The sequence below is a fragment of the Haliotis cracherodii genome, unplaced genomic scaffold, assembly GCF_022045235.1.
Source record: "Haliotis cracherodii isolate W230 unplaced genomic scaffold, xgHalCrac1.p SCAF_10, whole genome shotgun sequence".
Taxonomy (NCBI): Eukaryota; Metazoa; Mollusca; class Gastropoda; order Lepetellida; family Haliotidae; genus Haliotis; species Haliotis cracherodii.
This window is the reverse complement of record NW_027266265.1, coordinates 55,664,856-55,736,944: the sequence shown is the minus strand read 5'-3', so window position 1 is coordinate 55,736,944 and position 72,089 is coordinate 55,664,856. Positions and strand designations below refer to the sequence as shown.

The following is a 72,089-nucleotide window of genomic DNA, read 5'->3' as shown; positions in this document are numbered from 1 at the left end:
GACCTTGTAACTGTGACACGGACATGCGAGAGAGGGTTAGGAATCGAACGTGCAACGACAAGGGAATTGCCGGGCGAACGTGCGACGGACCTGGCTTCATAAACGATACTGTATCCTGTGCTGGCGATCCTGCTTGCACAAGTACTAAACACATTCATATTTCAATTGTCTAATGACCTATTGATCCCTGTAGATCGACCAGAAAATCATATTGTATTCGGAAGCTCAGATCTGAGATAATATATATTGTCAATGCTGGAGAATAACCAGTCTAGATTATCAATCATTGTTCAAGTACATCCTAACATCATAGCTTTGAACCTTATCATGCAGTGAGTGAGTTTGATGTAATGGATCTGTCAACATCAGTTACAAGTTATAGCACGGGGTCTCTGTTTATTGAGGGAGAAAGGTGAAAGTGATGCTATCCTTTGGATGAAACCTTCTGATCCGGCTATCATACTTCGGATGGATTTTGAGACCCATCTAGCAGGTGCTTGCACGCTTAGGGAGGTATGATTAAATTTGATTTAGGGAAGAATCCAACTGTTTAAGTTAAGTTCGCGAACTTCACGGGGAAGTAATACAATACAAGTCATTGTAAGTACTAACCCAATCTAGTTTATTGTTTTGAGCGTAATTGTTGCTGTGTATAATACGTGTTTGTGTCTCTAGGCATGTGCTGAACATTGTTTCCAGCTACAACTACACAGATGCCAAGCACGACAACCCCTTGGACAGCCTGGTCAGCACCGTGGACAGCCTGGTCAGAACCACGGAGATGGCAATCACCACCACGGAGATGGTGGTCTGCTCCGTGGAGATGGCTTCGTGGCTGGAAGGGCTGGAGAGGCTGGTCGGCACCACATCCTTCGACAGGTTGGTAGGAAGTAAGATAAACATATTTTCGTTTACGATACGCACTAACGAAGTAGGCAAAAAAGAACAATCGGCTAAAACAAAGCTATATCCCATCTCCATGATTGGGAATTAACACCTGCCCTCCACACCCCTAGCACGTTTTTTGGGCATGGCAGGATCCAATTATTGTTGGTTTGTCTGCACCTAACCAAACTCGGTTTCAGTTCAGGAAATAGGTGGAAATCACATGGTGCCAGGCCTGGGGAGTGTGGAGGGTGAGGAAGCCCTTAGAAACCACATTGTGGTGTGAGAAGAGGAATTGTCATGAAGGAGAAGAACTCCAGCAGTCTGCATTCTTTGATAGAACCTATCAGGCAATGAAGTAAATCAGCATAGTTGGAACCAGTAATCGTCTTTTTACTTTCTAAATAATCAACAAGGATCGCACCCTTTGCATCCCATAAACCAGTGTCCATGACTTTCTTCACTGATCTTGAAGACTTGAATTGGAGGAATTGGAGAAGAGGAATGGTGCCATTCTACAGATTGACGTTTTGACTGTTTCATCACTCTTTACTACTTTCTTTTTGAATTTCACGAAATCCTCCTCAATTAGCTCTACATTTTCTCTGGCAGAATCAGTTTTTCCTGAAGATCAGAATTTAGAAACTTTGGCAACCAACGAGCAGATATCGTATTCGTCTGTAAATATTCATGAATAATAGTTTCAATGGCTCCATGACTTAGACATGTGTCTTCCTCAAGTTCAGCAATGGTTATAAGTTTTTCTATCTATCTGAAATTTATTTTTCTTTATTATAAATGTAAAAACATCCCGTGTTTGCAAAATCTTAAAAAAATATATACAAAGGAACACAAAAATGTTTGATGTCAATAATATTCTTCATGATACATTTGGATATTAGTAAAAATTTAAAGGTCAAATGTAACGAAACAAGCGGTCTACTCATACACAATTGTCTTCATCAGATTGTTGCCTTGTTTACTTTTTTAGACATTGGCTGACATTGAGGTAATTTTTAAAACGGACAAATTGTGAACAGGGTTTTTTAGATTTCACTTTTCATATATCCCCGATATCATATATGTCGGGCCTTGCTACTTGCAAGGATTATGCCAAATATATAAATAAAAGGAACATGGCCCTTCTCATAATCATAAGAAATGTCTACCAAAATTAGAGTAGGTTGCACAATTTGAGACTTTATTATAAATATGTGTTGATGAATCACCATAAAATACCCGATGTTCGCGAAAAGGTGAGTGTATCCTGTGTTACCGATGGCATGCATCACAAACAGATGCAATGGCAGGTCAAGTATGCACCTGAATAATAAAGGGAACGCTATAAAGTCAAAATAGGGAATCACATCAGGCATTATTTCTGTCTTATGAACAAGAGTCATTTGACTTCACTATTTCACGACGGACAGTGAATAACTATGATGACATAATTATACTTGAGGACGGCATCGTCGCTTAGATATTACGGAATCGCTGAATTAGGTCTTGCTTTTATTCTATGTGATTACAATTGAGGAAATAGTCGTGAACGTAATAAATGTACTGAATAGGCTGTATGTTTGTGATATGTCATTGTCTTTGAATTTGCTCTAGACCCTACCAACTGGTCAGAGTGGGGACCTGACGGGCTATGTTCAGCAACCTGCGACGGCATCCAAAAAGAGTTAAGAACAAGGACTTGCAACAGCCCCGGGGCTGCCCTTAATGAGACAAGGTCTGTCCCTTGTTCTCCTCCATGCCCATGGACAAGCGGTTAACACAGGTATGAATTTGTCTTAATCTCGAAACGTCTGGTCTGCACAGATATTGTAAGTTTGGTTAGGATCAAGTTTTGATGATATCAGGATATCATCCAACAAATAGAGATTGCAATATCCATGAACACAATGATTGGATAACTCCAATAGGACCTCAATTTCATGATGAACGGACAGAGGCATGTAGTCATGGGCATGTAGTCATGCTTCAAAACCTGTGATATGATGTATCGTGAGAGAATCGTTGCATATCATTATCACCATAACATTTGCCTCTGAGGATTGAAACAACTGTAACCGCTTATGCCTACACAGCATCAAAGACGTCGTTTGATGACCGACGAAATAGGCAGATGCATAGGGATGCTTGAAACTGGGTCAAAACAACGTCACGTTGCTGGGCACAGAATCAGACGTTTGGATCAACTACCCAGTGACATGCAGACGGTCCTCATTGCAGCAAGACGTCATCACTTAGTGACTGCCACTATACTAAGACATGACCTACGGAACGCCAGTTTCTACTCAGACAATGCATAATCTGAGGCTGGTATCCGGTCACAGAGGAAATGAATTCGCATCCCACTAACATGCAGGCACGTTTGGATTTGGCTGAAGATCACATCAGTTGGTCAGACCATGACTGGGCTCCACGACTTGTCACTGATTAGTGTGACGTAGACAAGGAGAAAGATTTCAGGAGTCCAACGTAGTAGAACGTTGGGGGGTCTCAAGAATGATTTGGGTAGAGATATTGTGTACCTGAAAATGCAGGGGAACATATGGTACAAGTCAAAATAGCGAATTGTATTTTAATGCGAATTGATTTTAAATATGCCCTCCACAAGTCTGCCATAAAACATTTTTAAAACATTATTGAGACCTTGTTGCCTGAATAACCTAAATGAAGGTTATAACAAAGGTATGGCTATCGGGCTTTAATAACAATGGGCAAATTCCAATTAGCATGCCATTGGGATGATGCCAGCAGATCCGACATCGGTTTTGAAACCCAAACTAGCTAATCCTGACACGGCTATGTGAAGCGAATTTGGGAACACCAAACCACTTGACCACCTGTGTCTATGCACACGTGCCTCGTTTCTCACACTTTACCATTGTTGAACTTCTTTCATGATTTTAACGTCTTTAGGACCTGTATCTTGTGTTTTTTAGATCCCATTTCTTTGTTTTGCAGATATTGGCCAACCATATTGATATTAACATGAGCATTTCTTGTTCATTAAAATTTGCATGTTCAAACATTTATTTGCATGTTTTTTCTATTAATACACATGATTAAGTTATTTGCTAGGATGACTAAATGCACACAATTTCATATACTGAACCATATGCATTGAAGAACTGTCAATGTCACTTTTATCCGTGGTCATCACTTGTACAGGCGAGGCATTATGTATACATGTATATCATTTATTTTATATTTAGAATATAACGCTTCGCTTCTCTGGTCGTCTGTTGAATTTGTAACTCATAAAATCAAAAAGGTTAAGGTGGTTGAGAAAAATCGACTGAATAGTGAACACGAGAAAACATATTGAGACCATTCAGAAAAGAACTTTAGTTCTGTGGTTTATATTTGCATGAATTAAAAAAGAAACTAATTATCACAAGTGGAAATAACAGTAGAATGTGACCTGAGTATATGCAGAACATACATTGTGTGAGCCTTCTTTCTGCCCTCTTCAATTACACAGAAGGTGATATATTTGCCACGTGTGCTAATATCAAAGCATTAAGTATTAAAAGGTCAACACTGTGAAATATGAGAATTTGTTTGCGAACACGATCGAAGGGTGAAGTCAAATCAAAATTCAAAATTCAAATAGCAGCAACAAGACAAAAGAATAAATATTCATAATAAACTACGTGGCTCCAGAATATAATGTGGGTAAAGGGCAAATGAAGGCCAAATGTAACAAAATAAGCGCTCTACTAACACAAAACCACTTCATCGTGGTCATATTGAGTGCACTACACATTTTCCTTACACTTCAACATTGCTGAACTTTTTCATGTTTTTAACATCTTTATGACCTGTGTCGTGTGTTTAATAGTTCCCGTTTCTTGTTTTTCAGATCTTGGCCAACCATGTGGACACCAATTTGAACATTTCTAGTTCATTAAAATATGCATGTGAAAACATTTCTTTGTATTGTTTCTTTCTACTAATACACACGAATAAGTAATTTGTTAAGAAGACGAAATACACACAATTTCAAAGAATTAAAACATGGGAATTAATATAATGTTCTCAATTTCAATGTTTGGATCAATAGTGTCGCCACGTTTTGTCAAACATTCATTCACTCGACTAGGCATGCTGCGTGTGAGTATCCCAATTGAGGGAGTCTGTCCCATTTCTCTTGCAGCGCCTGGCTAAATTCAGCCAACGTGGTCGGCGCAACATGACGTTGACGCACACGTCCGAGTGTCTCAGTGTTCAATGGAACAAAGGTCTTGGCTCATTGCTGGCCATGGCATTCTATGGATGTTGTGCGCCATAACGTGCACGATTCGTGGACGTCGACTCACACACCTTGCAAACAGAACAACAAAGGGTATCAGTATGCTGTCCTCATAAATGTGTTCAGTGAAACTTCCCAGACCAATATGGAGTGATGCCACACCACACCACACCATAACCGATCCACCGACAAATATGTCATGTCTCAGGTTCATATTGGCTTGACGCCCACTTCTGGTGTCCCCCGCCGTGATATTGCTGGAATATTGCTAAAAGAGACGTAAAACCATACCCACTCAATCACTATTGGCTTGACTTTCTTTTGGATGTCGCCTGACCATGCTTATCAATGAAGTACAAAGTAAATAGGGACTAAACTAGATGTGCAACTATGTCACTGATTAATTACTGTTGTTTATATTTACGGAAAACATGAGCGTGACCAGCGTCTATTACCACAGTTATGTTTGACATGCAACATGCAAGAGCTGTAGAACTCAAGTTATTTTTAAAAGTTATATAACGTTACTACAGAAGCCTATGGGAAAACATTTAGTTGTGTGTAACCTTAAGAATGTCCTGTTTTTGTCAGCAACCCAAGACGTCGCTGATGATTTTGGGACATTCCATACTTCAGTGATGACCACTAGTGACCCCATTGATGGACCCTTTTGCAAAAAAGGCCAAACTCAATAGAAATATCTCTCAAGCACTATCAAATCGGTTGCGTATTGCACAAAGCATTACCATGACAGTGTGGTATTGAGTTCATCGTGTAGTTCAATTATCATGATTACAGTACAAAAAAGTGTTCTAACAATATATTGCCAGAATTGCATGTTTGTATGAAAATCACTAGGCCACAAAATATAGAATGTGAATATTTATTTTTGCAAGTGAAAACCTGAGAGTATTTGGCAAAGATCAGTGCTTGGTCAATGAGTTTGGGTTCTTCTTAAACTGAAGAATTTCCTTTTAAGGTCAGGCCCAGGTCCTGTCACACACCGGTAAATGTTTTGGCGCAACACGTACAACTTACAATTAACACCACCACTGGCACATGCAATCGTATCAGAAACTATGTACCAGGTCACGGACTCCCAAAGGAGCTCAGAATGAAAGAAATAAATTAATATGAAATTTATTTCTTAATACAGTTTACATGTTATGACGGCTATAATACCAAGCAGTGTACAATTAGAGTACTGTGCACATTTGAACTGTTTGGTCCGATCCGCCTTTTCCCATAGAAGTGGCTGATTTCAACTGGATATTTTTCTTTATCGATTCATAGACCCTGCTTAATTGAGAACTTCAGGAATTTCAGGACCAATACGTTAAATAATTATCCCATCAGGGAGAAGGCGTTATTATGCCCAATCCCTTTGTCTTTTTGGACAATAAAATATGTTTATTAATAATGATTAGTGTTGTGAGTTGTTCCCTTTCCTGTTTTTGTAATATAAATAATAAATTGTTAGTTTGTTATGTATTTTAAATCATGATCATGTGAACAGATCAGGACATCGTTAACGATAGGAAGCAGTAGAAAGTGTTAAGTTGTACAGATCGTTTTAAGAGTAAGTGACTAAATCACACATCAACATGCCCAGCATATACAGTGGAAGATGTAGGCATGTTAGGATCAGACAGAAATATACAAGCACCAGACAAAGGGAGAGTTATTTTAGGAAAAAGTAGTAAACCCAATCACTTCGTTGACCGAATATTGAATGGGTATACAATATGCCTTGAATGTCGGTGCTAAATCCTGTATAAACACACAAATGTATTCGCAAATATATGTGTATGGTGGTTTACATTTAAAAGTCACACTGAAATATATATTTAAAATGATATTCTTAATAATATAATTTAACAAATCTAAAAAATAACGATTAATTGTTGTATTATTGAAAACAATTTGATACTTGGAAAAACCATAAACTATCTTTTGAGGTTTACCTGTAAGTGTATCTTCTATAAAGTCACTGTACCAATACCAAAGTGGTGGAAACATTGGCGTGAAAGCCTTCAGGAGCAGCATGGCTTTGTTGCATTTGTTGAGTGGCCAAAGCTGTGTCATGCTCCAGGGTGAGGGATTTAGATTCAGTGTCCGAAAGGTATTAAGTAATTGCTGAAGGTTGGCAGAGCCAGTAAGATGTGTAATTGTTAACCCATGAGTAACACATTTGGGCTTAAGATTTCTTCACTGCGAGGTAAGATTGTTAAGATATTGAGCAATTAATATTTTCTCTCTTGTCGTATTCACGTACTCTAACTCGTCAATGGAAAAGTAGTCTGTCAAATTGCACCACCAGGCGATACAATTGAAAATCATAGTAGGGACGACGTTGATATGTATTGCTCAACTGACAGATGTCCCGCTTTAGAAGGCCGCATAGATAAACACAGGGTCTATGCAACAGCTGTTCGTATGATCACATTAGCTCGGTACAACTGCGCAAGTTCTGCTTGAGACGAGTTATCAGTAATTGACGACACTGTATGTCATTCTCGGAATCGGAATTAGGAGAAACAGAACTGTTTGCCGAGTGAAGATGATGGTGTTATGGGTATCATTGTCACCCTTATTAAAAACTAGTTCACAAAATGTTGATTCTGGCTGAACAAATTCCAGTTAAATATTTATATAACAATCTGGCCTTAGGCTGAAAATTTATGTAAGTTTCAACATCAATGCCTTCTTTAACCTTGACAGTTTTGATGAAATGTTTTGTGAGAGTTCATTCCAATCACTTCTCTTTTGGAAATTTTCCGTTTCACAATTACATAATTTTATGTACACAATGAATTAAAGGACCTGGAATCAAGGGGGCACTGGATCTGTTACAACTGGTGGATAAACAGTTGATTGATCTCCATAGCGACTGATTTGCGACAACCTTTGTCCGAATGAACAAAGGCTATTTACCCTGTAGCCATGTGTTTTGCCCAAGATCCAGGTGTGCACGGAGAGCATGTAAATACAGGCATCTTCAAACATTCTTCAAACCATTGACTTTGGCAGAGCTGCTACCAGTAAGCCAAGTAGATGATGCCAGCATACGATTGCCGATTGACATCTGTTTGGCTTGCCGCTGATTAGACCAATATATCTTTCCACACAGACACCCCATCTCAACTGTAATCATAGTTCATACAACTCTAGTAATGAAATCGGATGAGATCGAGCTGCCACAAGTTCTGCAGCTTTTCAACAAACCAAGGAGAGAAGATTCTGTCTGACACCAAGAAATATATATTCACAAAAGAAATGCAGCATAAAAAAGTGTAACGACAAGTATTAACAATGATCTTAATTGTAAGCTTGCTTTAGGTAACAAAGTGTAATATGTAAAATATTGTCATTATTACCGCGTATCTAATAAACATAATTTTGAATGGTCTGTGAGTGAAAAAGAAACCAGAAAGTTTAAGAATATACCTGCTTGAGTTTATTCAGGGATGTAATCGGGGTCAGTATCCTCCACGCCCATGTCATGATTTAGAAAAATCGCTCCATCAGCAAATCCGTGTCTTCAGACAGTAACTCGGTTAGCATGGAAGATTGCACTGGGTGGCCACTGTTTTGGTTGGCAGTTTTATCTGCACAACCCTTGTTACCCTCCTCGCAGGTATAGTTGGAAGTCTTGTTCTGAAGTAACTTTGGCTTTGAGAGAGATTGGTTCCATTTTGCTGACCCATTTCTTCATGCCCACTCCCATATTATGACCCCCATTACATGTAGCATTTTTTTTATAAAATGACCAGTTTCTATTAAACAGTCGTTGGGAGAAAATATTCGATGACCGAAAAAAGGACATCCACACCTTGTTACCCACACCATTAAGACTTTCGTATTGCTTCTTAGAAAAGTGTAGCGAACACAAACTGCTGTACTTGTTGAGATTCACAAAGCCTGCACGGCGACTGCGAAAAAACCCACGCCTTGGTGGTTAAAGCGTTCGCTCGTCTCGCCGAAGACCCGGGTTCGATTCCCGACATGGCTACAATGTGTGAAGCCCATTTCTGGTGTCCCCCGCCGTGATATTGCTGGAATATTGCTAAACGCGGCGTAAAACCATACTCACTCACACGCAATATGTCACATCAGTGGCTGAATACTCATCACAACTCGATGTTCGTTGTCAGTTTCCACTCGATTACGTAACCATGACAGCGAACGTTAAGTCATCGACTCGCTGGTGTGACGTCACTGCCTTGCAGTAAAACGCATGGAGTAAATGGTCAATAATAAAACATCTTTACATCCTCGTTACACTCTGTCACAAATTGATGTTTTTGACGATGTGCAACTGGAAAACTTCAGATAAATACCAGTAGCCATTTTCCATGTCCTTTAAGACAGATAAAACTAGAAATAAAGGTACCAGCGACACTATTACAAGCCTCCTTTTTAACTTTGACATTGTATTTATAGCCTAATAATATTTTACTGTAAACAAATCAGAACAAATATTGCCTTCACCATATACACTGGTGCACTTTTGTCAAATACAGGCTATACCTGTAGCTAGATGAAAGTTTGCAGCAATTTAATTCATTGTTTGCACTCCATTTCGTAGAGACTGGTTTCGGATCTATCAATCCTGTACTCTTGTCGTTGACCTGGGATCATCAACATTTTGGGTTTGTTGGTATGTGTTCTATAGTCTGTTTATCACAGACATTGATCTTTTTGGACACTGCAGACACTGCATTGTTAGTTCGAACACAAACAATGAATGAAATCAAGCAAATCACCACTGTATGATAAGCAGAAAACAGAAACAGAGATTAATCAAGCTTACTTCAAAATGTCAAAATCAGGAATAATACCCTACGCATGTGTGTAGCGCTACTGGGTGTGTGTATTGCCGCTCAGTCCTTTAAGTTATATATATTTTTGAGGGGGTTACGAGCGGAAGTCTTACCTACTCCAATACTGCTAATTGCATTTTACAAATCTACACATACAAATGCTAAGTTCAGGTATCACACAATAAAATCTGTTTTTACATGTCACAACCCAACTGACGATGTCCACATAAACACATGTATTTTGTCTAAAAACAAAATATAAGTGGGGTCTATAATGACAACAGAAGCAGGTTCATGACAATATATTGTCATTCGCGAATTCACGTTCATTAACTCAGGTCGAGGTCTTGTCTGTTTTGACAACAGTTCATATTGAGTAGATATACATGTAATATATCTCACAGCACTTTAATACTCCACCTCAAAGGCAACATCATCACTGGTCATATCAATTTGGGGGAATTTAATATCTGGCTGCCCTCGGACTGTCTCCCACTGTATACGCAAGGAATAGTTACATATTCTATGATGCCCTTCTTTTTAAGAGTATATTTTTAAAATTGTAAATTTATGTCATGTCCCTGACTTTGCAAATTGTCTTATCATACCCCCGTGTCAAAATAACGAGATCTGATTGGTCCACGTGAACTTAATAAGATACTATATATCCCGCCTGCGAGGGAAATAAAAGTCTGAGAGGGAGAATAATCCCTTATACCCCGCCACGAAGAAAACAGGCTGCACGTGAATGTCTCAGCGGAAGCTGATATATATCTTATCTCAATACAAAATCCAAGCCTCAATGGGTGATGTTTTTCAAATTATCTTCCCTTCGCTAACCCGCTAGGTGCGCTTACCCGGACGGCCCAACCTTAAACTGATGGCGAACTATATGTATCATACATCTATTTATCATATAATGGGTAGGTTTCTCGTCAGGATAAAGCCAACGGATAAAAACGAAAATCGTTGGGGTCATATGCGGATAAAGATGCAAATATCAAAGGTCAAGTAGGGACTACTTTCAGTGATTATAAACAAACATGGCGTCGCACTTGTCATTCGGCGATCGAGTCAGAATTAACCACCGGGAATCTGGATAAACTACAGGGATAATTGCTACAATTATCAAAAGAAAATCAGTGTCTAACTGCGACGTAGCTAAAGCATTTTATAGCTACTTTGGAGATATAAAGTTCGAAACAATTTTGCGAGGGCACTAGGCCTAGCCATGCGGAATCAGTAGCCATTTCTGTACTTGTAGACCTCTGTGGCTTGAAACCTTTTCCACAAATTAAAAAGGTTGGATGTAGTCGAAATATGTTTGAATTGTTAGAATAAACGTTGTGGACCCACAGACGGACTGATGTTGTCAAAAGAGAAATATCCGGTAGAACTCCAACGTCTACCTGGGATATATTGGTGGAGATGAATATTCGATCTCTGGTACCTTCAAGCACCAAGACAAAGACGTTCGTCAAACGAAGTGAATCGTTATTTCGTCTGGGGGCCACAACAATCACAACAACAACCAACAACCAGCATTCTGGTTCGTCTATCCTCAAGCTATTCTGTGCTCATCATTATTGTCATCATTGTTCTTATTCGGAGACATTGTTACCACCCTAAAAGGCCAACCCCTTCAGCCGTCCCGGGGACCTTGACATCTAAAGGCAGTTAACTAGTAGAACCTTCACCTCTCTCGGCAACGGTCAAGCTGGTTTGGACAGTAAACAATGATTTATCTATTGTCATGTCCGGAAATAAATGTGCCGTGATTCAATGATACATCAGGGCTGATTATATTGCATAGTTAACCACCAGATAGCCGTTCGAAGCGAGTCTGTGAGATCAGCTGATCGTTCATTCCAGATCGCTTTGTTGACGTTTTGCAATCGGTACTGAAAGTGTTGCCCTTGGTGTTTGAATATCACACTTTTAAAAATGAAGTAGATTTTCATTGTACACGTTCCTATATCTGTGTTGTAGTATCACCAAGCAGGCTACATCATACGCATGCATATCATTACAGCGGTTAGGCGATGTGGTACGCGAAATGTGAAGGTCTTATGCAACATAAAAGTTGCCAGTAGCCTAAATGTTGTGAATTTTGACAGCATAACTATTTATTAGGTCAAGTGTTTTCAAGATATTGTAAAGGAAACAGGCACCGACAAATTATGTCAGTATTATCATCATATCATTAAACAATGTTCAATACAAACGAAATGGATATCTCTGAAATCTATTTTGATATTTAAGGGTTAGTTGGTGCATGTTGTATAATTTTTTTTTATTCAGAATTGTGCCTGTTTTTGCCAAATACTACCATGATTATATTTTAATATGATAAATCAAAGATTAATGAGGCCTTTTTAACATTTTAAGAATTAGAAAATTTATTTTCCTTCAGACACAAGACACTATATATATTACTTTAAATACATATTATACCTTATATACCATATTATTCTTATACCAACTACAGTTTTTCATCTTATAAATTGGAACAATAAATTCATATACATTTCAGTCTCTATAATGATGATTTTATTAACATTTTAGTGTCTACATCCAGTTTGCATTGACAATCATCAGATGATTGATATACAGATGGAGCTCATTCTTTATTTCATTAGGCCTTGCTTTTTGTTTCCTTATTCTGAACTGATGTATCAAATTCCCAAATAAAGAAATTATTAATGCTAATCTTTTTTCTCTTTACACCAACAGATACCTGCATTGCACAATGTTTGTTATTATTTTATTTGATATCTTGGTATACTTGTACATGTATAATAGTATTAGATTACACATGTATGACTTTTTAGCAGTCATTATCTGTTACAGAACTGCATGTTATGTCAATCAAGATAAGTAACATACGAAAGGACTCCAGCATACTTTCATGTTTGAGGTGAGGTGAGGTGAAATGGGGTTTAACGTCGCGTCCAAGATTATTGCACTTATATAGCGACATACATGCACGTGTGTGTGTGTGGCTGCTTGTACTAGTCCGGACTGATGCCGATTTAGAGTGCTAGCTCACTGAGATACCATGCCACAGTTTCACATGAATACCCCACTCAGACACAGTATACTGACTCCGAGCCGACCAGTCCTTGTTTTATCCCCTTAATGCCGAGCGTCAGACAGGGTAACAACAAGTACCATCTTTGAAGGTCTTTTGGTATGATCGAAACCTGGGGATAGAACCCCGGACCTTCCGCTCTCCGGGCGGACGCTCTACCTTTCATGTTTGAAGAACCAATCAATTCACTTACATAAGTTACTTATAAGATCTTCGTAAGATCAGTATAGATCCAAATTAAAATGAGATTGAATTAAGGAGGCATTTCAGTAATATGTATTCTGACTGAAACTGTAAGCCAATACATGCATTGCCTGAGTGATTCAGTCAAGATACATGTGCCTGATAATAGACACTGACTGTAATATTTATAAGTATAATCTGTTGTATGCAAAAACAAATAACATACATAAATTCATCTACATGGAATTATTGTTTAATTTGCATTTATGTCATCATCAGGATATTTGATTATAAACCTTCTAAAATCATATTTGCTATATGATAATGATATCTAATAAATAGACTTAATACTACAGGTGTCTTGAAGTAATGGTTGAATGAAAATCAGGATACATGGATAGAGCAGGATAGTGTATGGGTTGTAAGGCAAATATCTTGTCAACATAATGATAAATATTATGTTACTAAACAAAAAGATACAACTTTGATTTACATCTATTTATATATCATGCACGTCTTGTTGTTTGTTTGGACAAATCTCTGTAATTTACCCCTATTTGAAGAGCATGGGTATCAGTTTAATTTAAGAAATGATGGATCAATGAATTAACACCTTTGGTGACCACTTAATGGTGGGACACATTTTGCAAGGGACTGAATAATATGGGCAAATCTATTATTTCAAACTGTATAATGACTGGTATGTATATTAATTGCAACTGAGCAACTGATTGCTTGATAGATGCATGGTAAATATCCATTTGGCATATTTATTTTCTAAAAAAATAATGTCAGAATTAAAAAAGAAAAGTCAGATGTAACTTTAATTTTGACATAAAAATAACATTTAAGATGAGCTCTTTTATTCTGAATGTTATCTCTTCCTCAATTATTTGTAAAGGCACGGATGTATATATGTACTACTGTTTTTCATGGTGATTTCCCAGTTATCTTCCATCGTGTAATTTCGTCTTTCAGTGGAATTGAGTGAGTGAGTATGGTTTTACGCCGCTTTTAGCAATGTTCCAGCAATATCACGGCGGGGGACACCAGAAATGGGCTTCACACATTGTACCCATGTCGGGAATCGAACCCGGGTCTTCGGCGTGACGCGCGAACGCTTTAACCACTAGGCTACCCGACAGTCCCCTTTCAGTTGAAGACTCAACAATGTTGATATTCTAAACGTATAATCACTACAAATTAAATGCTAGTTTAAAATATTCAGTTGTAAACGACCGGTTTTGAATGAAGTTGCAACAGGGAAACTCTTTAGCTTGGCTCCGTCTCTACATGTTATTAGTTGTCGCAGCCTGCGTGGATCCGAAAACCAGACCGGAAGCGGCAGGTTGGACCGTCGCTTATATCATTTCAAAAGGAGAGACATTGCTCTTTTGAACAAAAAGATCGCCCATTAACCCTAATTAAAAAGATATAAAGGCTTTGTTCATAACATACACTAGTTACAATGTCTAGACCTTGGCTTGAACTTTGTTCAAGACCAGAAGCACGAACGACTGATACAAAATATGACCAAATGTAACGTTTTGCTCAAAGACCTCTTGCGAACATGATAACATTGATCCATTCATATAATTGTCACCGCTATTTTGCTGGACTTGTTATTCCCTGGCGGTCCATGGATTTCCCTATCTGTGCATGACACCGGTGATATAATCATGTATGAGCAAACAAAATCCCGTGACGCTTAAAAATAGCATGCTAATACAGTTGTGAGGTAAGCAGCCGTTAGATTGACTAATCGAAGACTATTCTTAACTCGCAACTGGCCGTCCCATAATACGTCATACCTATCATGCGATCTGCTGAACTGTTGCCATGGTATCAGTTGCTCCCTGTTTTAATTTTGTTCAACATTCATTCACTTTCTTTCAGTGCCCGTGTAGCCTTCAAGTACCTAAACGTGGGTTTCTTGTAGCTCGACGTAACTTACAGCATGAATGAACAGTGCTGGCTATCATCATCATTGGGTGTGGCGAGAAAGGTGTAAGTCACTAATCGCCTCAAGCTTTATTTGCACTAATTACCAATTTGTATATTGGTTTACTGCCAGATTCACCTGGTTTGGCTTGGCAACTCCTTGACAAATTGTCAATTATATGAATACAAATTGTTCTATCTAAATGAAACTGGCGATGGAAGTTCATTATCAATGAATGAGGACGTCTCAATATAAATGAATGCTTAATATACACATTTGTTTTAAAAATGCATTAGATTGTTCTGGAAACATAAACCTTATTTTGAATGAGTGAAGTGGAATCTGCAAAACGCATGTAATTAATGGAGTCTGGGCCAAGAAAACCAGAGATTGATGGTATAAGTAATTTGGCCACCCCATCTTCATCCGGCGACTCGCATGGTGTGCTGGGACCAATTGTTCCCCGGAATACATACTGTTGGAGCTGGAGACACGCATCGAGAGGCAATAAGAGATTCTTATTTTCAGTTTCTAGTTAAGTTATGTGTGTTTTCTTGTATGTTTTTAATCAACTTCAATGTATAAAGTACACTGGTTTTAGTCATACCAGCAATTTTACCGTCAGTGGTGTCCTCATGATATAAATCAGTGGATTGTATGGCCCAGATTCGAATATTTACAGAATGCCGTCATATAGCTGGAATATCGCTGAGTGCGAGGTTAAACAATAAACCAACCGACCAACCAACCAGTAATGTCAGTTTGACCACCGTTCAATTTTTAGAGGGGCGTATCCATTGAATTAATGGATATCGAGGATTATTGTCTTGGAACTATAATCCCCACCTCGACAATCGTTATCGAACGTCACCATGAAATACTGATGTGACAAAACGCCCAGAAACATCTGACTGCGGTTTAAATACAGATTTGAATAGATAAATGCTCCGGCTTCTCCACGCGTTTCAGTCGGTACCCTCTGAATGATACGGAAAGGACGCATCTCTTAAGGTAAGGCGTTAAGAACATTACTTTGCAATAACTCCTTATACCATGTAACTAATGTTATATTTAGGATAACACTTTCCCGCACGGGACTCAACCCCAAAATGTACTAGAATCTGTACTTTACTAAGAAAGTGTTATCCCAAATATAACATTAGTTACATTTGACCACTTTCTAAATGGCATTGTGTATTCATCCTTATACCATGCTTGTTCAGTATGTTCGGAGAATTGATATACCTTTATTTGAAGATATATCTAAATACACAGTTTTGATTGCTTCCAGTTTCCAATCATGCTGCCACTGCCTGTTGCCCTGCTGACCCTGGTGTTGTGCGCGTGCAGCGTTGGCGCCCAAGGCGAGTATTCCTAAATGTCAATTCCGTATAATGGTCACCTATCATAAACTCGAGGATCCAAACAAAACCATTTCTGAATTTGAAATTAGGAGAATACAGCACTCTCATGTGACTGGTTGTTTCATTACTAATTGGAGAATCTGGTCGCCTAATTCATTCCTTTAAAATTGTCTTTTTGGAAATACAGTTACTTGTATCGTTTGAATCCGTAGCCAAAGTAGCAATTTTATCATGAAGGCGAATTGGTATTATGTTCAGACAGTTAAGATATTGTTGACAGATATAGACAGTTAGGTTTTTAGAAACCGTCACATCCCGATACTTCTCCAACGATCAAACCTGCAATTTACTTGCTGCCGATATCTGTCACTAAAATGTAGCCACGATAACACTGTACCAGCGTAATAGCAGCTTTGGCTGACATGCCAGTTGGAAACTTTATATTTTCCAAACACCACTTATACAAAGGCTGTCTAATAAGCGGGGCAGGATAGGTTCACCGTTTCGCGAATACCTGGTATCATCACTATTAGAGAGTGATTAATAAAAAAAACCCTCATGATATAGTCGGAATCGTACAATCGACTGTGCTTGTGTGTGTATAATTCACTCAACCGGTTTCACGCATTTGATTTTCAAAAGTACAGTTACGCTGTTTTGACGTCGCAGTGCACTCTAATATAGTATGACGTCATAGTGCAATCTAACTTTGTGACGTCACAATAAGACAGGCATAAGACGATAGGTCAGGCGTACGACACATACAGAAATAAGTATTGTAGTGGCGTATTGTAATTCAATTATTTTAGGCCATTTAATTTTGTTTTGACAGTATTAACAAAATAACTTTCTTTTATCTTTCTCAGTGCATCATTGTCATATTTGTAAAACGGGAATATCACCAAATTTGGTGTTTTATTCCCGGCACACTGATCAATGTGTTGACTGAGTGGGATACACCGGCAAGAGAGGTCCCTTATTTGTTGTCGGTGGACCCTCCCTCTCACTCTTAGGGTGTCCCCTGTTTGTCCAATGTATCCGGCCTTGCATCCAGCTCATTGTAGGACATAAATCAAGTTTTTCGAAGCACAATTCATATTTTCACGGAAATAGAAAGTTTTTCCGTCTTTGAATGTAAAAGAACAACATTGTAAAACATGAGGGCAAGTACCACAATTTGGTCTGTTACACTTTTGTACTGTTTTACATTCTTGTTTTCCATTCGAGAAAGAAGCCCTAGTAAGAATCTGTTTCAGATTTTGGCTCTGTCTTTTACTTTTAATAAGTTTATTTTGTGACATTTCCGGGTTTTGGGGTTAAGGGTTGTAGCAAAAGGGAGAACACTCTCATTAGATTTATCTCTGGGATTTAAAAGATCACAACGGTTTTGTGATTTAGCCTTGTTTTGTGATGTAGCTTTCTACTATTTTTCTAGGGTAGTTTCTTTCTAATAGTGACTCCCTTACTTCATCAAGTCTATATTGTGCACGGTCTGAATTCATATCGTCCCCATATATAACAGGCGGTTATTCCACAATCTCAGATGAATGCTTGAAACTTTTTTCAACAATCACAGTCAATTTTGTAAGCTACACCTTTGGTGTTCTTGAGTATTGAGGGAGGTGGAACTGGTGAAGTAGGTGTCAATGTTGCCTTGCTGTTTGAGGAGGTGGCTGATGATGTGGGAAGCATTTCCTTTGAAGGGGATGGTGATGATGGGGGTGGTCGTGGATTTGGGATGGAGTGTGGAGGAGATGGCTTTACCGAGTTTGAGTGGGTAATTGTTGAGATTTGAATGCTAACATTATTATGGAAGGTGAAAATCCAAATGTTCTTAGAATCATTAACGTACTGACATAACATGCTAGACAAAGTCCTGTTAAATTGTTCCACTAATCCATCACTTATAGGGTGATGCGGGTTAGTCTGAGTTTTCTTTATTCCTAGTTCCTGGCAAATGCAATGAAAATGGTTTGCCGAACCTGCAAATGAACTCGGCAACCAATTTCGAAACAATAGTACGTGTCCTTGTTTTGGAATTCCATATTACTAAAGCTTAAAATAGTCCATTCATGAACCTTGTTACTGGTCTCGTTACATGATTGTATTTATACCCGTCAATGGCTTCCACGAGGGAACCAAACTCCTGTCACTGTGCCCATTCCAAAGGACTTTCAATCTGCACGACTGCAATGTCCACTCTCTTTCGTTGTTTGCAGGGTTTCCTTGATATATGTCTGCATTAGAAAGTTATTATTTAGCTCTATGTTGTACTTCACAATCATTATCAGTCAGAACTTCAAACTACCTATCCACCTGACCTTTTATTTCCTTAACCCATCGTAACGAGTCATGGTCCGTTCTCAAAAGAAAACTACATGCTATCAGATAAGGTTTAAAATGCATCCTATCTTCCACTACTGCCAACATTTACTTATGGGTGACACAATAGCTTTGTTCTGATCGTGATAATGCAATCAGAAGTTACTAAGAAACCTTTATTCTAGGCGAAACAAGGTTCCACATTACTAGCATTTGTATCTTCAACAAAGTCCTCTTCAAAATCAGGACATGCTAAAACTCGGAAAATGTAAGTATATCCTTCAAACAATATAATGCCTGCTAACAAACCTCCACAAAACTCCACACAAACTCAGCTCTCTTCACAGTCCACATAGTCAAAGGTGTCACAATAGACAAAACTGTCTTGGTAAATTGCTGGTAATACAATGCAGACTCCCAACAAAACTGTGTACTTCTGACACGTACTGAGGAATGGGCCAATATCTATTAACTGAAACCGTTTCTGGATTTGGAGCTGTACCTTCAGATTTATTCTCATCACCTCTACTTCCAGCAAATGATCTAAATGTTCCCCAAACGTTCTAGAATATATTATGATATCGTCAATGTAGACATGACGAATTTCAACTTCAAACTGGCCAGAATACAGTCCATGCATTAAACTCTGAAATGTTCTGACATTGAATTCATATAACATTCCCATTGTTGTAATTTCTGTTTTTGCCCTATCCTCTGGTTTCATTCCACTTGCCAAATAGCCCGATGCTAAGTCCAGAGATGAGAACAAACGTGACCCCTCAATCTTATCTGTATTTATACCATCCCATTCCATCCCCAGGATATCTATGAAAAGCCAATCTCAATGGCGTTTCATTAATATGTTTATTATCTTTGGTATGTATCTCATCATTGACCCTGTCAGTTGAACCTAAGTCATGTGGCAGACTTGAGAACTGCTCTGTTCTATATTTCTGTCTATGCTCATTAGAATAATCACCAAGACAAGATTACATTTGTCAAAACTTGGGCCTGTTCAAAGAAGTACTTTCGGCAGCGGACTCAATACAACTCCGAACAAGTCTCTATTCTTGTGCCTCTCACTTACGTTAAGTTTCGTCTTGTCTTGGCACAACATTATGAACCAATTTGACATTCAACCTATCCATCTTCATTAAAGTATCCATCTAGCTTTTCAGGAAAATGATCTCATACTTGGCGGGAATGACAACAGTATCCGAAGTAACAATGCTAAAATGAATATACGTATATACATCGTGTAAGGGAACACCACTACCAAGAGCGAACTGTAAACTTGTTCCTATGCATATCGAAAAGGACTCCATGCCGTTTGCAAATCCACCATAAAGAAAGATCTCTCACCACAACAAAGTAACACATTAGTATCTTTCCCTTAAGTCAAAGGACTATTACAAAGCCCAGTTGTGTTACTTCAGCCTCACTTAATCCAATCAAATTCACATCAATAGGGTGTAATTCCGTCTCGGTGATAAACTGCTTCAATAACCTCTCCCTTGTCAGAATAATCCTGCCTCAATTGTGAATCATAGAACGAGTACTGTCCGGACGTCGAGGCACAACATACTCAGGCAAAGAAAATTACCGTATAACCCTATTCTAACATCATTCACTTTGTTCCCATCATTTGGGTCTCATTAACAACCACTGGTTTGGGTTAGCTGGCATAGACCTACCAACATTACCTACTACAGAATCGCTACCTCATGGCATGTTCTCACCAAATGATCCAAAGGTCCACACGCATAACAAGTACCCAATTTCTTATGGCACATATCCTCAGTATGCCCATTTCCCTGACAGTAAGCACATTTGATCCTTTCTGTAACATGACGATGTCTCACTTTGTCTACTCCTGCTTCATCTCTAGTGACAAAGTTTCAACTAACTTCTCAAGTGTGTAACTCTCCTTAGACTTTCAATCCAACCCGTAGTTGCCTGAACTAACCTACAACTACCGTTATCTGCCTGCTCCATCGATTCTCACTCTTGTGCAAAAGCTACCACTTCATCCAGAGTTTGAAATTTAAGATGTCGTAACTTTAACCTGAGATCCTTAAATTCAACCCTTGAGACAAACGCACTGACGCACAAAGTTTCCCTAGATTTAACATCCATTATGGTGTAACCTACCTCGCATAAACAACTGAGTCCAATTGCAAAATAAAATTTACTCTCTCCCAACTGTCGAAATAGTGATCTAAAATCAAAATCCGCCAATGCCTGAGTTCCTTTGTGTCTAAATCTAGAAATAAGAGCATGTTCAACTTCCTCTAATTACCCCCGAGAATCAAAATAGATTTTCCTAGCCCTGCCTGAAAGCAGAATTCGAAAGAAACGACACTCATATCTCTACATGTCCATTGATTCAAATCAGCATTCATCTCAAAAGTCCGAACCCATTAAGGCCATTCATCCAGTGAAATTTCCGGTAACAAAGCCTTATCCAAGTTCAACATACTAAAACCAGTCCTATGGACAGTAATAAATGACTGTGCAGATCTATCCGTGTCAGATTCAACTGAAGAAAAGTGTAAACTTTGTGCATGATGATCTAAATGTGCTAAACCAGCTGGCCAAAGAGTAGACTCGCTGGGTGTACGCCCAACTGACTCATTTGACTCTGAAAACTGAAATGTTCTTCTTGCTTCACTGGCAGCCTGAAAGGTTTCTCATCTCTCTCAAATGTAATTAATTTAATTTCGAAAAGTGCTTTCAAAGTTCTGAAAGATCAAATTAAACTGACACACTTTAGTGCATGCTGTAGCAACATCTTGTATTTATAGTTTAAGGGAATAATCAAAATAAAAAACACCAAAAGCATATCTAAATAAAGCGACACAACCCTTTCAGAAATCTCTGTATAAAGCAGACAGACAGACTGGGCAGACAGACAGACAGAATGGGCAGACAGACAGACAGACTGGGCAGACAGACCAAGAACAGGCAAACCCATAGTAACTACACCCAATGAAGACCGGTACTTGCGTACTTTGCATCTCCAGAATCGAATTCCTGATAGTGACGTCAGTGACGATTACCTTATGGCATATGGTCTAGTCGACAGACAGTGGCCAGGCGACACAGTGCTCAAGGTATTGAGGACAGTTATTGACAGTGCAACATCAATAGAAATCCCCCCCCCCCCCCTCCAAATCCATGAGCCAGTTTTTATGAATCACCATCAGATAGTAATGATACCATGTGTTCGCGAATAGGTGAGGGTATCCTGCCCGAAAAGTTGCACCCATCACAAACACATGCAAAGGCAAGTCAATTGTTCACTTGTTACAATTCAAAATAGGGAATTTCAACGGACGTCATTTTTGTCACTGATTCGTCAAATTATCAAATGTCCTCCATATGTCTACAATAAAACTTCTTGAAAGCTTTACTGAGGCCTTGAATGTTGTAACCTTGATCAAACAACTTTTGAACAAGAGTCGAATGACGCTCTTTGAAATCTTGGTAGAAAGGGCATTCTCGATTGTATCTCAAAAGTTGTGAAATGTAAATACCAAAAGCTGGAGCTGCTGGAATATTACTCGCCACAGCGAAAGTTGACTATGTGAAAGTTGTAGTTATCCCTCTTGTCGTACAGTCTTGTGGAGAGTGTTTTGAATCTTTATGCATAGATCTAAATATGAAACAGATGAGGCGGTCTCCTTTATTTCTAGTTCAGCTAGGTAAATCAGTGGAAGGGATTTGGGTATTTGATTGTTATTGAACGATATCAGATCATCGATATACCTGAAGCTTAAGTTATACTTCTTGGTCAAATGACCTTGTTTTGACTTTACCAATCCGAGCAGATACTCCGATTCATATGCATAAAGAACCAGATCCGCATGAAGGGGAACACAATTGGTGCCCATGGAAATGCCTACTTCTTGCCTAAATGTCTTTCCCCAAAATTGTTCGTTGATGTTATCAATGAGGAAGTCCAGCATTTCACATATTGTTTTCTCAGTAAACTTCAGATGCCATTTGCTTTCATTTTTTAGAAATTGTCCTGAACCTCTGTGTATAGAACTGTATCTGTGTTCATCACGTTTTGTAAGAAAAGCCCCCAAAACTAAAGCATGGTAGCTGAAATAAAGCCTCACACGAAAAACAGATACTAATTAAACCTGTATGGTGTCTAAATTCTAAATTTACTGTCTAAATCTAAACCTAACGAACTGATTAGTCAATAACAAGAAATCCTCCCGATGATGTCATTTGTAAGCCTTATGCCTTTGCTGGATGAACTAGAACTCGGTTATTGTGACAAGACATCGGTGAGACGGTGGTTCTATGTTAACCCACAAAATGTTTCAATGATCATATAAAATACAAAAGAAACATTTCTGCACACATGAATTCATTCACACACAATGCCAATCATAAACTATTATATTCATATTTAAAACAAAGGAAGCAGGTAATTTCCCTTATTCATAGTGGTGCACACAGGCACACTCAACGCATAGAGCCACAACGTGCATATATATATCAGACGTATTACCATACCAGAATAAACCTGGTGTATTCTATGAACCCTAATTGGTTCCTATCCAATGTGCTGAACAAGCCACGGGCGCCTAGTTGAAAAACATGACAAAAACAAAGTCAAACAACAATACATCGTCTACATCTTCTCTACAATTGCCAATAGAAAAATAGCTTCGGTAAATGTTCTACCTGGTGTGACCGCCGGGAAAGCTTCTGTCAAAGGTGCTGAAAAACCTGAAAACATAATCGAACCGGGATTCGAACCCAAATAGATTTGTCAGAAGATAGGTTTCCACAAGAAAAGGCAGCACTATGGTAAATCATCGTTGGAACTGTTTCATATATAATATTCTATCATGTCATCTGTAACTAGTAGCTACAATGCATTTCCCTAAAGTAATATTTAACGTAGCTACACTTCTATGACGTGAAGGTGCTAAGGGACATTGCATTCGAACACTACCGGAATCTACTCAATTTGCATGAAACCTGTACTTGTTGTTGGAGACTTTCATGTTCTGCTGGCATAGTCGTTTTCCTGCAACAGAAGTACAAATGTAAAGCCACTCGAGGCATTGCCGTTACGGAACTTATTCTTTTCTTCTTCCGAAACATAAAGTTTGCAACATTTAGGCCAGTAATATAAATACCTTTGACCCTTGGAAGTGACAAACAGGAAATTTTGATTCTGTTTTAATTTTTATCTGCAGATCTGATTTTTTTCGAATTCGTTGTGGAAGATATCTTCGAGGGACAGTCAAACGATATAACACTTCGACGGTTTGGTATCGCCCAAGGAGACATCCAAATTAATTACACCATCACCGGATTGGGGCTATCATCCCCTGATGATTTTGCGGGAGGGGATTTCTCAATTGTTTACCCTCCTACTGAGGACCCACTGAAAGTCCCAATTGACGTGAAGGATAACTCCGTAAGTACCTGTGTGTTTTCCTCTTTTTGATGTCCATTAAACGATAAAACACTTAACAATTGATGTATATTGCACACGCGTGAGTATATGAGTCTTAAAGTCAAGTTAAACAATAGTCAAGCCCTTCGGGGGCAATTGATCCTGGGCGTCAGCGTGACGAACAATCTATTCTTTCTCACCATACACCTGAATGATTAGATGGAATCCGTCTAATTCTTGAATGTTTCATATGAACGGGGCACGCAGAACGATCCTGACGATGTGCAATCGTGTTTTTGTATTGTCGTTGGGCAGGATATTCGAACATTGTTATTTTAACCTTCAATAATAATTCTCGCATTCTTCATCTTTTTAAGGTTTGTGACAATAGTCGAGCAATATTTGTGAGGATCACGGGCATCGACAAAGCACCTATACCAGAAACTGACTTGAGGCTTTTCATTGTTGTTGATGACGATGGGGGTGAGTTTATATGAAATACAATACACAACCTTGTCACATGTCATGAAAGGAACAACATTGCTGTCATTGCAACATTGCTACAGAACATTGTATGCAAATGCATTATGAAATACTATTCTGTTAAGTTATCTACAATTACGGTTACGAGCGTTAACCACCAGACTACTCCATGGAGACTTTAGATATATTTGTCAGGGGACATGGCCCGTGTTTTCTTGAAGTGTTGCATTTGCCTCACTGGAACAAAGCATGTACTGTATACGCTTCATATGTTTATTTACTTCAGAATGGACCGCTTGGGACACATCGGAGGGACCTTGTAACTGTGACACGGACATGCGAGAGAGGGTTAGGAATCGAACGTGCGACAACAAGGGAATTGAAGGGCGAACGTGCGACGGACAAGACTTAATAGTCGATACTGTATCCTGTGCTGGCGATCCTGCTTGCACAAGTACTGAAACACATTCATATTTCAATTGTCTAATGACCTATTGATTCCTGTATATCGACCAGGAAATCATATTATATTCGGAAGCTCAGATGTTAGATAATATATATTGTCAATGCTGGAGAATAACCAGTCTAGATTATCAAACATTGTTCAACTATATCTAACATCATAGCTTTGAAACGTGTCATACAGTAAGTGAGTTGGGTGTAATGGTTCTGTTAGTATCTGTTATAAGTTGTAGCACGGCGTTTCTCTTTATTGAGGGAGAACCTATTGAGTGTAACCTACTGACCCGGCTATCATACTTCGGGTGGATTTTGAGACCCATCTAGCAGGTGCTTGGACGGTTAGGGAGGCATGATTAAATTTAACCTTTCTGAAAAAGAGCAAGACTCCACTTTTGAAAGTCAAGTTCACGGGAACTTCACGGAAAATAATACAATACAAGTTAGTGTAAGTACTAATACAATCTAATTTATTGTTTTGAGCGTAACTGTTGCTGTGGATCATTAGGGCTTATGTCACTAATAATGTGTTCAACAAAATTTTCAGCCACACCTGCACCAACAACTACAACTACAATGATGCCAACCACTACAACTACAATGATGCCAACCACAACACCCTGGGCAGCGTGGTCAGGTGTGTAGGAAATAAAATGCACGTTATGTTCATTTACGATACACTAAATTAACCAGGCTATAACGCATAGTCGGCTTAAACAAAGCTATATACCATCTCCTTGAATGGCAATTAACGTTGTTCTTTCTAATAACGAACTCTTGTGTAACCAAGAGTAAGGTTATTTGTTGTGCGGATTGGATTTTAGAACAAACTGTCTATTGTCAACTCAATAGTTGATCCCCATCACCGACCACTCCATCCACTGTACCCGCCCTACCCACCCCTGGCAGGTTTTCGGGGTATGCCAGGATCCGCTGATAATGGATTCAACGGCATCCGACCGTACTCGTCTGTTTTACCAAAATGTTTGCTTGTTGGTTGTTTAACGACGCACTCAGCAATGTTCTAGCTATTTGATGCAGTCGAGATTAGACAAGCCAATTCAGTGTATGATATCATAGGCATTGATATACGCAATTGGGATAAATTGACATGAAATCAACGAAGTCAGTTAGCCTGACCACGTTAGTCGCCTTTTATGATGGGTTGCTGATGATGGATCTTCACGGGTGTCTCCAAATTGAAAAAATCCGAGGACCTACTTTGTGTCGCTCACGCATCAAGCTGCCACGCCATCATATGAGGGGTGGGGTAACCTAGTGGTTAACGCATTCGCTCATTACGTAGAAGACCCGGGTTCGATTCCCCACATGGGTACAATGCCGTCATATTGCAGGCATATTGCCAAAGGCGGTGCAAAACCACACTCACTCACTCATTCACACACGTTTATCCTCGACCGCGCTACTCAGCATATACCGTTAGGTTTATGTTGAAGGGATGGTTCCACGTTGGATGACGCTATGAGTTGTTGTTGGGATACGTCACTCACTACCTTACCATACTGTAAAGTACCAACTTCTGATTGGTTAAGGAGCGGGAAATTGTTATTCATCTAGCTCGCTCATACGCAGGGTGCAAATTTCACCCGTAACTTGTTTATCTCAGTTTCTTTCGGTTCATGAAATGAACCGATGTTTATCAGAAAAACCATTTGTCCAATTAATGAGCACGGAGTTTGGGGAAACCCCGTCCCCAATATTATTCCCCCAGTAGGGGGTGCATATGGTTCTACGACTTCCGGATAAGAAGGGTTTCACTGTAGACAAATTGTCAATTGTTTCTCGGCTGCGAATATATAATCAATGTTATATTCAAGTCTTTGAAGGACATTTAGAAGTGATACGCATAAGGAAGAGAATTTATCGATGTCAATTTCTTTATTTTATGAATTTATTATGGGGAACTCAACATTCCTCTTAAAGAAGTTGACAACCATTAAATTCTCTTCCCAATGTTATATTATTTCAATTCTAATGCCGTCCTCTGCTGGGTCAGGATGCTACGGTCCGTGGAACTGCTGGGAGCCGGGGGAGTGCTCAGTGTCGTGTGGGGAGGGCTTGACGACGGAGATGCGGACTAGAGAGCTGCTGGATTGTGGCAACAACGCATGTGACGGCCCCTTGGAAGAGCGTAGAACAGCAGTGTGCAACGAGCAATCCTGTGTTTGTGCAGAGGGTGAGATGCAAATATACGCGAGTGAGTTGGTTTAACGCCGCTTTCAGTAATTATTCAGTTATTTACATGGAAGTCATCATTATTGGTGTGCCTCTGTGTGTACGTGTATCTCTCTCTTTCGGGGGCGGGGGAGGGTTAGTGTAGGATAGACTAGTACGGTGACATGTTATGGGCAATAGCGGGATGAGCGGATACTAGTACAAATCCCCACGTCTAAATCATTCAGTAAAGAGCATTATTTCTTTGGTCTTTATTTGCTTGAATTAGAAAAGAAACTAATTATCACACGTGTAAATAGCAGTAGAATGTGTCCTGAGTATATTCGTAACATGTGGAACATACTTTGTGTGAGCCTTCTTTCTGTCCTCTTCAATTACACAGAAGGTGACATAAGTCTCCATTTAACACAGTGAAATGAGACAATTCGACTGGGAACACAGCCAAAGGGTGGAGACGAATGAAAGTTCAAAATTCAAATGACTTGTGGTGCCGCAGTGTCTTATGGAGAGTTGCGTCCCTTTGGCATGTCAGGTTGCGCTGATTATGTTTCCAGTATCATATCCACGCGCGAGGGTTTCACCAAAGTGGTAAATATCTTATCCCTGCATCACCCCGGTCTTTCGTCCTTACGTCAATTTGACACGCCGTACTTGAACTACAACTGAACGACTTCAAAGCGGCGTTAACCCAAACTAAATCACTTACTCACAATACTATGCCACTTCTATTGAGACAAATGTCCTGCTCAAACCTATTCCTTTCGCAGATCTAATAATGAACGATCGGCATAACTATACTTGAACACAGCAACTTGGCATTTTTACCTACAAAAAAATGTAATCATTTCACCGAAAAGGCAAAATCATGTTTGTGAGATGTCACTGTCTTTTGAATTTGCCTCCAGCTCTGACAAAGTGGTCACAGTGGCTGTACGCAGGGTCGTGTTCAGCAACCTGCGACGGCGTCGTACCCGAGATGCGAAACAGGACTTGCATCAAGGCGTCGGGCTGCCCCGGGGTTACACTTAACCAGACAAGGACGGCATCGTGCTCTAAGTCATGCGATGGTCCTTGGGGTTGATACAGGTATGAAGTTGTCTTCATCTCCGGAGGTGAATAACGCGTCTTTACTCATGTGGCAGTGTAAGGACACAGATATATCCCCATTAATGACCCTTATCTCAGTGCTGGAACACAGGTATGTAATCGCAGTGACGGTTGCTTCAGTGTGGAAACATAGGTACGTACCCTTAATGACGGGTGCGTCACTCTGAGAACACACATATGTATCGCCATTGTCGGTTACGTCAGTGTTAGAAAACAGGTATGTACCCTCAATGACGGTTGCTTCAGTGTGCAAACACAGGTATGTACCCTCAATGACGGTTGCTTTAGTGTGCAAACATAGGTACGTACCCTTAATGACGGCTGCTCCACTCTTTGATCACACATATGTATCGCCAATGTCGGTTACGTCAGTGTTAGATCATAGGTATGTACCCATTTACGTTTGCTTTAGTGTGCAAACACAGGTGTGTACCCTCAATGACGGTTGCTTCAGTGTGCAAACACAGGTATGTACCCTCAATGACGGTTGCTTCAGTGTGCAAACACAGGTATGTTTCCTTTATGACGGTTGCTTCAGTGTGCAAACACAGGTATGTTTCCTTTATGACGGTTGCTTCAGTGTGCAAACACAGGTATGTACCCTCAATGACGGTTGCATCACCCTGGGAAGACAGGTATGTATCCTTAATGACGGTTGCTTCAGTGTGGAAACACAGGTATGTTTCCTTTATGACGGTTGCTTCAGTGTGCAAACACAGGTATGTTTCCTTTATGACGGTTGCTTCAGTGTGCAAACACAGGTATGTACCCTCAATGACGATTGCATCACCCTGGGAAGACAGGTATGTATCCTTAATGACGGTTGCTTCAGTGTGGAAACACAGGTATGTCAATTATGCTTCGATACTTATGGGCAAAACCAAAAAGAATGGGAGGGTCTTTCGAACGGACCCTGTCACAGTTGTGTAAAACGACTTTGGGAACGCTAGATCACCTGGCAACCTGTGCACACATTTTGGATACACTGTTTCCACTTATTAAATGTTTTTATTGTACCGTGTTTAATGACCTGTAATTCCCTCGTTTAATGACCCATAGTTCCCATGTCTTCGTTTTGCAGACCATGCCATGTCAGAAGCAATCCTTCTTCGCCGACCATGCTGATATCAATATGGGCATTAAAATCCATTTCTTGTTCATTAAAATTTGCATGTTTAAACATTTATTTGTATGTTTTTTATTATTGCACATGATTAGTGAGCTTGCTGAAAAGACTCAATGCGCACAATTCCATTTGGTAAAACATAGGGACTGATACAATGTTCTCGTACCCATGAATTTAGGGAGGTACACATCTACTGTAGGCATCCATTCTGCACATCCACTATACACATCTACTGTACACATCTACTGTAGGCATCCATTCTGCACATCCACTATACACATCTACTGTGCACATCTACTGTAGGCATCCACTCTGCACATCCACCATATACATCTACTATAGACATCTATATAACACATCTACTGTAGACATCCACTGTACACATCCACTATACACATCTACTATAGACATCTATATAACACATCTACTGTAGACATCCACTGTATACATCCACTATACACATCTACTATAGACATCTATATAACACATCTACTGTTGGCATCCACTGTATACATCCACTGTACACATCCACTGAACACATCCACTGTACACACCCTGTCTGCACATCTACGGGATACATCCACTGTACACATATATTGTACACATCTACTGAATACATCCACTGTACACATCCTGTCTGCACATCTACTGAATACATCCACTGTACACATATATTGAATATATGTATTGTACGAATCTACTGAATACATCCACTGTACACATCCTGTCTGCACATCTGCTGAATACATCCACTGTACACATCCCGTCTGCACCTCTACGGAATACATCCACTGTACACATATATTGAATATATATTGTACACATCTACTGAATACTTCCACTGTACACATCCTGTCTGCACATCTACTGAATACATCCACTGTACACATCCTGTCCGCACATCTACTGAATACATTCACTGTACACATATATTGAATATGTATATTGTACACATCTACTGAATACTTCCACTGTACACATCCTGTCTGCACATCTACTGAATACATCCACTGTACACATCCTGTCTGCACATCTACTGAATACATCCACTGTACACATATATTTAATATATATATTGTACACATCCACAAATACATCACCTGTACACATTCTGTCTGCATATCTACTGAAAACATCCACTGTACATATCAACTCTACACACATACTGAATACATCCCCTGTACACATCTACTCTACACATATACTGAATACATCCACTGTACATATCCACTCTACAAATATACTGACTACATCAACTGTACCCATCAACTCTACACACATACTGTACACATCCACTGTACATATCCACTCTACACATATACTCAATTCATCAACTGTACACATCCAATCTACATATATGCTGAATACATCCACTGTACAAATCTACTCTACATTTATACTGAATACATCCACTGTACACATCCACTCAAAACACATACTGAATACATCCACTGTACACATATACTGAATACATCCGGTTTACACATCTACTCTACACACTTACTGAATACATCCACTGTTCAAATCTACTCTACACCTATACTGAATACATCAACTGTAAACGTCCGCTCTACACATATACTGAATACATCCACTCTAGACATCCACTTTACACATACACTGACTACATCCACTTTAAACATCCACTCTACACATATACTGAATACATCAACTGTACACATCCTCTCTACACACATACTCACTACATCAACTGTACACGTCCACTCTACACATATACTGAATGCATCCACTATACACATCCGCTCCACACATATACTGAATACATCAACTGTACACATCCACTCTACACATATGCTGAATAAATCCACTGTACACATCCACTGAAAACATCCACTGTACACAACCTGTCTGACATCTACGGAATACATCCACTGTACACATCCACTCAACACAAATACTGAATACATCCACTCTACACATCCACTCAACACATATACTGAATACATCCGGTTTACACATCTACTCTACACATATACTGAATACATCCACTGTACAAATCTACTCTACACATATACTGAATACATCCACTGTACACATCCACTCTACACATATACTGAATACATCAACTGTACACATCCACTCTACACACATACTGAATACATCAACTGTACACATCTACTCTACACAAATACTAACTACATCCACTGTACACATCCGCTCTACACACATACTGAATACATCAACTGTACACATCCGCTCTACACACATACTGAACACATCCACTGTATACATCCACTCTACACATATACTGAATACATCAACTGTACACCTCCACTCTACACCTATACTTAATACATCAACTGTACACATCCACTCTACACATATGCTGAATACATCCACTGTATACATCCACTCTACACATATACTGAATACATTCACTGTACAAATATACTCTACACATATACTGTACACATCCAGTCTACACATATACTGACTACATCCACTGTACTCATCTACTCTACACATATACTGAATACATCAACTGTACACGTCCACTCTACATACATACTGAATACATCCACTGTATACATCCACTGTACACATATACTGAATACATCCACTGTACACATCCACTATATACATATACTGACTACATCCACTGTACACATCCACTCTACACACATACTGAATACATCCAGTGTACACATCCACTCTACACATATGCTGAATACATCCACTGTACACATCCACTCTACACACATACTGAATACATCCACTGTACACATCCACTGTTTACATCCACTCTACACACATACTGAATACATCCAGTGTACACATCCACTCTACACACATACTGAATACATCCACTGTACACATCCACTCTACACGTCCACTCTACACACATACTGAATACATCCAGTGTACACATCCACTATACACCTATACTGAATGCATCCACTGCACATATCCACTCTACACATATACTGACTACATCCACTGTGCACATCCAGTCTACATGCACACTGAATACACCCACTGTACACATGTACTCTATGCATATACTGAATACATCCACTGTACACATCCACTCTACATATATGCTGAATACATCCACTTTACAAATATACTCTACACAACCACTGTATACATCCACTGTACACATCTACTGAATACATTCATTGTACAAATATATTCTACACATATACTGAATACATCCACTGTACACATCTACACTACACATATACTGAATACATCAACTGTACACGTCCACTCTACATACATACTGAATACATCCACCGTACAAATCTACTCTACACATATACTGTATACATCCACTGTACACATCTACTCTACACATATACTGAATACATCCACTGTACACATCCACTCAACACATATATACTGAATACATCCGGTTTACCCATCTACTCTACACACATACTGAATACATCCACTGTACGAATCTACTCTACACACATACTGAATACATCCACTGTACACATCCACTCTACACGTCCACTCTACACACATACTGAATACATCCAGTGTACACATCCACTATACACCTATACTGAATGCATCCACTGCACATATCCACTCTACACATATACTGACTACATCCACTGTACACATCCACTCTACACACATACTGAATACATCCACTGTACACATCCACTCTACACACATACTGAATTCATCCACTGTACACATCCTTTCTACACATATACTGAATAGATCCACTGCATACACACCAACTTACAAATATACTGAATGCATCTACTCTACTGAAATACTGTACTCCTCTACTGTAACATCAACTATACATATCTATTGTACACATCATCGGCCTCATACGGCTGAGTTTGACAGTTCTTAAAAATGTGATGAGGATATCAAAGATTCCTTTGCTCTATTGGCGCACTTGTATCAGAAATGTGGTAAAAGACACGAGGTAGAAGAAAGCACAACGTCCTGATCTAATTGCCATATAAAGTATGCGTGTTCTCTATTGTATAAACATCTCGCACATATGTTCAACTTAGTCATACAGGAATGTTATCGGTATGAATGTATGCGAAAAGGAATAACATGTGAAGTAAATAACAATGACAGATCCAACCCAACGAACTACAAAGGAATACCACTCACTTCATCTGTCTGGACGATCTTTGAACGGACTGTGTTAGAACAGAAAAGGGAGCTGCTGAAGGGGGTCTCGTGGTGCTCGGACAGTGCAGCCTACGCTACTCCGAGGGTACCCATTCGAACCAAATTATATGACTCCCCAGAGTGGGTAGAGCCTCAAAGGACCCAAAACATATTCTTACCACCCCCATCCCACAAGTATTTCTCCATCCTTCTTAAACGAGAGGCCATGACTTGAAGTAAAAATTAGTTGAAGCCACTTTGGAACAATATACTTTTCATGAACAGGAAACGATACTCAAAGCAGATTCCAAATCACAATATTGTGAGAACATTTTGACTGAATGACTACAATTAGAACAAGGGCTGTACAAATAACATGGAACCAACTGGAATAGACACTGCTGAATGGGGAGGGAAAATACGTTGCTAAAAATGTGTGAGAATGCCCGTGGAAAAGATGCTGAAGGCATGTGTATATGAATTATGGTCTCTTGGAGGCCGTGACCTGCATAATCATGTGAAGTTGCGTAGTTTGGCCCACAACTTGATTACTGTTGTACATGGTGTAACTTAAAGATTTTGAGATTTTTCAGACTGCTGAAATAACATATTTGTAACTAATAGCGTAATAATCGAGCGGGTTTATATTGTGTTTGATACAACGGTACTTGGGCGCCTCTTGGGCTGGTGTAGCAGGCTTAAATCAATCCCTTGCAAATTCACCCAAGAGTGTTTTGAGCCTACACTGAGACTCCATTATACTAGGCCCAAAATACCCACTCCAGACTCAGATCACTCCTTGTTGGCCTCAAATCAACCCCCTACATCTTTTACAGCAATCTGCATCTACTGTTTTGTTCTGAAACTGTTCAAATGTTCATGTGACCTTGTTCTTACCTGAAAAGGTAGCAGGTGATTGTCGACATACATTCCTATTTGTAGAGTCTGTGGTTGTGCATGAAGTGATCTGTATATATTACTTTTGAAAGAACTTGTGACATCAATCGCGCGTTACAAATCTGAAAGGATGTTTAATTTTACCTTAATAAGTTTCAGATCTCTTAAATAGTTACGTTAAAAGTGACCGGTGTTTCACTTTAGTTCTTTTCTAATTTTATATCACATTTCGACGCATGAAAAGAATATGAATTGGGAATACCTATTTCATATACATAAAAGTTATATTCCTCCTGGAACTTCGTTTCGAGAATATATTTTATACCCCCGACCTATAACCTTCAAAACTAATTTTCTTTTCAAACTTGGTCAAGACTTTTTTATGCCTATAGGAGAGGTGCAGTGCCAAATTGGATTTGTACAATGTTCCATGTTTGTACCTTAACTTATTGGGTAGTCTTAGATTCCTGTTGCGTTTCTACCTATTCGCCTGTGTTAGCCCAGGAAAATATTTTAGATAAACGTCAGTCTGAACAAGGAATAGGCATATACAAAACGTTATGGCGCTGCTAAATTGTCGGCCACACGGTGGAGTCGAACCTACATCTCCAAGTAAAGCGGTATTCGGTGCATTCTTCTGAAGCCCAATTATAGAAGCTCACAGCCCTAGGTCTGTTGTATATGGTATTGATAGCTAGCATACTTTATTGTTCCCAGATTGCAGAGGCATAATTGATGATGGACCAAACCATGGTCAGTAGCCCTAGATCTCGGCTTGCTGAATCTCAGTTGTTTCTTTTCTCACACGTATGTAATCCAAGAACTCTGTGATGATAGATATTGCTGGATTATAATATTTCGATTCCGGATGGGGACCTTTGATACAGCTGGATTCATAATCACACTATTGCTTTGCACTTAGCGTTGAGACAATTCAACATTAGATTAATACCATTTTCATTATCAGCAAGAAGGATAATATCAACTCCGCAGGGTAGATAAATTTTTAGTGGTCGTCGACTGTTATTCCGATGGCCCATTGATACTTGATGAGTATGTTTCTAAAGACATTAAAAAAGTATAGCTGATAGCAGAAAACCCTGAGTGAACCCAAACTCCACCGACTACATTCATTCGCACACAACTGCTGACTGATACGTACAGCAGGTCATACTGAAATTGACTTTGTTATGGCCAATAGTTTAAAGTTAGTCAGGCTTAGAACTTTTTGACCAGACCTCGTACCACGATAAACAACTATGAATGTTGAATATTATGCCGACGTATTGACAATAAAACGCCTGCGCCTGAGAATAACCAGTATCTGACGAGGCCGATTCCATCAATCGTAAAAAGCAAAACAGCAGAAATCAGCGATGACACCAGGTGTTCGCGAAAATTATCTGTCAAATAAAAACTTTCAAAGCCTTTCCAAAATCGTAAGAAGACTCAACGAAAAGCATAGTCCATTGTACGATTCTGACTATATCAATGTATTTATGAATAACTATCAAACCGTGAATGTACCCCACCGGTTGCCCCCGTCACAAACGCTAGATAAGGCAAATCAATTGTTCTCAAGAAAAAAAACACGTGTACAAGTCAAAATAGGCTATTGATTTGGATATCATTTTTGTCGTGCGTCAACATGTCTACCATAAAACGTTACAAAGGATTTACTTTGGCTTTGATTGTTGATAAAGGAGTTACGTTTGTGGATAGTGGCACGCGGTGTTTCAGCTCGAACGAAAACAAATCAATGTATTGTCAAGTAAGCTTCTATATAAGATATTGGATATATTCGAAGCAAGGGGAACAGAATGATGCCTGGCGTGATCGGATAGGCCGTTTTATACCACCCGTGGCCTGAGACAGATTGAGAAAGTTCACCCCTACTCACCCCAGACCCACTGGACAAGAAGTACAGACATGGCGTACAGGTTGTTGTTCTGTCCAACACTACTCCTGTCTGTGTAGGTTTCAGGTAGATGTTCTGCAAATGCTAAGAACTATTCCTTATCAAGATGAGATGAGATGGCTTCACTGTGTGTTGAAAGTGAGTATTGTGAACAATTCGTACTGTTTGGGACGTTAGTTATAGATCGAAATATGAATAAAAGTGCTAGGTCCCAAAACACATAAAATCACTGCTCTTCCAATCAGGGATTTAGAGTTAAAACCTGGCGGAAATAAAGGCAACTATCATTCAACAAATAAAAGATTCTGAACAAAGAGATTCAACTGAGATAAATATCCCTGAGGACTGAGATAATGTGCATCAAAGATGATATTGATGAATTGAGAGAGGAGCTAAATGTGAATAAGGAGGAGCTGTATGTGGTGAAGTTAGATGTGGAAGAGTTAGGTTGAAGACATGGAAGCTTCCTGGGAACCAGAGCTCATCGGCTGCACTCTAAGAGAGAGGGGAAACCAAGCCAAGTAATTGCACGGTTGACCCACTGGGAGGATAAACTACAGGCAAATTGGAATGAGAGATGAGAGAGGCATTAATAGAAATGGGATTTGGGATTGCCAATGATTTGGCAATATTGCAGGCAAAACATCTCTACGGGATGAGAACTGAGAACCCCAACAAGAGGTAAAATGACAACAGAGCCTGGGCATGGAAGATTTTACGACGCATCAACATCAATGGTCCCAAACAACACACGATAATGAGATAGGAAATAAGGAAAATTTCAGGATTAACTTCAAAGATGGAGGAAACAGATACAGTGAACTACTTGAAAACGTTTGATGTAGTAGGCCTCACTGAAGCAGGGATTAAAGACATACCACAAGAACTTGAATCTATGTTAGATGACTTCTCCATACTAAATAAAGAAGCAGATAAGATAGCCCATGCACGGAGATTATCAGGTGGAATAACTCTTTTGCTAAAAAAAATACCTTATATTGAATACATGAAATGGGCTAAAAATACCAAGAGGTGCATATCTATTTTATTTGACAGGACACTATTTGATCTTACATCAGATGTTTTGTAGTACACAGTGTATATTCACCTTGAGAAAACAACATGGTATAACTATACTGGACTAGAAAGTAAAAATGGCATTTCCCTTTTTCAAGAAGATATTCTTGATATACTGTTGGATATAGAAGTTGGCGTCGTACCTTTTTCCTGTGTAGATTTTAATGTCCGCATAGGCAATGAAACGGGCTATGTTAAAAATTATTGAACATTATTGAAACACATTCAGGGCTATGAGTACAGCCTTATGGACTATTTGCTTGATCTTTTTCGTATCTGGCGATATTCATGTGACACTACTGTTAATAATTTCGGCAAATGTTTGCTGGATTTTGTAATCAGTACTTAACATTCACATAATGAATGGGATATGTGGCTCTGGCTCAGATGTTGGTGATTTTACGTACGTAGGCCATAATGGGACTTGTGTCATTGATAATGTTATATGTTCACCACAACTTTTTCATTGCTGTACAGACTTTACTATTACCTCAAGAGCTGAATCATCACATCTACCAGTCACCGTCAGTCTACAATCAGCAAATGTCAGGTCACACACCTAGTAATATAGATGGTTGTTTCAAGTTTGTTTTGGATTATAATAAGAAAGAGCATTTTCAAGATGCTTTTTGCTCTGATAGTGTACAAGAACTACTTCGCAGGTTGATGGAAGTGGCATTAACTGATATTAATGAGAGTGTGCAATGTTTTGTTGAAGCATTGTGTAATGCTGTTATGTGTTAGAGAAGGAAAGTTGGTAGGAAAGATGCAGTATCCTTATCAATTTACAACCAGGCTAGAAATAAGTATAATAGTATATGCATTTTTTTTAAAAGAATTCATCAAATATTACTGTCCCATATTTAGGTGTCTTGTTTGCTGCTATTTTTGAAAATTCCATTTTCCCAAAGACTGGTCAGTGGGTATTATCATGCCTCTTCACAAACAAGATAATGTAAATGATACCAATAACTACAGAGGCATCATTTTTAAGCATACTGAGTAAAATATTCTCAGAATTGATTAAGAAGATTAGCATTTGGGGCTGAATCATTTAAGCAAAATAGAAGAGGCACAAACCGGCTTTAGAGAGGGCTACTCAACTATTGACAATATTTATGTGTAACATTCCTTAATTCAACGTTATTTATCAAGTAAAGGAGGGATACGTTTTGCGCTTTTTGTAGATAAACTTTGAGCCTTTCTTAAATTACAAAGGGTAAGCAGCAAGATGCTGAAACTATTATCAGGTATCTTTGAACAAGTAAAGGCTTGTGTAAGAAGTAATGGCAAGTACTCAGAAGATTTTGAATGTAATGTAGGTGTTCGACAAGGATGTATATTAAGTTCTTATCTCTTTATGTTCTTTATTAACGAGATGGCAGAAGAAATGCAAAAGTATTCCAAAGGTGGTATACAGCTACACCCAGATATTGTTAAAATATGTTTCTTACGTTTGCCGATGATGTCGTAATGATTTCGAGTACTGTACCCAGATAAATGTGCCGGAGCAGTTTTGTGAACAATTTGGTTTAAGTGTTTACACAAAAAAGACCAATGTTATTGTATTTAAAAACGGCGGTATGTTATCAAAAAGGGAGAAATGATTTACAAAGACAGTTATCTGGGCGTAGTTACAAGCTATACATATTTGGGAGTACATTTTTCTGTTAAATTATCTTGGACTCTTCATTCAATACAGGATGCAACACAAGCAAAGAACATTCTCTATGGATACTAAAACGTCTCTGATCTATTTCGAGTGTAAATTTTAATCTATTTTTTTTAAATGGACACAAAAATCAAGCCAATTCTACTATATGGGGCTGAAGTGTGGTGTGCGCATCAGTTAGATTTGATTCAAAGAGTGCATGCATGTGTATGCAAAAGATATTTAGGAGTAAAGATAAACACCCGCGATGTTGTTGTATGTGGAAGGTTTTCCAATATATATATACACACAAACAAAAAATTAAAGTCACCAAGTGTTGGTTGAGGTTATTAAGGATGCCAAATGATAGATACCCAAGAAAGTGTTATGAAATGAAGGTATTGTATGACAAAAATGGAAAGCAAAACTGGTTTTCGTCAGTTAAAAAGCTCATTAATGATTTAGGCATAGGTTATGCTTGGCAAAGTCAAAATGTAGATTTTGTTAAATTGTTTACACAAAAGCTCATAGATACATACAAAAGTGGTGTTGTTTGTGAGGTTTATCGTCAAAATGTCAGAACTTTAGTTTGTTTAAAACAGAATAACGGCAGAATATCTTTTTTTTTGAAACCACTCTTGTACAAATATAGATTTGCATTTTCTAGATTCAGATACTCATCACATTGATAAAATATTGAAACGGGAAGATATTCCAAAATCCATGAGGAAATTAGATAATGTAAAATGTGTAATCTACAGCTGATAGTGGATGAGTACCATTTTGTTCTCATTTGTCCATTTTATGAGAATTTACGAATTGCATAGGTACATCCAAAAATGTACCAATTTCCAAATATATTTCAGTTAAATGAATTAATGTCTTCTACAAAAATTGAAGCACTGAAGCGTATATATTCCATTCAACGAATGTTAGAAATGATCAGATGAGTGACTTAAATAAGTAGAAATCTATATGTCCACCCACTATCAACAAAGATATGTGCTATAGGCCTATGGCCTTTCAGTATTTCTGAAATAAAGATTGATTGATTGTTGTAACCATGATCAAACAACTTTTGAGCAAGAGTCTTTGGCTTCTGACATAGTCGGAATCTACAACGTGACTCGTCGTTTTAGCAGATATTTCTTACAATAGTTTATGGATTTGCTTTTTGTTTTCATCTTGATATGTATTGTATTGTTGCAAACTTGTATTTGGTTACCATTTGCCTATTTTGAGCTGGAAAGTCAATGAAACGTTAAAAGGTACTGAATTCCACCGCTGACAAACGTTGCGCAGTTTCGTGATATTCCCTGTTTTCATTCTAATAACAGGGTAAGCTTCATTGAATTCAAGTGAAAGACGTGGGTTTATCAATCAACGGAAATCAATCATTATAGTATTTAAACTATAATCCTTTTATTCGCATATGTCAATGATGTAATGAAATATTGCTTGCTTATTGATGTCTCCTTGTTCGTGATTTTAAGATATTTAGAAACACGCTGTGTCATCAGATGTCTGCTCTGGGATTAAGACATCACATATGGCTGCGATGTCCTGAAAGAACACAAGGCAAATTTTCACGGTAAACTAAAACATGTTCGCATTTACGCATGAGTAAATGAAATGTTTGCCATCTGAGGGATTTTCGAGGTTGTATGTTAAACATTCAACGATTTGACTGCATGCGTTTGTAACTGGTGCCACCGGTGGGTTAGGACACTTTCACCTTTCTGATACTGATTTATAAACACATGCTCGTGATATAGTCGGGATCGCACAATGGTCTCTGCTTATGGCAGAAATTTCTAATGAATATGGAAAGGCTTTTGCCGTATTTATTTCAATTTTTTGGGAATTTGCCTCAGGAGTGACGTTTGTAGAGAGGGGCTGTGAAATACATCATAAATATAATAGAAGACGTATGGATCACATACCATTGTCCAAGACAAACTATTACCTATGCTCACTCGTTATTCACAAATAATGGATGTCTATCTTTAATATTTCGAACATTATTAGCGAAGGGTTTTTGTCTCGAAGCAGGAATTGTTGCTGGTTGATATTGTCATTTGTTTCAATTAAGACACCGATATAAAGTGTTTGTTTTTGTTCAGAAAGAAAAAAGACGCTGATTCCGATGAACAAACTTGAATAATCAAAGTTGCTGATATTGGACTGGTTCCTTTTACGAGACATGGATACACTGTACTACTGGATTCTGCTCGCATTGGTTTTACCAACGAACAACGTTGAGGCACAGGGTGGGTACAAGCAAGAGGATCACCTAGCTCCAGTCAAGTGTTTTAGGTTTATTTCATTTTCATTTGTATGTGAAGATTTATATCTCTGTTTATTTGTTGATTACACATCACTCAGCAATATCTCACCAATACTTGTCAATAAAAGAGTCTCAGACAATCCCCTGAGCGATGCTGTTAGCAACGATCCACGTCATCGGGGTACGATAACCACACGATCCATTTGGTCAGCTCACACGACATGCTTCGGTTCCTGGGGAGATATTCTAACCCATATGGTGTATATATGGCCGAGTGAGCATTTGGCTCAAACGAATTGGCTGCTTGATTTTTGCTATGTGCAAAATGCTAATGAGAAAGCTCTCAGTTCTTTCTGTTAATACTTCTTGTTTTTTTGAATATTTTGTGTTGTTTTGAATATTTTGTTAAGGAGACATCAATTTCGTTATTTTAAAAGACTATTATAGAAAAATTAAGCAACACCTGCAATGTTAATTCCTACATTACACATCTTTTATGATGTCAAGATTTTATCTATTTTACGATGCATTTTTGTGCTTGATTGTGGTGATTTCTTTTTCAAAGTATATTGCTAAATTTGTCTACAATCAGTTTGTTTTTTATCCTTGTCATTCGGATCATTCTAAAAAATAGCATCGCTGAATTTGAGTCAACAATTTCTACAACAACATGATTTCTGATGCTAACTGCTTTTATCTACAGGTTGATAAATTTCATACAAGGATTTCAGCATCGCAGAATTTCTAGTATGCCTAGTAGGGTCCCAACCCAAACCTTCGCCCTGGGAGACGATGCTAGTTACTACCTCCGTAGAAGATCTAGAACACAACTGATGATTTTCTTCAGGCAATTTTAGTTGTAATATGCATACTAAATCTTAGATAATTCCACACCACTAGTTGTAATTGGAATAAAAAATCATCCCGGGTTGTAATACTTGAATCAACTTGATTTGCAGATTTTATTGCCTTCATTCCTGATACGGAGTACATCTTTGAGAACAGGACCGAAAACTGTGTCACATTGATGCGGGCAGGAACTGCGAATGGCGATATCACAGTTTCCTACACCATCGGAGGAATAGGAATCACATCCCCTGAAGATTTTGTGTCTGGGGATTTCCAAATACTTTATCCTGCAGATTCAAGCACAATAAAAATCAACGTAACATTTAATGATAACACAGTAAGTTCTTGTTCAAATGTTCAGACATATTTCCTTTCACTTGAGAACCTATTTTTCATTTTTTTAGAAAGGATTGATACACAGGACAGAATACGCTAATGTTCAAAGCACATTGATCGATCCCATTGTGAAAACGACATGATTAACAGGATTGATGTGACATTGTGGTTGTACTGCTCCATCCACAGGAACCTCTGAGCGTTTTGAAAATTGGCATATATTCTGACATGTGCTTAGAAAATTCGAAAGTGACAAACATGAAATGATAATCAATAACCTAAAATAGGACAAAAGTTACAACTTTGCATATTTGTAACACATTTCTGTAAACTACACATTTGTTTCATAATATGATGAATCACTGAAATTAAAATATCCAAATACATGATTGTCCATGTAGTTGAACAGCGTTTCAACACCATATCAACGAATATTCGTTAAGCAGGAGACTGTGGGGTAGACAATGGGTTAAACAGTTCGCTCGTCTCGTCGAAGACACGGTTTCGATTCTCCACATGAATAAAATGTGTGAAGCCCGTTTCTGGTGTCCGCCGCCGTGATATTGCTAGACTATTGCTAAAAACGGTGGAAAACAATATTCATTCACTCGTCCATGTTAAGCAGAATCTATTTCATGTGATTCAAAAGTGGGAAAACGAGTAATTCAGAAGGAATACATCACATCAGATTTATTTGTTTGTTGTTAAATGTCACAGTCATAAATTGTTTAGCTATATGACGGCGTATTGCAAATAACGTAGTCTTTGCTTGACAAACAATAATTGATAGTATAATAAAAGCGATAAAACTTTTTCCATATTTGTAAGAAAAGAGATAGGATTTAGCATGTGCCAATTAGACCTCAATACAGGATCCATGACTTCCGACTTCCATATTGTCTCATTGAATGTTGTTATGTTACATAAGCCTTAATAACCTCGCTCATTCTTCATTTAGGTCTGTAACACTGAATCACGACTGATAAATGTGACCCTCACAAGTGTTGATAAAGGATCTTTAGTAACCACGCCTGTCAGCAAGTTTGTCCAGGTGCTCGATGACGATGGTGGTGAGTCAATATAATTAATCAAACTGTTCAATACCCTTTAATATGCTAATCTATTTTTTACTACATACAGTGGTATCTACAAATGTTAGATCTAATAAAGGTAATATCAAGTTCAAATGTCATCATAAATGTGTCTCGTTGCATCAATTCATTCAATTTAATTGGAAATAATACACGGGAAAGGTTGTACAATGTTTCTGTAAATAAAGTGCCTTACAACGATAATTGTCTTGTCCTTTACATGTATGTGCCCAGTGAAGAATACAACATGTCATGCGTCAGCTTCTGATGTTGTTATATTAAGTATTAGCATTACGAATACAACATGTTGAAAAACATGTATGCAAACGATGATGCAAAAAGAAGTTGCATGTCTTTTGGGGTCATCATGAATGCAAATACTGTTGTAAATTTATAGAAACAAACTCAAGCCAGCGTGTTTCCTGTTTAAAGTGCTATTATATTATCCGTCCATATAATTAGTTTGGCACATATCATAAGGTCAAATATCAAGGTCATTTGTCATAACTTTTCACTTGTCTAATCAACCGACTGTTGTTTGTCCTAATTATATTGGTATGGTTGCCTTTCATTGAACCCCATCATGAACCATCAGAGTGTAAAGATTGCAGCCAATGTGTGGAAGTTGTTTTAGTTATGATCTGTTTCAGAGTGGACCGAATGGACAACTATACTAGGCGTCTGTGATTGTGCCACCAGCACCCAACCACGGACAAGGAATAGAACATGTGATGACAAAGGACAGTCATTTCGAACCTGTGTTGGAGACTCGAGCGTGATGGACACCATCGATTGTTCTGGCGATCCAAGTTGCACATCTACAGGTGCCTATCAGTTACTTTCTACTGATATGTTTGATATATTTTTCGGTATCCTGCAGCCTCACTGACACGAGACGTTTATTCACCCCCAGTATGGCTACACCTATAACTTCGGTATCGAATAGGATTTCAACTTTCAGCATAATCCTAATGCAAACGATTTAAATTTGTTTGGGGAGATGGTACCAATGACTGCCAATGTGAAATATCTAGATCACAACTTCAGGCTTTTTAGGATAAGTTTGTTGTCATTTGTAGACGTAGATATGTACATACTATTCAGTATTAGAAAAAACAACATAATTTGTAAAACTGCAATCATTTTTTATCTGCAGATTTTATTGCCTTCATTCCTGATACGGAGTACATCTTTGAGAACAGGACCGAAAACTGTGTCACATTGATGCGGGCAGGAACTGCGAATGGCGATATCACAGTTTCCTACACCATCGGAGGAATAGGAATCACATCCCCTGAAGATTTTGTGTCTGGGGATTTCCAAATACTTTATCCTGCAGATTCAAGCACAATAAAAATCAACGTAACATTTAATGATAACACAGTACGTTCTTGTTCAAATGTTCAGACATATTTCCTTTCACTTGAAAAACTATTTTTCATTTTTTTAGAAAGGATTACTACACATGACAGAATACGCTAATGTTCAAAGCACATTGATCGATCCCATTGTGAAAACGACATGATTAACAGGATTGATGTGACATTGTGGTTGTACTGCTTCATCCACAGGAACCTCTGAGCGTTTTGAAAATTGGCATATATTCTGACATGTGCTTAGAAAATTCGAAAGTGACAAACATGAAATGATAATCAATAACCTAAAATAGGACAAAAGTTACAACTTTGCATATTTGTAACACATTTCTGTAAACTACACATTTGTTTCATAATATGATGAATCACTGAAATTAAAATATCCAAATACATGATTGTCCATGTAGTTGAACAGCGTTTCAACACCATATCAACGAATATTCGTTAAGCAGGAGACTGTGGGGTAGACAATGGGTTAAACAGTTCGTTCGTCTCGTCGAAGACACGGTTTCGATTCTCCACATGAATAAAATGTGTGAAGCCCGTTTCTGGTGTCCGCCGCCGTGATATTGCTAGACTATTGCTAAAAACGGTGGAAAACAATATTCATTCACTCGTCCATGTTAAGCAGAATCTATTTCATGTGATTCAAAAGTGGGAAAACGAGTAATTCAGAATGAATACATCACATCAGATTTATTTGTTTGTTGTTAAATGTCACAGTCATAAATTGTTTAGCTATATGACGGCGTATTGCAAATAACGTAGTCTTTGCTTGACAAACAATAATTGATAGTATAATAAAAGCGATAAAACTTTTTCCATATTTGTAAGAAAAGAGATAGGATTTAGCATGTGCCAATTAGACCTCAATACAGGATCCATGACTTCCGACTTCCATATTGTCTCATTGAATGTTGTTATGTTACATAAGCCTTAATAACCTCGCTCATTCTTCATTTAGGTCTGTAACACTGAATCACGACTGATAAATGTGACCCTCACAAGTGTTGATAAAGGATCTTTAGTAACCACGCCTGTCAGCAAGTTTGTCCAGGTGCTCGATGACGATGGTGGTGAGTCAATATAATTAATCAAACTGTTCAATACCCTTTAATATGCTAATCTATTTTTTACTACATACAGTGGTATCTACAAATGTTAGATCTAATAAAGGTAAATATCAAGTTCAAATGTCATCATAAATGTGTCTCGTTGCATCAATTCATTCAATTTAATTGGAAATAATACACGGGAAAGGTTGTACAATGTTTCTGTAAATAAAGTGCCTTACAACGATAATTATCTTGTCCTTTACATGTATGTGCCCAGTGAAGAATACAACATGTCATGCGTCAGCTTCTGATGTTGTTATATTAAGTATTAGCATTACGAATACAACATGTTGAAAAACATGTATGCAAATGATGATGCAAAAAGAAGTTGCATGTCTTTTGGGGTCATCATGAATGCACATACTGTTGTAAATTTATAGAAACAAACTCAAGACAGCGTGTTTCCTGTTAAACGTGCTATTATATTATCAGTCCATATAATTAGTTTGGCACATATCATAAGGTCAAATATCAAGGTCATTTGTCATAACTTTTCACTTGTCTAATCAACCGACTGTTGTTTGTCCTAATTATATTGGTATGGTTGCTTTTCATTGAACCCCATCATGAACCATCAGAGTGTAAAGATTGCAGCCAATGTGTGGAGGTTGTTTTAGTTATGATCTGTTTCAGAGTGGACCGAATGGACAACTATACTAGGCGTCTGTGATTGTGCCACCAGCACCCAACCACGGACAAGGAATAGAACATGTGATGACAAAGGACAGTCATTTCGAACCTGTGTTGGAGACTCGAGCGTGATGGACACCATCGATTGTTCTGGCGATCCAAGTTGCACATCTACAGGTGCCTATCAGTTACTTTCTACTGATATGTTTGATATATTTTTCGGTATCCTGCAGCCTCACTGACACGAGACGTTTATTCACCCCCAGTATGGATACACCTATAACTTCGGTATCGAATAGGATTTCAACTTTCAGCATAATCCTAATGCAAACGATTTAAATTTGTTTGGGGAGATGGTCCCAATGACTGCCAATGTGAAATATCTAGATCACAACTTCAGGCTTTTTAGGATAAGTTTGTTGTCATTTGTAGACGTAGATATGTACATACTATTCAGTATTAGAAAAAACAACATAATTTGTAAAACTGCAATCATTTTTTATCTGCAGATTTTATTGCCTTCATTCCTGATACGGAGTACATCTTTGAGAACAGGACCGAAAACTGTGTCACATTGATGCGGGCAGGAACTGCGAATGGCGATATCACAGTTTCCTACACCATCGGAGGAATAGGAATCACATCCCCTGAAGATTTTGTGTCTGGGGATTTCCAAATACTTTATCCTGCAGATTCAAGCACAATAAAAATCAACGTAACATTTAATGATAACACAGTACGTTCTTGTTCAAATGTTCAGACATATTTCCTTTCACTTGAAAAACTATTTTTCATTTTTTTAGAAAGGATTGATACACAGGACAGAATACGCTAATGTTCAAAGCACATTGATCGATCCCATTGTGAAAACGACATGATTAACAGGATTGATGTGACATTGTGGTTGTACTGCTTCATCCACAGGAACCTCTGAGCGTTTTGAAAATTGGCATATATTCTGACATGTGCTTAGAAAATTCGAAAGTGACAAACATGAAATGATAATCAATAACCTAAAATAGGACAAAAGTTACAACTTTGCATATTTGTAACACATTTCTGTAAACTACACATTTGTTTCATAATATGATGAATCACTGAAATTAAAATATCCAAATACATTTTGTCCATGTAGTTGAACAGCGTTTCAACACCATATCAACGAATATTCGTTAAGCAGGAGACTGTGGGGTAGACAATGGGTTAAACAGTTCGTTCGTCTCGTCGAAGACACGGTTTCGATTCTCCACATGAATAAAATGTGTGAAGCCCGTTTCTGGTGTCCGCCGCCGTGATATTGCTAGACTATTGCTAAAAACGGTGGAAAACAATATTCATTCACTCGTCCATGTTAAGCAGAATCTATTTCATGTGATTCAAAAGTGGGAAAACGAGTAATTCAGAATGAATACATCACATCAGATTTATTTGTTTGTTGTTAAATGTCACAGTCATAAATTGTTTAGCTATATGACGGCGTATTGCAAATAACGTAGTCTTTGCTTGACAAACAATAATTGATAGTATAATAAAAGCGATAAAACTTTTTCCATATTTGTAAGAAAAGAGATAGGATTTAGCATGTGCCAATTAGACCTCAATACAGGATCCATGACTTCCGACTTCCATATTGTCTCATTGAATGTTGTTATGTTACATAAGCCTTAATAACCTCGCTCATTATTCATTTAGGTCTGTAACACTGAATCACGACTGATAAATGTGACCCTCACAAGTGTTGATAAAGGATCTTTAGTAACCACGCCTGTCAGCAAGTTTGTCCAGGTGCTCGATGACGATGGTGGTGAGTCAATATAATTAATCAAACTGTTCAATACCCTTTAATATGCTAATCTATTTTTTACTACATACAGTGGTATCTACAAATGTTAGATCTAATAAAGGTAATATCAAGTTCAAATGTCATCATAAATGTGTCTCGTTGCATCAATTCATTCAATTTAATTGGAAATAATACACGGGAAAGGTTGTACAATGTTTCTGTAAATAAAGTGCCTTACAACGATAATTGTCTTGTCCTTTACATGTATGTGCCCAGTGAAGAATACAACATGTCATGCGTCAGCTTCTGATGTTGTTATATTAAGTATTAGCATTACGAATACAACATGTTGAAAAACATGTATGCAAACGATGATGCAAAAAGAAGTTGCATGTCTTTTGGGGTCATCATGAATGCAAATACTGTTGTAAATTTATAGAAACAAACTCAAGCCAGCGTGTTTCCTGTTTAAAGTGCTATTATATTATCCGTCCATATAATTAGTTTGGCACATATCATAAGGTCAAATATCAAGGTCATTTGTCATAACTTTTCACTTGTCTAATCAACCGACTGTTGTTTGTCCTAATTATATTGGTATGGTTGCCTTTCATTGAACCCCATCATGAACCATCAGAGTGTAAAGATTGCAGCCAATGTGTGGAAGTTGTTTTAGTTATGATCTGTTTCAGAGTGGACCGAATGGACAACTATACTAGGCGTCTGTGATTGTGCCACCAGCACCCAACCACGGACAAGGAATAGAACATGTGATGACAAAGGACAGTCATTTCGAACCTGTGTTGGAGACTCGAGCGTGATGGACACCATCGATTGTTCTGGCGATCCAAGTTGCACATCTACAGGTGCCTATCAGTTACTTTCTACTGATATGTTTGATATATTTTTCGGTATCCTGCAGCCTCACTGACACGAGACGTTTATTCACCCCCAGTATGGCTACACCTATAACTTCGGTATCGAATAGGATTTCAACTTTCAGCATAATCCTAATGCAAACGATTTAAATTTGTTTGGGGAGATGGTACCAATGACTGCCAATCTGAAATATCTAGATCACAACTTCAGGCTTTTTAGGATAAGTTTGTTGTCATTTGTAGACGTAGATATGTACATACTATTCAGTATTAGAAAAAAAACATAATTTGTAAAACTGCAATCATTTTTTATCTGCAGATTTTATTGCCTTCATTCCTGATACGGAGTACATCTTTGAGAACAGGACCGAAAACTGTGTCACATTGATGCGGGCAGGAACTGCGAATGGCGATATCACAGTTTCCTACACCATCGGAGGAATAGGAATCACATCCCCTGAAGATTTTGTGTCTGGGGATTTCCAAATACTTTATCCTGCAGATTCAAGCACAATAAAAATCAACGTAACATTTAATGATAACACAGTACGTTCTTGTTCAAATGTTCAGACATATTTCCTTTCACTTGAAAAACTATTTTTCATTTTTTTAGAAAGGATTACTACACATGACAGAATACGCTAATGTTCAAAGCACATTGATCGATCCCATTGTGAAAACGACATGATTAACAGGATTGATGTGACATTGTGGTTGTACTGCTTCATCCACAGGAACCTCTGAGCGTTTTGAAAATTGGCATATATTCTGACATGTGCTTAGAAAATTCGAAAGTGACAAACATGAAATGATAATCAATAACCTAAAATAGGACAAAAGTTACAACTTTGCATATTTGTAACACATTTCTGTAAACTACACATTTGTTTCATAATATGATGAATCACTGAAATTAAAATATCCAAATACATGATTGTCCATGTAGTTGAACAGCGTTTCAACACCATATCAACGAATATTTGTTAAGCAGGAGACTGTGGGGTAGACAATGGGTTAAACAGTTCGTTCGTCTCGTCGAAGACACGGTTTCGATTCTCCACATGAATAAAATGTGTGAAGCCCGTTTCTGGTGTCCGCCGCCGTGATATTGCTAAAAACGGTGGAAAACAATATTCATTCACTCGTCCATGTTAAGCAGAATCTATTTCATGTGATTCAAAAGTGGGAAAACGAGTAATTCAGAATGAATACATCACATCAGATTTATTTGTTTGTTGTTAAATGTCACAGTCATAAATTGTTTAGCTATATGACGGCGTATTGCAAATAACGTAGTCTTTGCTTGACAAACAGTAATTGATAGTATAATAAAAGCGATAAAACTTTTTCCATATTTGTAAGAAAAGAGATAGGATTTAGCATGTGCCAATTAGACCTCAATACAGGATCCATGACTTCCGACTTCCATATTGTCTCATTGAATGTTGTTATGTTACATAAGCCTTAATAACCTCGCTCATTCTTCATTTAGGTCTGTAACACTGAATCACGACTGATAAATGTGACCCTCACAAGTGTTGATAAAGGATCTTTAGTAACCACGCCTGTCAGCAAGTTTGTCCAGGTGCTCGATGACGATGGTGGTGAGTCAATATAATTAATCAAACTGTTCAATACCCTTTAATATGCTAATCTATTTTTTACTACATACAGTGGTATCTACAAATGTTAGATCTAATAAAGGTAAATATCAAGTTCAAATGTCATCATAAATGTGTCTCGTTGCATCAATTCATTCAATTTAATTGGAAATAATACACGGGAAAGGTTGTACAATGTTTCTGTAAATAAAGTGCCTTACAACGATAATTATCTTGTCCTTTACATGTATGTGCCCAGTGAAGAATACAACATGTCATGCGTCAGCTTCTGATGTTGTTATATTAAGTATTAGCATTACGAATACAACATGTTGAAAAACATGTATGCAAATGATGATGCAAAAAGAAGTTGCATGTCTTTTGGGGTCATCATGAATGCACATACTGTTGTAAATTTATAGAAACAAACTCAAGACAGCGTGTTTCCTGTTAAACGTGCTATTATATTATCAGTCCATATAATTAGTTTGGCACATATCATAAGGTCAAATATCAAGGTCATTTGTCATAACTTTTCACTTGTCTAATCAACCGACTGTTGTTTGTCCTAATTATATTGGTATGGTTGCTTTTCATTGAACCCCATCATGAACCATCAGAGTGTAAAGATTGCAGCCAATGTGTGGAGGTTGTTTTAGTTATGATCTGTTTCAGAGTGGACCGAATGGACAACTATACTAGGCGTCTGTGATTGTGCCACCAGCACCCAACCACGGACAAGGAATAGAACATGTGATGACAAAGGACAGTCATTTCGAACCTGTGTTGGAGACTCGAGCGTGATGGACACCATCGATTGTTCTGGCGATCCAAGTTGCACATCTACAGGTGCCTATCAGTTACTTTCTACTGATATGCTTGATATATTTTTCGGTATCCTGCAGCCTCACTGACACGAGACGTTTATTCACCCCCAGTATGGATATACCTATAACTTCGGTATCGAATAGGATTTCAACTTTCAGCATAATCCTAATGCAAACGATTTAAATTTGTTTGGGGAGATGGTACCAATGACTGCCAATCTGAAATATCTAGATCACAACTTCAGGCTTTTTAGGATAAGTTTGTTGTCATTTGTAGACGTAGATATGTACATACTATTCAGTATTAGAAAAAAAACATAATTTGTAAAACTGCAATCATTTTTTATCTGCAGATTTTATTGCCTTCATTCCTGATACGGAGTACATCTTTGAGAACAGGACCGAAAACTGTGTCACATTGATGCGGGCAGGAAGTGCGAATGGCGATATCACAGTTTCCTACACCATCGGAGGAATAGGAATCACATCCCCTGAAGATTTTGTGTCTGGGGATTTCCAAATACTTTATCCTGCAGCTTCAAGCACAATAAAAATCAACGTAACATTTAATGATAACACAGTAAGTTCTTGTTCAAATGTTCAGACATATTTCCTTTCACTTGAGAACCTATTTTTCATTTTTTTTAGAAAGGATTGATACACAGGACAGAATACGCTAATGTTCAAAGCACATTGCTCGATCCCATTGTGAAAAGGACATGATTAACAGGATTGATGTGACATTGTGGTTGTACTGCTTCATCCACAGGAACCTCTGAGCGTTTTGAAAATTGGTATATATTCTGACATGTGCTTAGAAAATTTGAAAGTGACAAACATGAAATGATAATCAATAACCTAAATTAGGACAAAAGTTACAACTTTGCATATTTGTAACACATTTCTGTAAACTACACATTTGTTTCATAATATGATGAATCACTGAAATTAAAATATCCAAATACATGATTGTCCATGTAGTTGAACAGCGTTTCAACACCATATCAACGAATATTCGTTAAGCAGGAGACTGTGGGGTAGACAATGGGTTAAACAGTTCGTTCGTCTCGTCGAAGACACGGTTTCGATTCTCCACATGAATAAAATGTGTGAAGCCCGTTTCTGGTGTCCGCCGCCGTGATATTGCTAGACTATTGCTAAAAACGGTGGAAAACAATACTCATTCACTCGTCCATGTTAAGCCGAATCTATTTCATGTGATTCAAAAGTGGGAAAACGAGTAATTCAGAAGGAATACATCACATCAGATTTATTTGTTTGTTGTTAAATGTCAGTCATAAATTGTTTAGCTATATGACGGCGTATTGCAAATAACGTAGTCTTTGCTTGACAAACAATAATTGATAGTATAATAAAAGTGACAAAACTTTTTCCATATTTGTAAGAAAAGAGATAGGATTTAGCATGTGCCAATTAGACCTCAATACAGGATCCATGACTTCCGACTTCCATATTGTCTATTGAATGTTGTTATGTTACATAAGCCTTAATAACCTCGCTCATTCTTCATTTAGGTCTGTAACACTGAATCACGACTGATAAATGTGACCCTCACAAGTGTTGATAAAGGATCTTTAGTAACCACGCCTGTCAGCAAGTTTGTCCAGGTGCTCGATGACGATGGTGGTGAGTCAATATAATTAATCAAACTGTTCAATACCCTTTAATATGCTAATCTATTTTTTACTACATACAGTGGTATCTACAAATGTTAGATCTAATAAAGGTAAATATCAAGTTCAAATGTCATCATAAATGTGTCTCGTTGCATCAATTCATTCAATTTAATTGGAAATAATACACGGGAAAGGTTGTACAATGTTTCTGTAAATAAAGTGCTTTACAACGATAATTGTCTTGTCCTTTACATGTATGTGCCCAGTGAAGAATACAACATGTCATGGGTCAGCTTCTGATGTTGTTATATTAAGTATTAGCATTACGAATACAACATGTTGAAAAACATGTATGCAAATGATGATGCAAAAAGAAGTTGCATGTCTTTTGGGGTCATCATAAATGCAAATACTGTTGTAAATTTATAGAAACAAACTCAAGACAGCGTGTTTCCTGTTAAACGTGCTATTATATTATCCGTCCATATAATTAGTTTGGCACATATCATAAGGTCAAATATCAAGGTCATTTGTCATAACTTTTCACTTGTCTAATCAACCGACTGTTGTTTGTCCTAATTATATTGGTATGGTTGCCTTTCATTGAACCCCATCATGAACCATCAGAGTGTAAAGATTGCAGCCAATGTGTGGAGGTTGTTTTAGTTATGATCTGTTTCAGATTGGACCGAATGGACAACTATACTAGGCGTCTGTGATTGTGCCACCAGCACCCAACCACGGACAAGGAATAGAACATGTGATGACAAAGGACAGTCATTTCGAACCTGTGTTGGAGACTCGAGCGTGATGGACACCATCGATTGTTCTGGCGATCCAAGTTGCACATCTACAGGTGCCTATCAGTTACTTTCTACTGATATGCTTGATATATTTTTCGGTATCCTGCAGCCTCACTGACACGAGACGTTTATTCACCCCCAGTATGGATATACCTATAACTTCGGTATCGAATAGGATTTCAACTTTCAGCATAATCCTAATGCAAACGATTTAAATTTGTTTGGGGAGATGGTACCAATGACTGCCAATCTGAAATATCTAGATCACAACTTCAGGCTTTTTAGGATAAGTTTGTTGTCATTTGTAGACGTAGATATGTACATACTATTCAGTATTAGAAAAAAAACATAATTTGTAAAACTGCAATCATTTTTTATCTGCAGATTTTATTGCCTTCATTCCTGATACGGAGTACATCTTTGAGAACAGGACCGAAAACTGTGTCACATTGATGCGGGCAGGAAGTGCGAATGGCGATATCACAGTTTCCTACACCATCGGAGGAATAGGAATCACATCCCCTGAAGATTTTGTGTCTGGGGATTTCCAAATACTTTATCCTGCAGCTTCAAGCACAATAAAAATCAACGTAACATTTAATGATAACACAGTAAGTTCTTGTTCAAATGTTCAGACATATTTCCTTTCACTTGAGAACCTATTTTTCATTTTTTTTAGAAAGGATTGATACACAGGACAGAATACGCTAATGTTCAAAGCACATTGCTCGATCCCATTGTGAAAAGGACATGATTAACAGGATTGATGTGACATTGTGGTTGTACTGCTTCATCCACAGGAACCTCTGAGCGTTTTGAAAATTGGTATATATTCTGACATGTGCTTAGAAAATTTGAAAGTGACAAACATGAAATGATAATCAATAACCTAAATTAGGACAAAAGTTACAACTTTGCATATTTGTAACACATTTCTGTAAACTACACATTTGTTTCATAATATGATGAATCACTGAAATTAAAATATCCAAATACATGATTGTCCATGTAGTTGAACAGCGTTTCAACACCATATCAACGAATATTCGTTAAGCAGGAGACTGTGGGGTAGACAATGGGTTAAACAGTTCGTTCGTCTCGTCGAAGACACGGTTTCGATTCTCCACATGAATAAAATGTGTGAAGCCCGTTTCTGGTGTCCGCCGCCGTGATATTGCTAGACTATTGCTAAAAACGGTGGAAAACAATACTCATTCACTCGTCCATGTTAAGCCGAATCTATTTCATGTGATTCAAAAGTGGGAAAACGAGTAATTCAGAAGGAATACATCACATCAGATTTATTTGTTTGTTGTTAAATGTCACAGTCATAAATTGTTTAGCTATATGACGGCGTATTGCAAATAACGTAGTCTTTGCTTGACAAACAATAATTGATAGTATAATAAAAGTGACAAAACTTTTTCCATATTTGTAAGAAAAGAGATAGGATTTAGCATGTGCCAATTAGACCTCAATACAGGATCCATGACTTCCGACTTCCATATTGTCTCATTGAATGTTGTTATGTTACATAAGCCTTAATAACCTCGCTCATTCTTCATTTAGGTCTGTAACACTGAATCACGACTGATAAATGTGACCCTCACAAGTGTTGATAAAGGATCTTTAGTAACCACGCCTGTCAGCAAGTTTGTCCAGGTGCTCGATGACGATGGTGGTGAGTCAATATAATTAATCAAACTGTTCAATACCCTTTAATATGCTAATCTATTTTTTACTACATACAGTGGTATCTACAAATGTTAGATCTAATAAAGGTAAATATCAAGTTCAAATGTCATCATAAATGTGTCTGGTTGCATCAATTCATTCAATTTAATTGGAAATAATACACGGGAAAGGTTGTACAATGTTTCTGTAAATAAAGTGCCTTACAACGATAATTGTCTTGTCCTTTACATGTATGTGCCCAGTGAAGAATACAACATGTCATGGGTCAGCTTCTGATGTTGTTATATTAAGTATTAGCATTACGAATACAACATGTTGAAAAACATGTATGCAAATGATGATGCAAAAAGAAGTTGCATGTCTTTTGGGGTCATCATAAATGCAAATACTGTTGTAAATTTATAGAAACAAACTCAAGACAGCGTGTTTCCTGTTAAACGTGCTATTATATTATCCGTCCATATAATTAGTTTGGCACATATCATAAGGTCAAATATCAAGGTCATTTGTCATAACTTTTCACTTGTCTAATCAACCGACTGTTGTTTGTCCTAATTATATTGGTATGGTTGCCTTTCATTGAACCCCATCATGAACCATCAGAGTGTAAAGATTGCAGCCAATGTGTGGAGGTTGTTTTAGTTATGATCTGTTTCAGAGTGGACCGAATGGACAACTATACTAGGCGTCTGTGATTGTGCCACCAGCACCCAACCACGGACAAGGAATAGAACATGTGATGACAAAGGACAGTCATTTCGAACCTGTGTTGGAGACTCGAGCGTGATGGACACCATCGATTGTTCTGGCGATCCAAGTTGCACATCTACAGGTGCCTATCAGTTACTTTCTACTGATATGTTTGATATATTTTTCGGTATCCTGCAGCCTCACTGACACGAGACGTTTATTCACCCCCAGTATGGATATACCTATAACTTCGGTATCGAATAGGATTTCAACTTTCAGCATAATCCTAATGCAAACGATTTAAATTTGTTTGGGGAGATGGTACCAATGACTGCCAATCTGAAATATCTAGATCACAACTTCAGGCTTTTTAGGATAAGTTTGTTGTCATTTGTAGACGTAGATATGTACATACTATTCAGTATTAGAAAAAAAACATAATTTGTAAAACTGCAATCATTTTTTATCTGCAGATTTTATTGCCTTCATTCCTGATACGGAGTACATCTTTGAGAACAGGACCGAAAACTGTGTCACATTGATGCGGGCAGGAAGTGCGAATGGCGATATCACAGTTTCCTACACCATCGGAGGAATAGGAATCACATCCCCTGAAGATTTTGTGTCTGGGGATTTCCAAATACTTTATCCTGCAGCTTCAAGCACAATAAAAATCAACGTAACATTTAATGATAACACAGTAAGTTCTTGTTCAAATGTTCAGACATATTTCCTTTCACTTGAGAACCTATTTTTCATTTTTTTTAGAAAGGATTGATACACAGGACAGAATACGCTAATGTTCAAAGCACATTGCTCGATCCCATTGTGAAAAGGACATGATTAACAGGATTGATGTGACATTGTGGTTGTACTGCTTCATCCACAGGAACCTCTGAGCGTTTTGAAAATTGGTATATATTCTGACATGTGCTTAGAAAATTTGAAAGTGACAAACATGAAATGATAATCAATAACCTAAATTAGGACAAAAGTTACAACTTTGCATATTTGTAACACATTTCTGTAAACTACACATTTGTTTCATAATATGATGAATCACTGAAATTAAAATATCCAAATACATGATTGTCCATGTAGTTGAACAGCGTTTCAACACCATATCAACGAATATTCGTTAAGCAGGAGACTGTGGGGTAGACAATGGGTTAAACAGTTCGTTCGTCTCGTCGAAGACACGGTTTCGATTCTCCACATGAATAAAATGTGTGAAGCCCGTTTCTGGTGTCCGCCGCCGTGATATTGCTAGACTATTGCTAAAAACGGTGGAAAACAATACTCATTCACTCGTCCATGTTAAGCCGAATCTATTTCATGTGATTCAAAAGTGGGAAAACGAGTAATTCAGAATGAATACATCACATCAGATTTATTTGTTTGCTGTTAAATGTCACAGTCATAAATTGTTTAGCTATATGACGGTGTATTGCAAATAACGTAGTCTTTGCTTGACAAACAATAATTGATAGTATAATAAAAGTGACAAAACTTTTTCCATATTTGTAAGAAAAGAGATAGGATTTAGCATGTGCCAATTAGACCTCAATACAGGATCCATGACTTCCGACTTCCATATTGTCTCATTGAATGTTGTTATGTTACATAAGCCTTAATAACCTCGCTCATTCTTCATTTAGGTCTGTAACACTGAATCACGACTGATAAATGTGACCCTCACAAGTGTTGATAAAGGATCTTTAGTAACCACGCCTGTCAGCAAGTTTGTCCAGGTGCTCGATGACGATGGTGGTGAGTCAATATAATTAATCAAACTGTTCAATACCCTTTAATATGCTAATCTATTTTTTACTACATACAGTGGTATCTACAAATGTTAGATCTAATAAAGGTAAATATCAAGTTCAAATGTCATCATAAATGTGTCTGGTTGCATCAATTCATTCAATTTAACTGGAAATAATACACGGGAAAGGTTGTACAATGTTTCTGTAAATAAAGTGCCTTACAACGATAATTGTCTTGTCCTTTACATGTATGTGCCCAGTGAAGAATACAACATGTCATGGGTCAGCTTTTGATGTTGTTATATTAAGTATTAGCATTACGAATACAACATGTTGAAAAACATGTATTCAAATGATGATGCAAAAAGAAGTTGCAAGTCTTTTGGGGTCATCATGAATGCAAATACTGTTGTAAATTTATAGAAACAAACTCAAGACAGCGTGTTTCCTGTTAAACGTGCTATTATATTATCCGTCCATATAATTAGTTTGGCACATATCATAAGGTCAAATATCAAGGTCATTTGTCATAACTTTTCACTTGTCTAATCAACCGACTGTTGTTTGTCCTAATTATATTGGTATGGTTGCCTTTCATTGAACCCCATCATGAACCATCAGAGTGTAAAGATTGCAGCCAATGTGTGGAAGTTGTTTTAGTTATGATCTGTTTCAGAGTGGACCGAATGGACATCTATACTAGGCGTTTGTGATTGTGCCACCAGCACCCAACCACGGACAAGGAATAGAACATGTGATGACAAAGGACAGTCATTTCGAACCTGTGTTGGAGACTCGAGCGTGATGGACACCATCGATTGTTCTGGCGATCCAAGTTGCACAACCGCAGGTGATTTTTGTATTTGGACCATTCAAATTAAGCCAGTTATATATAATCACCAGAGAATATTCACTTTCGAATATCCATCCAAACGGATTTCATTGTGCGTAAAAGGCAAAATAGTGGTGAAAAGTATATGAATGAATCACTGAAAATCAATGATGACACAAAGTGTCCGCGAAACCTGTTTTAGCTTCCAATGACTTTTGGTCAAAACTGATTGGAAACGAGGGTGGATTCGTTGGTTCTCTAAGCCTATTCTTATGTACACGTGATCTCTCACGACCACTACCCCTCGAGGCTCATAAAGTCAGCATCCAAAATTTGATTTGAAAATCTGTTCTTAATGGAGCTTATGAATGAAGAATAATTTTGGCTGGCCGTTTATGCACGATCTTTGAGTGTTTACAATCTGAAAGCAATTCGAGCAATTTCGCGAGGAGATTTTTTCCCAACAATAACATTATCTCCTTTCTCTCGAGATATCGAAAGGTCGTCCTCGTAAATAAGAGTCCATTATGTAGCTCTTCTTATAATACTTTAATACTCCCATGTTGAAACTATCAAAAGACAACGTTAGTTTATCCTGCGTTATCACCTTAAACCCCCACAGTTAAGTCTAGAATAAAACATGTATATGTTGTATGTCATTGCATAATTGATAACCATCCAATATCAGTAGTATAAACACACCAGAAATAATAGCACGCATTTATTCCCTCTTTGCATTTATTTCCCCGACTACAGCATTAACAACAACAACAACAACAACAACAACAACAACAACAACAACAACAACCACTTCAGTACCAACTACAACACCTTCACCAACCACACCTACGACAGCAATGCCGACTACAACACCATCGCCTACATCTACAGGTACTTATCAGTCACTTTCTACTGATATGTTTGAAAATACATAATCGTAGATATTCATGACCTGGTACGCCTTCTTTTTTTTATTATCCTGCATTATCAGTGATTACTCCTAATGCAAAAGATTTACATTTGATTGGAGAGATGGTGAACAGTACTGACTACGTGAAATATCTAGACCACAATTTAGGATTTTCTTCAGTCTTTAAGGCTAAGGTATTAGGAAGAAAAAAAACATTTCTACTATCTGTAATACTTTAATCATTTTTGGTCAGCAGATTTTATTGCCTTCATTCCTGATACGGAGTACATCTTTGAGAACAGGACCGAAAACTGTGTCACACTGATGCGGGCAGGAAGTGCGAATGGCGATATCACAGTTTCCTACACCATCGGAGGAATAGGAATCACATCCCCTGAAGATTTTGTGTCTGGGGATTTCCAAATACTTTATCCTGCAACTTCAAGCACAATAAAAATCAACGTAACATTTAATGATAACACAGTAAGTTCTTGTCCAAATGTTCAGACATATTTCCTTTCACTTGAGAACCTATTTTTCATTTGTTTAGATTTGATTACTACACATGACAGAATACGCTAATGTTCAAAGTACATTGATCGATCCTACTGTGAAAAGGACATGATTAACAGGATTGATGTGACATTGTGGTTGTACCGCTTCATTCACAGGAACCTCTGAGCGTTTTGAAAATTGGTATATATTCTGACATGTGCTTAGAAAATTCGAAAGTGACAAACATGAAATGATAATCAATGACCTAAAATGGGACAAAAATTACAACGTTGCACATTTGAGAGATATATATTAGGTCTGTAAATTACACATTTGTTTCATTATATGATGAATCACTGAAAATAAAATATCCAAATACATGTTTGTCCATGTAGTTGAACAGCATTTCAACACCATATCAACGAATATTCGTTAAGCAGGGGGCTGTGTGGTACACATGGGTTAAACAGTTCGCTGGTTCCATCGAAGACACGGTTTCGATTCTCCACATGAATAAAATGTGTGAAACCCGTTTCTGGTGTCCGCCGCCGTGATATTGCTAGACTATTGCTAAAAACGGTGGAAAACAATACTCATTCACTCGTCCATGTTAAGCCGAATCTATTTCATTTGATTTAAAAGTGGGAAAACGAGTAATTCAGAATGAATACATCACATCAGATTTATTTGTTTGTTGTTAAATGTCACAGTCATAAATTGTTTAGCTATATGACGGCGTATTGCAAATAACGTAGTCTTTGCTTGACAAACAATAATTGATAGTATAATAAAAGCGACAAAACATTTTCCATATTATCAAGAAAGGAGATAGTATTTGGCATGTGCCAATTAGACCTCAATACAGGATCCATGACTCCCGTCTTTGATATTGTCTCATTGAATGTTGTAATGTTATATAAGCCTTATTAACCTCGCTCATTCTTCATTTAGGTCTGTAATACTGAATCACGACTAATAAATGTGACCCTCACAAGTGTTGATAAAGGATCTTTAATTACCACGCCTGTCAGCAAGTTTGTCCAGGTGCTCGATGACGATGGTGGTGAGTCAATATTATTAATAAAAAAATTCAATACCCTTCATTATACAAATGTATTTTTACAACATGTAATGGTATTTAAAACTGTTAAGATCTAATAAAGGTAAATATCAAGTTCAAATGTCATCATAAATTTGTCTCCTTACACCAATTCATTCAATTTAACTTGAAATAATCCATGGGAAACGTTGAGCACTTTGTAAGTAAAGTGTTTTTTCAACAGTAATTGTCTTGTCCTTTACATGTATGTGCCCAGTGAAGAATACAACATGTCATGGGTCAGCTTCTGATGTTATATTAAGTATTAGCATTACGAATACAACATGTTGAAAAACATGTATGCAAATGTTGATGCAAAAAGCGGTTTCATGTCTTTTGGGGTCATCATGAATGCAAATACTGTTGTAAATTTATAGAAACAAACTCAAGACAGCGTGTTTCCTGTTAAACGTGCTATTATATTTTCCGTCCATATAATTAGTTTGGCACATATCATAAGGTCAAATATCAAGGTCATTTGTCATAACTTTTCACTTGTCTAATCAACCGACTGTTGTTTGTCCTAATTATATTGGTATGGTTGCCTTTCATTGAACCCCATCATGAACCATCAGAGTGTCAAGATTGCTGTCAATGTGTGGAGGTTGTTTTAGTAATGATCTGTTTCAGAGTGGACCGAATGGACAACTATACTAGGCGTCTGTGATTGTGCCACCAGCACCCAACCACGGACAAGGAATAGAACATGTGATGACAAAGGACAATCATTTCGAACTTGTGTTGGAGACCCGAGCGTAATAGACACCATCGATTGTTCTGGCGATCCAAGTTGCACCACCGCAGGTGATTCTTGTATTTGTTGTTTCTGGTTTCTCACGATCACTTCCCCTCGAAGTTAAAAAAGCCAGCATCCAAAAGGGAATTTGATTTGGAGATCTGTTCTTAATGGACATTATGAATAAAGAATATTATAAGCTTGCAGTTTGTGACCGATTTTGAGTGTTTAAAATCTGAGATCAATTTCGAGCAATTTTGTTTTGAGATTTTGTTCTCCTTCTCTCGGGATATCAGAGTAAATTGTGTGATCCACGCGTGTTGATACTATCAAAAGATAATGTTTGTTTATGCCGCGTTATTATCACTTAAAAAAACCTAAGTTAAGTCAAGAGTAAAACATTCATACATGGTATGTCATTGTATAATTCATATCCATCTAATACCATTAGTATAAATAAACTTGAAATAAGAGCACGCATTTGTTCACTCTTTGCTTTTATTTCCCCGACTTCAGCTTTGACAACAACGACATCAATACCAACAACAGCACTTCCCACAACTACGACTTCAGTTGAAACAACAACCATGATAGCATTGTCAACTACAACGCCATCACCAACCACAACCACGTCATCAGTACCCACCACAACTCCCTCACTTACCACAACAACGAGATTAATACCGCCCACAACACCGTCACTAACGTCAACCACATCAGTGCCAACCACAACACAATCACTAACCACAACTACGATGGCAATACCGACCACAACACCTTCACAAACCACAACTACGATTTTACAACCCACCACAACACAACCACTTACAAATACAACATCTTCACCAACCACAACACCCTCATTTACCACAACATCGATATCGATACCATCTGCAACACATTTATCAACCACAACAACAACGTCAATGCCAACCACAACACCTTCACCAACCACAAAAAAAACGTCAATACCGGCCACAACACCATCACCAACCACAACCACAACCACGATGTTACAACCAGCCACAACACCATCACCAACCACAACTACGACATCAGTACCAACCACAACACCCTCACTTACCACAACTTCCATATCGATAACATCTGTAACACCATCACAAACCACAACAACGACATCAATACCAACCACAACACCATCACAAACCACAACTACGGCATCAGTAACACCCACAACACCTTCATCAATCACAACTACATCATTGCAAACCACAACACCCTCAATTGCCGCAACTACGACATCGATAACAACTACAACACCTTCACAAACCACACCTACGACATTAATACCAACCACAACACCATCACAAACCTCAACTACGATGGCAATACCGACCACAACACCATCACAAACCACAACTACGACATCAGTACCAACCACAACACCATCACAAACCACAACTACGATGACAATACAGACTACAACACCATCACAAACCACAACAACGACATCAGTACCAACCACAACACCATCACAAACCACAACTACGACATCAGTACCAACCACAACACCATCACAAACCACAACTACGATGGCAATACCAACCACAACACCATCACAAACCACAACAACGACATCAGTACCAACCACAACACCCTCATTTACCACAACTTCGCCATCGATACCAACGGCAACAACTTCATCAACCACAACTACGACATCACTACTAACCACAACACCTTCACAAACCACAACTACGACATCAATACCAACCACAACACCCTCATTTACCACAACTACGACATCAGTACCGACCACAACACCATCACAAACCACAACTACGACATCGATACCAAGCACAACACCATCACAAACCACAACTACGATGACAATACCGACTACAACACCATCACAAACCACAACTACGACATCAATACCAACCACAACACCGTCACAAACAACAACTACGATGGCAATACCGACCACAACACCATCACAAACCACAACTACGATGGCAATACCAACCACAACACCATCTCAAACCACAACTACGACATCGATACCAAGCACAACACCGTCACAAACAACAACTACGATGGCAATACCGACCACAACACCATCACAAACCACAACTACGATGGCAATACCAACCACAACACCATCACAAACCACAACTACGACATCAATACCAACCACAACACCATCACAAACCTCAACTACGATGGCAATACCGACCACAACACCATCACAAACCACAACAACGACATCAGTACCAACCACAACACCACCACAAACCACAACTACGACATCAGTACCAACACCAACACCATCACAAACCCCAACTGCGACATCAGTACCAACCACAACACCATCACAAACCACAACAACGACATCAGTACCAACCACAACACCATCACCAACCACAACTACGATGGCAATACCGACCACAACACCATCACAAACCACAACTACGACATCGATACCAAGCACAACACCGTCACAAACCACAACTACGATGACAATACCGACTACAGCACCTTCACAAACCACAACTACGACATCAATACCAACCACAACACCATCACAAACAACAACTACGATGGCAATACCGACCACAACACCATCACAAACCACAACTACGATGGCAATACCAACCACAACACCATCACAAACCACAACTACGACATCAATACCAACCACAACACCATCACAAACCACAACTACGATGGCAATACCGACCACAACACCATCACAAACCACAACAACGACATCAGTACCAACCACAACACCATCACAAACCACAACTACGACATCAGTACCAACCACAACACCATCACCAACCACAACTACGACATCAATACCAACCACAACACCCTCACAAACCACAACTACGATGGCAATACCAACCACAACACCATCACCAACCACAACTATGATGGCAGTACCGACCACAACACCATCACTAACCACAACTACGGCATCAATACCAACAACAACACCATCACAAACCACAACTACGACATCAATACCGACCACAACACCATCACAAACCACAACTACGGCATCAATACCAACAACAACACCATCACAAATCACAACTACGACATCAATACCGACCACAACACCATCACAAACCACAACTACGACATCAGTACCAACCACAACACCGTCACAAACAACAACTGCGATGGCAATACCAACCACAACACCATCACAAACCACAACTACGACATCAATACCGACCACAACACCGTCACAAACCACAACTACGATGACAATACCGACTACAGCACCATCACAAACCACAACTACGACATCAATACCAACCACAACACCATCACAAACAACAACTACGATGGCAATACCGACCACAACACCATCACAAACCACAACTACGACATCAATACCAACCACAACACCATCACAAACCACAACTACGACATCAATACCAACCACAACACCATCACAAACCACAACTACGATGGCAATACCGACCACAACACCATCACAAACCACAACTACGACATCAGTACCAACCACAACACCATCACAAACCACAACTGCGACATCAATACCAACCACAACACCATCACCAACCACAACTACGACATCAATACCAACCACAACACCCTCACAAACCACAACTACGATGGCAATACCAACCACAACACCATCACCAACCACAACTATGATGGCAGTACCGACCACAACACCATCACCAACCACAACTACGGCATCAATACAAACAACAACACCATCACAAACCACAACTACGACATCAATACCGACCACAACACCATCACAAACCACAACTACGGCATCAATACCAACAACAACACCATCACAAATCACAACTACGACATCAATACCGACCACAACACCATCACAAACCACAACTACGACATCAGTACCAACCACAACACCGTCACAAACAACAACTGCGATGGCAATACCAACCACAACACCATCACAAACCACAACTACGACATCAATACCGACCACAACACCATCACAAACAACAACTACGATGGCAATACCAACCACAACACCATCACAAACCACAACTACGACATCAGTACCAACCACAACACCCTCATTTACCACAACTTCGCCATCGATACCAACGGCAACACCTTCATCAACCACAACTACGACATCACTACCAACCACAACACCATCACAAACCACAACTACGACATCAGTACCAACCACAACACCCTCATTTACCACAACTTCGCCATCGATGCCAACGGCAACACCTTCATCAACCACAACTACGACATCACTACCAACCACAACACCTTCACCAACCACAACTACGACATCACTACCAACCACAACACCTTCACCAACCACAACTACGACATCAGTACCGACCACAACACCGTCACTAACTACGACAACTTGGGCAGCATGGTCGGCACCATCACCATGGACAGCATGGACAGCGCCTACACCATGGACAGCATGGACAGCGCCAACACCATGGACGGCATGGACGGCATCAACACCATGGACATCATGGGCAGCGCCAACACCATGGACGGCATGGACGGCATCAACACCATGGACAGCATGGACAGCGCCAACACCATGGACATCATGGACGGCATCAACACCATGGACAGAATGGACGGCACCAACACCATGGACAGCATGGACAGCGCCGACACCATGGACAGCCTGGACGGCACCAACACCATGGACAGTTTGGACGGCACCAACACCATGGACATCATGGACGGCACCAACACCATGGACAGCCTGGACGGCACCATCACCATGGACAGGCTGGTCGACACCAACACCATGGGCAGTTTGGACGGCACCAAAACCATGGACAGCATGGACGGCACCAACACCATGGGCATCATGGACGGCACCAACACCATGGACATCATGGATGGCACCAACACCATGGACAGTTTGGACGGCACCAACACCATGGACATCATGGACGGCACCAACACCATGGACATCATGGACGGCACCAACACCATGGACATCATGGACGGCACCAACACCATGGACATCATGGACGGCACCAACACCATGGACATCATGGACGGCACCAACACCATGGACAGCCTGGACGGCACCAACACCATGGACATCATGGACGGCACCAGCACCATGGACATCATGGACGGCACCAACACCATGGACAGCCTGGACGGTACCAACACCATGGACGGCATGGACGGCACCTACACCATGGACACGCTTGACGGCACCAACACCATGGACAGATTGGTCAACGTCAAGTAAGTTTGGTACTGTACTCTTCATACTCAGAGATATGTGGATCATTCTGACGATTATATGAGCCTGAAGTAGTATCATATTCCACGACATGTACAATGGACCAACCATGTAATGTTCAGTCGAAGGGTGAGATTGAGACGGGGAAAGCGGAGGCGGGGTATCATGGATTCATTTCGAAAACAAGCACACAAAACCAACAAAAATCCTAACACAACCCAAATCGCAACCCCGACGGCAGTCCAAACCCACACGCCAGAGACGGTATATCATGTCTCATGACCCCTCCTCTCTCTCCTGTCAGGATGCTACGGCCCCTGGGGCTGTTGGGAACCAGGGACGTGCTCTGTGTCCTGTGGGGATGGCGTGACGGTGGAGAAGCGGACCAGAGAGCTGCTGGAATTTGCCACTAGTGACTGTAACGGCCCACTTAAAGAGCACAGACAAGCAACCTGCAATATGGGTGATTGTGATGGGGACGCAGGTGAGAGCCAGACAGGAAGATGCTATCAGATTGATTGCTACGTGCAATGTACATTTATCGCTTTTACAAGACTTGCACTTCAAATATTTTATTCTATTTTATCATCATCAGCATCATCATAACTATCATCATCATAAAACATCATAAAAAAGTATATATACTACCGACACTAAATAAGGGAAGCTATCGTTGAGGTGATATCAATAGGGAATACCGTACAAGAAAAGGAATCTTCCATTAAAACCCTGTTCTCTGCAGCCTTCCTGAAAGCAAGGAGACCTGTGAAGGGCGTGACCCTAACCGGGTACCACGAGTGGCAAAGATTGGGTTGGGCAAGGCAACACCTGCAAAGGACTGTGTTACAGTGTTACACCATGTTACAGACGAATCAATGTTTTGCCTGCGAGTCACTAATGGCAGAAAATGTTGTTGCCGACGTAGCGGTGAGCGGTATGCCAGGACAACAATTCATGACCATGATCAGCATTTGACGGTTGTACCATAGTATGGGTGGTATCAAACAGGGATTCTGATTTGGTTATGTTGATAGGACATTTGATTGCCCACTGACGAAATTTTGCTTCCTGTCGTCCTTCCGTCAGTCGTGGCATGTTTTCGCTGTTCACTTTCTGTGAGATTGTGATGGCATGCAAATGTCTTTCGGTCCCAGACTCTCACGTGTTGGGTTTTAGCGATGTTTCCATCTGCAGTACCTCATCCTTTAAACATAAATCAATCCCAAGCCATGCAGAAACGACCAATTCATATCTGATGTTAATTTTGTATGGATGTCGGCAACACTCTGTCAGATATTTACTGATGTCGGCAACACTCTGTCAGATATTAGCTGATGTCGGCAACACTCTGTCAGATATTTACTGATGTCGGCAACACTCTGTCAGATATTGACTGATGTCGGCAACACTCATATACAGAAATATATAAAGAGATATATTTATCTCACCTTACATTAAAATACTAGCTTCTGATTGGCTAAGGAGCGGGCAATTATTTTCCATGGTAGCCTGCTCATGTACCCCGCTTAGAAATCAATCGGAACACACCCTAGGTAACTTGCTTACCTCGCATAAGTATTGTTGAGCTGAAATGAACAAATGTTTATCCGAATGCATTACATAAAGAGAAGTAACACGTATCGTTTGCGTCGTCTGCTAGCTGTAAAAATGGCTGAATCGAAGCAAACTTCGGACATATACTGCGGGTCCGTATCAATGGATGTCCGTGAGAAAAAATGTTGTCAACCGATCCTTCGGGGCATTTGATGTGATGTAACCTGTGTGTGAGCCGAAGTATTCACCTTATGACGGCTCGGAGTACATCGGCCCACCCGCAGGGTACATCACACCTCATAGCCTTCGAGACTGTTGCGTAAAAAACAACAGCTTGCAATCACTTACTTGTATGGATAAAGTACCATTGATTGTGTGGCGCGCTTCTTTCCAAAAAAGGTCCTAAATGGGACTGTGAGTGAGTGTGTTTTATCGCCGGTTTGAGGTGAGGTGAGGTGAAATGGGGTTTAACGTCGCGTCCAAGATTATTGCACTTATATAGCGACGTATCGCCGGTTTGAACTGTAAAATCACAGCATATGGGAGGAAAGTCCGACGTTATGCTGATCTGAGACGTTGAAAATCATATGAATGGATCACTGAAAATCAATGATGACAACAAATGAAAGAAGTGAAGGTGGGCGAAATATCATGTCAAAGTCCAGATGATAACGGTTCCAATAGGGACTATTAAAATGTTATTCTTTTTAGGTAAATAGGATTTTTCATATTTTGTTTTTTAACCAAAACTTGCTCCAGTCTCCCCTTACATATGTGATCTGATTATCTATGAATATCATGTGTCTGCTGTCATGTAAATGGATTCCTCCAATGCTTCTGTTTTATCTACTGCACGTGGCAAGTGCGCCTTTTCGTCCCGTGTAGATTCCGAATTGGTCATCAGCAACCCACGCTTGTCGTAAGAGGTGACTAACGGGATCGGGTGGTCAGGGTCGCTGATTTTGTTGATGCATGTCATCGTATCCTAACTGTGTAGATCGATGCTCATGATTTCAATCACTGGATTGTCTTGTCCAGACTCGATTAATTATGGATTGCCGTACATATAGCTGGAATCTTCCTGACTGCGATGCAAAACAACTAACAAACAATAAAAAAGGTGCGCCTTTCCAAATATATATATAAAAACAAAAAAACAATTGTATTTCTACAGATGTTGGCGAGTGGACAGTGTGGGCTGGAGTGTCCCCGTGCTCAGCGACGTGCAGTGGCTATATGACCCAGAACCGTTACAGAGAGTGTACGGTACCAACGGGCTGCTCCTGGGACCTGATCCAGTCCAGACAAATGCCATGCTCCCATCCATGCTGGTAGTCTCCCTGTCAGGACGGAGGTGTGTATTTAATAGCCGTGAAACTATCAAAGATATATACCTGTCCTCATGTGTGAAACTATCACAGATATGTACCTGTCCTCATCTGTGAAACTATCACAGATACATACCTGTCCTCATGTGCGAAACTATCACAGGTATGTACTTGTCCCCATCTGTGAAAATTTCACAGGGTGTGCTTGTCTCCATCTGTGAAACTATCACAGGTATGTACTTGTCCCCATCTGTGAAACCATCACAGGTATTTGCCTTTCATCATGTGTGAAACCATCACAGGTATGTACTTATCCTCATCTGTGAAACTATCACAGGTATGTACTTGTCCCCATCTGTGAAACCATCACAGGCATTTGCCTTTCATCATGTGTGAAACCATCACAGGTATGTACTTATCCTCATCTGTGAAACTATCACAGGTATGTACTTGTCTCCATCTGTGAAACCATCACAGGTATGTACTTGAGTTATGTCGGTATGCTACCTTATCTCATAATTTCTGTTTATCAAACGGTTGATAGTTTTGTGTGACACAGATAAAATGAGACCAGGAGGTCTAGTGAGTATGAAACGAGGTGTGTTCTTTGTAAATTCTATTTTCCATTCTTTTCGCAGATCTACTCCTCCAGCAGAGATTGAAGATTTGAAGGTTTTACAAATACATAAATTGTGAATGTAACAACTGTTGGGTTATTGTTTATGTCAACTCCACACCGAGTCGATGTACCGTTGTATTGAAGCCATTTCCAACAGAGTATTAGCAAAGAGGTGTGAGTGTAGAGCACCCTGGCATTAACCGAGCAATATCACGTCGTGGGCCACAAAAATGGTCTTGACATAGTGTATAAGTTAGGGACACCACCATCCCTCTCGGCGACGGACGAACCTTCAACATAACAAATTTACCCCGCTTCCAAACAAGAATTGTCGAGTCGTGTTGCAGGGTTGCATCGATATGCATGCATTCAGTATCTACACGTTCTTGCTGAGATAGTACATCGTCAGCGTGAAATGCCGGATGGCTGTATGGTGATAAGGTCGTTATGGTTCGAAAAATTCAAGGTCAACGCTCAACTGATTATTCAGGTCCGACGATATGAAGTATACAGATCACTGAAACCTGATAATGATTAAAATCATAATGTATATTGATTAATCAAACAAGTTGTCATGGTAACTTGATGTCGTTGGTTGGATG

At 38.8% G+C, this 72,089-nt stretch overlaps 4 protein-coding genes across 4 annotated transcripts in view; all 4 read left to right on the top strand.

Moving 5' to 3' along the window:
- Positions 1-2,663, top strand: part of LOC139452708 (properdin-like) — an 8,765-nt gene extending 6,102 nt beyond the window's left edge. Inside the window, exons 5-7 of the mRNA XM_071234280.1 lie at positions 1-141; positions 700-879; positions 2,500-2,663. The exon at positions 1-141 is cut by the window's left edge and continues 27 nt beyond it. Coding sequence (XP_071090381.1) covers positions 1-141; positions 700-879; positions 2,500-2,663 — 485 coding nt within the window. The remainder of the gene's footprint in view (positions 142-699; positions 880-2,499) is intronic.
- A 13,828-nt stretch (positions 2,664-16,491) lies between these two features.
- Positions 16,492-28,521, top strand: LOC139452703 (hemicentin-1-like). The gene is made up of 7 exons (XM_071234269.1): positions 16,492-16,555; positions 24,100-24,323; positions 24,680-24,785; positions 25,072-25,239; positions 25,792-25,881; positions 27,262-27,441; positions 28,346-28,521. Exons 1-7 carry the CDS (start codon positions 16,492-16,494, stop codon positions 28,519-28,521), a joined length of 1,008 nt encoding a protein of 335 aa, XP_071090370.1.
- Positions 28,522-36,951: 8,430 nt separating this feature from the next.
- Positions 36,952-67,118, top strand: LOC139453910 (serine-rich adhesin for platelets-like). The gene is made up of 20 exons (XM_071235356.1): positions 36,952-37,045; positions 42,573-42,799; positions 43,757-43,868; positions 45,046-45,272; positions 46,230-46,341; positions 47,520-47,746; positions 48,703-48,814; positions 49,991-50,217; positions 51,164-51,275; positions 52,453-52,679; positions 53,635-53,746; positions 54,924-55,150; positions 56,109-56,220; positions 57,398-57,624; positions 58,583-58,694; positions 59,416-59,491; positions 60,279-60,413; positions 63,357-65,158; positions 65,259-66,925; positions 67,095-67,118. Exons 1-20 carry the CDS (start codon positions 36,952-36,954, stop codon positions 67,116-67,118), a joined length of 6,171 nt encoding a protein of 2,056 aa, XP_071091457.1.
- A 19-nt stretch (positions 67,119-67,137) lies between these two features.
- On the top strand, positions 67,138-68,399 carry LOC139452689 (dentin sialophosphoprotein-like). The gene is made up of 2 exons (XM_071234242.1): positions 67,138-67,988; positions 68,291-68,399. The coding sequence occupies exons 1-2, from the start codon at positions 67,138-67,140 to the stop codon at positions 68,397-68,399; spliced, it is 960 nt and encodes a 319-aa protein (XP_071090343.1).
- Positions 68,400-72,089: the final 3,690 nt, after the last annotated feature.

Bases quoted from the DNA above. Each gene is read 5' to 3' on its own strand.
- LOC139452703 (XM_071234269.1), top strand. From the start codon at position 16,492: ATGCTGCCACTGCCTGTTGCCCTGCTGACCCTGGTGTTGTGCGCGTGC. The intron at 25,240-25,791 runs GTACTGAAACAC...CAAAATTTTCAG, and splicing joins TGGCGATCCTGCTTGCACAA to CCACACCTGCACCAACAACT. The intron at 27,442-28,345 runs GTGAGATGCAAA...ATTTGCCTCCAG, and splicing joins ATCCTGTGTTTGTGCAGAGG to CTCTGACAAAGTGGTCACAG.
- LOC139453910 (XM_071235356.1), top strand. From the start codon at position 36,952: ATGTGCATCAAAGATGATATTGATGAATTGAGAGAGGAGCTAAATGTG. The intron at 42,800-43,756 runs GTAAGTTCTTGT...TTCTTCATTTAG, and splicing joins TAACATTTAATGATAACACA to GTCTGTAACACTGAATCACG. The intron at 47,747-48,702 runs GTACGTTCTTGT...TTATTCATTTAG, and splicing joins TAACATTTAATGATAACACA to GTCTGTAACACTGAATCACG.
- LOC139452689 (XM_071234242.1), top strand. From the start codon at position 67,138: ATGGTCGGCACCATCACCATGGACAGCATGGACAGCGCCTACACCATG. The intron at 67,989-68,290 runs GTAAGTTTGGTA...CTCTCCTGTCAG, and splicing joins GACAGATTGGTCAACGTCAA to GATGCTACGGCCCCTGGGGC.